The sequence below is a fragment of the Salvelinus namaycush genome, chromosome 1, assembly GCF_016432855.1.
Source record: "Salvelinus namaycush isolate Seneca chromosome 1, SaNama_1.0, whole genome shotgun sequence".
Taxonomy (NCBI): Eukaryota; Metazoa; Chordata; class Actinopteri; order Salmoniformes; family Salmonidae; genus Salvelinus; species Salvelinus namaycush.
In genome coordinates, this window is record NC_052307.1 from 79,315,277 (window position 1) to 79,387,365 (window position 72,089).

At 42.1% G+C, this 72,089-nt stretch overlaps 4 protein-coding genes across 4 annotated transcripts in view; 2 read left to right on the forward strand and 2 right to left on the reverse strand.

Annotated features, from left to right (window-relative positions):
* Positions 1–1,935: 1,935 nt before the first annotated feature.
* On the reverse strand, positions 1,936–5,384 carry snrpa1 (small nuclear ribonucleoprotein polypeptide A'). Its single transcript, XM_038995933.1, has 9 exons — positions 5,166–5,384; positions 4,858–5,005; positions 4,677–4,755; positions 4,396–4,442; positions 4,120–4,222; positions 3,662–3,741; positions 3,223–3,301; positions 2,742–2,835; positions 1,936–2,393 (listed from the first exon to the last, which is right to left on the reverse strand). The coding sequence occupies exons 1-9, from the start codon at positions 5,245–5,247 to the stop codon at positions 2,086–2,088; spliced, it is 1,020 nt and encodes a 339-aa protein (XP_038851861.1). The 5' UTR covers positions 5,248–5,384; the 3' UTR covers positions 1,936–2,085.
* A 4,247-nt stretch (positions 5,385–9,631) lies between these two features.
* On the reverse strand, positions 9,632–50,579 carry LOC120049627 (protein mono-ADP-ribosyltransferase PARP14-like). The gene is made up of 16 exons (XM_038995944.1): positions 50,398–50,579; positions 43,846–43,949; positions 39,482–39,521; positions 30,222–30,494; positions 28,187–28,411; positions 26,404–28,106; positions 25,928–26,164; positions 25,359–25,580; positions 20,374–20,461; positions 14,248–14,382; positions 13,956–14,018; positions 13,079–13,255; positions 12,685–12,891; positions 12,006–12,520; positions 11,534–11,708; positions 9,632–10,978 (listed from the first exon to the last, which is right to left on the reverse strand). Exons 1-16 carry the CDS (start codon positions 50,567–50,569, stop codon positions 10,695–10,697), a joined length of 4,620 nt encoding a protein of 1,539 aa, XP_038851872.1. The 5' UTR covers positions 50,570–50,579; the 3' UTR covers positions 9,632–10,694.
* Positions 50,580–54,509: 3,930 nt separating this feature from the next.
* Positions 54,510–60,586, forward strand: LOC120049635 (selenoprotein S-like). The gene is made up of 6 exons (XM_038995955.1): positions 54,510–54,734; positions 57,061–57,192; positions 57,515–57,621; positions 58,226–58,315; positions 58,769–58,841; positions 59,643–60,586. The coding sequence occupies exons 1-6, from the start codon at positions 54,641–54,643 to the stop codon at positions 59,723–59,725; spliced, it is 579 nt and encodes a 192-aa protein (XP_038851883.1). The 5' UTR covers positions 54,510–54,640; the 3' UTR covers positions 59,726–60,586.
* A 656-nt stretch (positions 60,587–61,242) lies between these two features.
* Positions 61,243–72,089, forward strand: part of chsy3 (chondroitin sulfate synthase 3) — a 16,077-nt gene continuing 5,230 nt past the window's right edge. The window contains exons 1-2 of the mRNA XM_039000356.1: positions 61,243–61,922; positions 63,555–64,050. Of these exons, the coding sequence (XP_038856284.1) occupies positions 61,612–61,922; positions 63,555–64,050 (807 nt within the window). The 5' untranslated portion in view covers positions 61,243–61,611. The remainder of the gene's footprint in view (positions 61,923–63,554; positions 64,051–72,089) is intronic.

Consider the following 72,089-nt stretch of genomic DNA (forward strand, 5'->3'; position numbering starts at 1 on the left):
GAAATGAAGACACTTTATGTTAGTCTGGGTACCAGTATTTTTAGCTAACACTCCACCGCACATTTGGCAAATCACAGGAGTAGCAAGGAGTGGAATGTATGGCTGAACAGAGACGGCAACTGGGCTAACTTTACATATCTAGTCCTCCCATTTGAGGAAGTCATAAATATTTGGACAAATTAACTTAAAGTGTATTAAAGTAGTCAAAAGTTTAGTATTTGGTCCCATATTCCTTTCATTCAATGACTACATCAATCTTTTGACTCTACACACTTGTTGAATGCATTTGAAATTTGTTTTGGGTTATATTTTTCCCAATAGGAACTGAATGATGAATAATGAATTGTGTCATTTTGGAGTCACTTTTACTGTAAGTAGGAATAGAAGATGTTTCGGGAACACTTTTACATGAATGTGGATTTTACCATGATTATGGATAATCATAAATTAATTGTGAATAATGATGTGTGAAAGTTACAGAGGCACAAAGATCATACCCCCAAAATAAATGATATTATTGGTAATGGTGAAAGGTTTTATTGTAGCCTCTGTAATCTTATCACTCATCATTATTCATGATTCATTCATGATTTTTCTTAATCATTACATTATCAGGATTCATTTTGAAGTGTTCAGGAACATCTTATCTACTTACCATTCACCATTCAGTTCCTATTGGGTAAAACATAATCCAAAACACACACAAATGCATCCAACGAGTTTGTAGTCACAAGCGGGATGTAGTTATTACATGCTAAGAATATGGGACCAAATACTACACTTTTGAGGGGCGGACAGCTCATGTTTTTCCAAGTGTTTGATACCATTCCATTGACTCCATTCCAGCCATTATTATGAGCCATCCTCCATTCAGTAGCCTCCACTGGTAGGCACTAGCTACACTGCCTTCAGAAAGTTCACACCCCTTGAATTTTTCTACATTTTTTTGTGTTACAGCCCACATTTAAAATGTATTGAATTTAGACTTATCACTGGCCTACACACAATACCCCATAATGTCAAATCAAATCTTATTGGTCACATACACATGGCTAGCAGATGTTAATGCGAGTGTAGCAAAATGCTTGTGCTTCTAGTTCCGACAGTGCAGTAATATCTAACAAATTCACAACGACTACCTTATACATCGTTCTGCCCCTGAACAAGGCAGTTAACCCACTGTTCTTAGGCCGTCATTGAAAATAAGAATTTGTTCTAAACTGACTTGTCTAGTTAAATAAAGGTTAAAAAAAATAATGTAACGGGATGAATAGAATATGTACATATAGATGAGCAATGGCCGTGCAGCATAGGCAGTAGACGGTATAGAACACAGTATATACATATGATGAGTAATGCATATTTAAAGTGACTGTGATACCTTTATTAAAACCATTTATTAAATGTATTAAAGTGTCAGATGTGTCTGTATGTTGGCAGCAGCCACTCTGTCAGTGATGGCGGATTTTCTGGGCTAACAATGTAAGAAATAATACAACAACAAAAATGACTGCAGTTTCCTAAGGACCTGAAGCGAGGCGACCATCTCTGTCGGCGCCATCTTACTGTTGATGTCGAAGTGGAATTATGTTTTTACAAATTAATTAACATTAACATTTAAAGCTGAAATCTCTAGAGTCAAGTATTCAATCCCTTTGTTATTGCAAGCCTAAATAAGTTCAGGAGTAAAAATGTGCTTAACAAGTCACATAAGTTGCATGGACTCACTGTGTGCAATAATAAGTCTGATATTTAAAAAAATCCATCACACCCTTTTAAAGTGAAATAAAAATCTGGAAATGTATTAACAAATGTATGACTGTATTGGATAAGACTGTATAGACATCAGTTTATTCTGGATCAGTAATCATTATGTATGACTGTATTGGATAAGACTGTATAGACATCAGTTTATTCTGGATCAGTAATCATTGGTTGCATCGTTTTGTAAAAAAATGTTTATTGTATTTTCATTTCTCAAAATAACAAAAATGGCATTACATGCATGTTCAACAAATATAAACTTACAAATCAAGCAAGACTTTAGACATGAGATCCGCATAAAATGATCCGTTAACCGGTGAGTCATGATCCGTTAACCGGTGAGTCTTCATCCATATCATCATCCTCAGACTCATCTTCCTCAGACTCTTGTTCTTTACCCTCCTCCCTCTCTTCTTCCTCCTCCACTTCTTCCTTTTCTACCTTCTCCACCTCCTTGACAGCTACCTCCTCCACCTTTCCCTGTACCTCCTCCACCTTTCCCTGTACCTCCACTACATCCTCTTCCATCTCTTCCACTCCATTTCCTTCCTCTGTCTGTATCTCTCGTTGCATATGCACAACCCCGTTCTCCTCCTCTTCCTCTTCCACCTCCACCATTTCCGGGGGGACTGCAACAAGAGAAATAAAGACCGGAAACAGTCAAAGAACCATATATGCAAACCCCTCTGCCCCATAATGCTGTTTACTTTGTCCATCGATGGCTCATTTAAATACTCAGACAACGCAGGACATGACAGACACACAGGACATGACAGACACACAGGACATGACAGACACACAGGACATGACAGACACACAGGACATGACAGACACACAGGACATGACAGACACACAGGACATGACAGACACACAGGACATGACAGACACACAGGACATGACAGACACACAGGACATGACAGACACACAGTACATGCCTTGGACATGTGGTATGAGAAGATGTATTCGCCTGTACACACCTTGTCTGACCTCCCGTCCGGGGATCTGACCAGCCTGCAGCATCCCCTTCAATCTCTCCACCTCGGCCAGAGACGAGGCGTTCGCTATTGCATTCTGGGTAGGGCACAGAACAAATGTATTAGTTCATACATACAGAACCATTACATTAGATAGGCATTTGGGTTTTGATGAACAGACTCTTTTTGAAAGGACCATTAGAGTAGATTGCCAGTCCCGTTACATTCATTTGTTTAGCAGACCATAAATTGACCATTAACATTGTGAAAATTACATTAGGTCAGTGGAATAGTGGTATAGAAACTGAGCTGTCCACGCCATAGTGTGTCACTGTCTGAAAACAATGACGTAGGTCTAATCCATGTGTTGCAATGAGTTTGAACACACAATCTGTGGAATGAAAGCTGGCCAAAAGGAACAAACTACACAGCGAGTGTACATTTTCTGGCGCTAAATAAAATGTATAAATAAATTATGAAGTGCCTTGATCGCTTCCACGTCAGCGGGAGATGGTCCCATCTTCTTCTTCTCAGGCTGCTGAACGGCAGCTCCGGGGGTGAACCTGAGAACGCACACCAGCAGAGTTAGAGAGAACATGGAGGGGATGGGTGCTTCTCTAGCCTCTCAACCAGTGTAGTATCTCAGGTGTAGTATCTTTTCTTATTGAGTCAAATAAACTGATACGACAGGAAATGCCATTGAGACGGCGCTCCTAAGAAACACTGTTGCACGGGGGGTGTTTACAGTAGTTGTGTCAACACATATTTAGATACTCCAGTTGCTACGCAACACCCCATCTACAAGAGTGATCGGTGGTGCAGATAGTCCAATTCTAGAGTGTTCCGGTGATTGTCCGACACCCCCACCAGCCAGTGTCCAGTGATTCTAAGGAGCTGCCGCCCGACGGGGACTTTCATCTTACGTTTTGGTCCGCTTGGCAATATCCTTTGCAAGCTGAGCACCTCGTTTGCCCTTGAACATTTTCTCCGCCTCCTGACGCTCCTATGGTAATACATCACAGTTAAAGTGAGAGCTTTTTCAATCAGACAACGACACCTTCACGAGAAGGACGGACAGCCGTTTGGGAGAAACATACAAATACAGCACTCTCTTAGCATGCCTAGAAAGACAGAGCTCTTCTATACATTTCCTTCTATTCTGCAGGCACTGCACTGCAAAGATTAAAAACTAGGGCCTTCGTAGGCCAAGTCCAACGGTATGTGATTGTTTGCCCTGACTAAAGGCCTACATCATTACAAAAAAACAACGTTGTTTCATACAACCTGACCTGTTATAGGCGACAACCCTTTGGACCTGGTAATGACAACGCTTTTCTATAAAGCTACAACTCTTAGTTTCTGAACGATGGCATGCACTTACCTTTAACTTGACCTTCTGGAAGTCAAGCACGTGAATCTGGGGAATTTTGTTGATGACATAGAGCCTGTAGTGCTTCTTGTTGGTCACTGGATTCCTTAGGAGACTGATGTCACAAAATCAGAGATTACGATATTGACTCACAAAACACAGGATTTAGTTGCACAAATATAGCAACTCATCTTGTCCTGCAATTTACAGTGAAATTGATAGCAACCTAATGCATGAATCTGACTTTACTAGCTGTTGTAGTAGATGCAAGTATTGATCAAAAGATACCTGAGAAGGGTCAATGTCTTCACTGAGGCTAGCGGATCCAAATCACCCTGGAGGTAAAAGCACATTTAAAAACATGCCAACACATTAAAAACAAATCGATGGTTCAACCGCTGTGACTGAACACAGGAGCACACTCATGTCACAAATATTGTTAAATAACAGTACAGGTCATATTTTTCCAATCAACAACATGCATAAGTAAAATGCTCCCAATCAGTAATTATTTAAAAAGATCTGATAAGGCCTTGACCCATTCACTGATGGGATGTGTGATAACTCACCAATTCCTGGATGTTGTTGCTTGTGAGGATCAGCTCCCTCATACTCGGCAATGCCTGTTCAAGGTTTTCACCAACACGACTGTGGGGAGCACACAAAACATAGTGATAGCTAGCTAGCTAGGAAGCTAACCTTAAAACGAATTCTAGCAATCCTAGACAAAACAATTGCTGCATACGTTACCATATTCTGTTGTTGTTCATGAGCAACGTTTTGAGCCTCTTGAGCAAAGGGAAGCCGTCCAGTTTTCTGATTTCATTGTCAGAGAAATCGATGGTATCAAACTGGTCAAGTGTAGCCCCAAGGTTTTCAAGTACAGGAATTTTGTAACCTAAATGAGAGCAGAGCATACCAGCATAAGGTTAGCCGGATAGTTTGTGATGTAGCTAGCAGTTAGCAATCACTATCCATCAGTTATTACAGTGCGAAGGCCTAGCCAACCAGAGTTAGCTTCTCAAGCTAGCTAGCATGAAATGCGCAGGTTTATTTACCTCGCAGATCCAGCTCCCTGTCGCGCACGGGGTTTGTGTACTGAGCAGCCTGCTCAATTAGCTCTGCCGATAGTTTGACCATATCGACGGCTAACTGTGAAATCAAAAAAAAATGTTTGTAAGCGGGTTTCTTGATTTAAAAAAAAATCCAGTCCTTACAATGCTTTTTCAACACGCTGCCGCCCGGAAGTAAGACCACTCCCACAATGCAACTCGGTGTAAAATAATAACTGGTCAAATTTCATCGAGCGCGCTCTAGCGTTGAGATCTTAATAGGTTCAATAAGTGCGTCTGATGATGACTTGATTATCATTCAAAGATAACTGTCAGGAACTCACGGGGGTGACTATGTATTTGTCTAGAAGCTGCCCAGAACCGTATTCACTTGATAAGGGTTTCACCAGACCGAGATAGCTGCACACTTGCCCTTCTTCTTCAGTCCTTCTTCTTGTAACTTTCTGGCGGACTAGATGCTTTCCGGCTTATTGCTGCCACCCACAGGTCAGTTTAGGTATTATCCAATTGGTATTATCAGAGGAAGAGGCGAGATAATTGAGATTGCACGGTCAAACTACATCTCTTCATTTGGTTGAATTTTAGTAATTTAGCAGATGCTCTTATCCAGAGCAACTTACAGTAATGAGTAACAACATTTTCATATTGCTTCCCACTGGCCCCCCATGGGAATCAAACCCACAACCCAGGTGTTGCAAGTGCCATGCTCTACCAACTGAGCCACACAAATATCAATAAGTGAGTGCAGTGATCTTTTGGTTTCTCAGTTAAGGCAACTTCTTTGAAATTCAACTAGGCATAACATGTTTCTGAATTACAATTAGATATCCTCTGTTCATGTATAATGATAATCCCATTTAGCGTGTTATTTACCCACAGGTAGGTTACTAATAGATCTTTCTCAGCTTCACCTCGCCCAAAACTTCAAAGGACGGTAAGCAGGGCAACTCATCCTCATCTTTGCTATAATTGGGACCCGTCTCCATTTCTTCCTTCTCTAATCCTCTGATGGTGTGCTCATCCTTTTATGTGTTATAAACGGACTGGTGCCTTAGCTCTGCAATTGTGTGCTTATTGTCTTTTAAAGTAGTTAAATAAGTAGTAGTTAAATAATATAACATGGGTTCTGAGGGGAAATCCAGCGACCTGCTAGGTCAGCATCAAAGTGAAATAAATAATTTAATCTTGAAGGGTAAGGAAGGGTGGGACCCACATTTAAGGGATTTTGATATTTTAAAAAAAACTGTGTGGAGTGAATTAATTAATGTGTGTGGGACACTGATAGTGTAATATGTTGTGATGCGAAACAGTCATTAAAGATGAACATTAACATGCACATTGCCATACTGTCTGTCTCTCTTGTTTGTGATGCTGGGAATAACAGCCCCATAACAGTTCAGTTCATCCTAAAAGATTACTCATGCACACAGGATCTACAGTATATGTACATTCAAATAAAATGAAATTGTATTTGTCACATGTGCCGAATACAACAGGTGCAATAGACTTACCGTGAAATCATTGCTGATGATTGTTGTCAACATTTCTGTTGTCTGTCTTGTCTTGCTGGTTACTGACCGAAACGCCGGCAATAAATCTGCAGAGGTAATTGTGTGTGTGGATGTAATCTTTTACAAAGATAATGAACATACTAAACTGTATTAGTTTTACTAAGCTACCTGCTTTTATTCTCTCTGGGATCTCTCTCTCTCTGTCCCTCAGGTATGAACTCACTCGACCTGGGCTGAAGACAACCATCTAAAACAGGGGTGTCAAACTCATTCCATAGAGGGCCTAGTGTCCGCTGGTTTTTACTTTCAATTAAGACTTAGACAACCAAGTGAATTCTTAATAATAATTAGTTACCTTAATTCATCAATCAAGTACAAAGGAAGAATGAAAACCCACAGACACTCTGCCCTCTGTGGAATGAGTTTGACACGTGATTTAGAGGAAAGACCTTTACTCCCCACCCAACAACAGTAATGACGGCATGACTGTGTGAGAGACATCCTCATTAAAATAACTGCAGTGGATACAGACACTATGAAGCTTTTCAACCAGACTGGAGGGACACAGAATCAGTCTCTTTCTACAGTATCTATTTCTATGCTCATTCCTCTCAGGGTCTGAAATGTTGACGTGATTCACACCAAAGTTCAAAGGCGCAATACATTTGCCATTGTTGGTTGTTGTAACGTTTGTGGTATGAATCGGACCAAGGCGCAGCGTTGTATGCGTACATTCTATATTTATTAAAAGAATGAACACTGAACAAACTAACAAAACGAACCGTGAAGCTAATATGAATAGTGCAGACAGGCAACTAAACATAGAACAAGAACCCACGAACACCAAAGGGAAATGGCTACCTAAATATGATCCCCAATCAGAGACAACGATAAACAGCTGCCTCTGATTGGGAACCATATCAGGCCACCATAGACATACAAATTACCTAGACCTACAAAACCCCTAGACATACAAAAACCCTAGACAATACAAAAACTAGCATACCCATGCTCGTCACACCCTGACCTAACCAAAAATATAAAGAAAACAGAGATATCTAAGGTCAGAGCGTGACAGTACCTGTGGCCCGTCGTTGGAGGTCCCAGACTGTGGCTCGTCGTTGGAGGTTCCGGACTGTGGCCCGTCGTTGGAGGTTCCGGACTGTGGCTCGTCGTTGGAGGTTCCGGACTGTGAAATGTCGCCGGAAGCTCCGGACTGGGTACTGTCGCCGAAAGCTCCGGACTGGGTACTGTCGCCGGAAGCTCCGGACTGGGTACTGTCGCCGGAAGCTCCGGACTGGGTACTGTCGCCGGAAGCTCTGGACTGGGAACTGTCGCCGGAAGCTCTGGACTGGGAACTGTCGCCGGAAACTCTGGACTGGGAACTGTCGCCGGAAGCTCTGGACTGTGAAAGTGCACTGGAAGCCTGATGCGTGGTGCCGGAACTGGTGGTACCGGGCTGAGGACACGCACCTCAGGGTGAGTGCGGGGAAGAGGGACAGGTCGTACTGGACTGTGGAAGCGTACTGGAGGTCTGATGCGTGGTGCCGGAACTGGTGGTACCGGGCTGATGACACGCATCTCAGGGCGAGTGGGGAGAGGAGGCACAGGACGTACTGGACTGTGGAGGCGCACTGGGGATCTGGAGCGTAGAGCTGGCTCAATGCGTCCTGGCTGGATGCTCACTTGAGCCCGGCAAGTGCGGGACTGGGCTGTGCAGACGCACCGAAGACACAGTACACAGAGCCGGCGCAGGATATCCTGGTCCAAGGAGGTGTACTGGAGACCAGGAGCGCTGACCAGGAGCGCATCCGTCCTGGCTGGATGCCCATTCTAGCCCGGCAAATGCGAGGAGCTGGAATAGAGCGCACCGGGCTATGAATGCGAACTGGAGACACCGTGCGCATTACTGCGTAACACGGTGTCTGACCAGTCACACTAAGCACGAGGAGTTGGCTCAGGTCTCCAACCTGACTCAGCCAATCTCCTCGTGTGCCCCTCCCCCAAAAATTATTGGGGCTGCCTCTCGGGCTTCCGTGCTAACCGTGTCCCCTTGTATCTTCGCCGTTCCTCCTGCGCTATCTCCACCTGCTTCCATGGCAAGGTCTTGTCCCCTGCCATTACCTCCTCCCCGGTCCAGGATGTCCTCCACTCATCTTTCTCCCGGGCCCAGGATGTCCGCTCCTCATTAACACGCTGCTTGGTCCTTTTGTGGTGTGTTCTTCTGTCATGTTCGTTGTATGAATCGGACCAAGGCGTAGCGTTGTATGCGTACAGTCTATATTTATTAAAAGAATGAACACTGAACAAACTAACAAAACAACAAAACGAACCATGACGCTAATATGAATAGTGCAGACAGGCAACTAAACATAGAACAAGAACCCACGAACACCAACGGGAAAATGGCTACATAAATATGATCCCCAATCAGAGACAACGATAAGCAGATGCCTCTGATTGGGAACCATATCAGGCCACCATAGACATACAAATTACCTAGACCTACAAAACCCCTAGACATACAAAACCCCTAGACAATACAAAAACTAGCATACCCACCCTCGTCACACCCTGACCTAACCAAAATATAAAGAAAACAGAGATATCTAAGGTCAGAGCATGACAGTTGTAATTTTCCTGAACCAAATATATTCAACTTTTACAAGTTGTGAAATTATTCACTCCCCTTGCCCATTTTTTACATTTTCGCCTTAAATCAAAATAATTTAAATAATACCAAATACCAAATCTAAGATGTCTTGATTGCATTAGTATTGCTGTGCCACACCAAAATTATTTCCGGTGCAAATTCTTTAAGTTGAATGGAGTCCATCTCTGTACAATAGCAGTAGTTCACATCAGTCCACACTAAATAATCCCTGTCTTTGCCAGGTCCCTCAACACATTTAAAAAGGGGGGAAAACAGCATGTTAATGCAATATATTTATTTTCACTTTATTTTTACATTTATTGTAGACCAACAGATAGCAAGAAGCATTATCACAAGATTTAGCAGAACAGCCATATTCACTATTCATTAACCGAAAGGCTTTATAATCCAAATATATGCATGCAACAAGGCAAAGACGATGGTTTATGACCCACTTTGCAAGAATTGTGTTCTCTGAGTAATGGTGATTACTTTCTTGAAGTGAACTTTCACAAAACCTGATGACTTACTGTTCAAGTGAAAACACTAAGGGCTGGTTTCCCGGAAAGAGATTAAGCCTAGTCCTGGACTAAAAAAGCATGCTCAATGGAGAATCTCCATTTAAATAACCTTTTAGTCCAGGATTTGACTTATTCTGTGCTGTCTGGGAATGTGATTCAATATTTTGGTGAAGTTAGATGTTCTGGTGATGTTTTAGACATTCAAACAAAGTGGACATGGAATCAGTCAAAATCACAAAGCCTTCTAGGCTGAAATTGTTACTATCTAAACATTTTGAGTTTGACTTGACTGAATATTCCAATATAGAGCATGTCACAAGTAAAAAAAAACTAATTGTTACTATCTAAACATTTTGAGTTTGACTTGACTGAATATTCCAATATAGAGCATGTCACAAGTAAAAAAACAAATTGCATTTGAATTATAAAGCAGATCCCACTGGGCACAGACGTTAGTTAAACTTCTAGTTTTGATTATATTTGGTTGAGTTGTTAACTAACCGTGAAATCAACAACAAATGTCACCATGTCATTGGATTTAGGTGAAAAAAAGGCAAAATGCCCTTACGTTGATCTCTTTTTGCAAATCCAATCAGTTTTCCACGTTGATTCAGACGTCTTCACAGATTTTTTGGGTTGAAATGACGTGGAAACAACATTTATTCAACCAGATTTTGCCCAGTGGGATTTTGGTTTTAGATATTACACTTCAGATAAACCTCATGAATTACAGATAACTAATTACATATTGAGATGTCATTTATTATGTATCAGTGTGATCAAAAAGTTGTAAAAGATCGATACAATTTATTGGCCACATCGCCCACACCTACTTGAAAGTGATCAAGTACTCAGGATATGCCTGACTGTCATGGAAGATTATGAACATGGATGGTGGAGATACACTATCTGTCACACTGTCATAAAGCTGAATAGTTGAGTTGATTTTAGGTGGAGGTACTTTCATCCCCGGTGTTCCTGTTGTGAAATCTCCAGTCAGAACTCGACATAGGTACATGTACTTCTGGCCTTGGGGATCCGGTTTTGAGTATGTGTCTTTGGCAGAGTAATTTGCTTTGACAGCAAAGTAGGTGCCGTCTCCATACAATGCAGCTGCAAAAAATATTTTGGAATAGTTATGAAATTCTCTAAACTTTTAAATCATTGCAGACTGTAGAGTAAATGCAGGAGAAAGCTTATTGCATTTGAATAGAAAATATTGCAAAAACATCATGCCAATATATACGTAGATCAGAATCATAAAGTTGGATAGAGGGTGCACTTGAACCAAGGCCTGTTTTAGCATAGTCACACCCAGAAGTAGCCAATCAATTACACTCCTGAGAAAATATTTGATAAGTGCAGGTTCCAGACAGTGAATCACCAAACTTGGCTTTTAAGACTTTACTGTCCAGCACAGTGGTGTTATGCACCTTTTTTCAATTTATGTATGAACAGACAATACTTTAAAATGGAATTAGCCCTCAATGGTGCTGCCCATACTGTCACTGAAGAAGCCATTGCCAATATAGGAGATGAGCTCTCTAGTAGATCTCTATGATCAGAATGCAATAATTCAAACAAAAGAAAGTGTGAGAATTCAAACATTAAAACAGAAAGAAACCTCAAATTGTTGGCTTTTCTCTTTTGGTGTTAGCCATTACTTACCATTTTTCCCAGCGTAGCTCCGATTGAAGCCAAGCTCGTTAATCTTATCTATGGTTGTGTGGCAGGCTCCATGGAAGAGCTTCCTCTCATTGTTCTGGTGACCGTTCCTGACCTCCATGTCTTTCTTCTTGATCTGAAAGCCCCCCCATAGGCCTGGGTTCTGGATCCTCTCAATCTGAGTGAAGAACAACCTTGCATTACACATTCATTGGCTAACTAGACAGTGACAAAGATATTTCACTACCATAAAGAGGTTCCAGAAGCCCTAATATAATGTTACTAAGCTGTGATGCTTGCACCTATCTAGATCAATTAAATTGAAAAGGCTATTGTACTTTTTCAACCCATTTCTGAGTATGTACAAATCATTCCATTCACCAGATCCAGCCATGCTCTCAAGAGACTTGTACAAGATAGTTGTACAATAAATAAATATACATGTAACTACTATGGAAAATAGGAGAAGAGAGACCTTTAGAACATTCTTCTTGCAAGTATCTTCAAATTGTTTTAGGACGTCAATATGCTCTTGGGTTTCAGGTTGAATGGGGAATGACAGACATGGGGTGTTGGCTGGCATGTCATCCCAGTGCTGGGGGACATCTTTAAAAGTATCTTCGGGCCGGACCTTTTTCAGCATCTCATGGATCTCATTGGAAGCCTTGAGCACGTCTTTGCTGAGACCCTCTATGGTGAGTTTAGCCTCCTCTTGGGAAGATGTGGGGAAACTTATGCTCACGTCCATGGCGGTCTGCATGTCATAGATGTTCTGCAGGTCCAATTCTGATAGGCTGAAGAGGGCTTTGTCATTGATGAGGTTGAAGTCTTGCTCTTTCACGATCAGGTCCTTGATCACTTGCTTGGCATGATCAACGTGGGCCTGAGACACACCACAGATGTGGAAGCATGCAGGATCCATGTCCTGGCTCTCAATTTCAATGACTTCATTCTGTTGTCCGTTATCAACTTTCCTTCTGGTAAAGAATGCTGTAAGAATATGAAGATCATTTAGTTACAGTATATTGAGTCCAATAGTCTTTACAGGTTTAAATAACAGGAAATATTACTATTAAGTACAATGGTAAACCTGACTTTATTTTCCATAAATTATATACTGTAGATCAAAGTTTAGAAAATGAAGTATGTCATACATAAAACATTTTGGAAGAAGCCCTCCTTTTCCTGAGCGTCAGTGCCTTCCTTTTTAAGCATACTTGTGTGGAAATCATTAAGCATGGCAGGCTGAAAGATGACCATTCGGACAAGCTTCAGGGAGTTCTGGGACTTCTTGCCCACCACTTCCACAACAGCATCCAACATGACGTCTGCCACTTCACTCGGCTGTATGTTGCCTTGGCCTTGAATGACAGGACACTTTAGTTGGCACATATTGCAAACATGGATTTGAGATTGAACAAGTGTGAACACATCTTAACAGCCTCACTGTATGTCTGCTGTTAAGTTAATCATTAACTAATGCATACAGACTAAAATCTCCTTTCAGTACCTCACATTCTCTTTCCCTCCTCTGTTTTTGTAACTTACCCGTGCCAATAGCAGGTAAAGATATGGATGTGAAGTTATTCTTTGTGCACATTTTGAGTGCACCTTCGACAGACTGCTGGATCTTCTTAGTGTCTGTCTGGATTACCAGGTGGATGATCTTCTTACACTGCAGGTTGCCTGGCTTTGTCATTATCATGCCTTCGTGTGGCTGGGCTCCTGAAAATATACATTGTAGATTTCATTGTAAAGAACTGAGAAAAACGATAATTTCTTGCTTATTTCATAATTGTTGAATAGGACAGTGAAAGACTGACAAGAAAACTAGGTACTCGTCCTCATCTAATGACAAGTATGAAAGATCGGACCAATGTGCAGCGTGGTAAGTGTCCATTTTAATGAAAACAACTGAACACTGAATGACAAAACAAAAAGCGAATGACCGAGACTGAAACCGTTCCGTTCTAGCTAGATTAGCTGTTTATGCCAGCTAGCCATTTTAGTGGTTAATGTTAGCAAGCTTCTCACGATAAACGCCACTGACACTGTATGTAGCATAGTTAAGGTTTCATAATACAAACCATGGTTTTGGTTTGTAGCTGTTGCTAGTCGTTTGAATGAACGAGAAAGTCCCGTGCACCACCAAAACCACTCTGCCCATGATTCCCTCAAAATGTATCACCGAACTGGGAGAGGGCAGAGGTAAACATTGTGTTTGATTGCCTGATTGTGTAAAGATGGAGCACTAGACAGCTAGCTAGGCCACCCCAGGACATGTGATTCTGCTTTCTAAAGTGGAGTTGATGTTGTTTACCACTGGTAAACCAGGAGGAGGAAAATACCCAGATGAAAGCAAAGTATAGTGTAACCCTGTGATTGTCATATCTTGTGTTATGATGTCAGGGGTAGAGGCTCTTACCGAGTCGTTGGCATTCAGTCTCCACAGTCGGACCAGCTGCGTCCAGAATGGCTTTAGACACCCCTGGAGTGGTGTACAGAAGGGATATTTCATTTTGATTTAAAATATGCCCGGCTGAAGCTAGCTCAATGGGTTAATACAATATTCAGTTGTGCAGACATGTCAGGTTTGATACTCTATCAGTTATATGGCAATAATATTTTTGAATCCAAAACTAAACCATATCTACCTTTGTGTTTGCTATTATTTGCTATGTTTCCAAGTGTATGATCTTAAATAGAGGTAAGAGTACCTGACTTGAGGCTGAAGGAGGAGTTGGAAGAGTTGACAATGACATCCGTAGTTTCTTTGGTAATGTCCCCTGTGACGGCCTGTACAACCACTCCTGACATCTTTATCTCATACATTGCTGAACTTGAGGAAGAACCTAGCAGTTGAGAATAAAAGTCAAGCTATGGACCATCAAAATGATGGGAGTGACCTGGCAGTAATAGGAAGTTGCAAAGACAGCATGAAGCACGGAGTATGTAGCAATAACCATAATAAATTATGTTGGCTGAAAAACTATCAACTAGGATACATTTTTCCTGGTTAGGTCACAAGGTCAAGAAACACTCTGGCCCTAATGTATTATAATTCAGGTCACCATAACTATGAAACAACAATAACATTAAAGGATATCTTCACTTTTTTAAACTTACCTCTGTTGCATTTACCCTGAAAGTAGTCCGTCATCCACAGAGAAACTGTCATACATGGTTCGGATTTGTTTAAATAGCCACTGCTAACTTGGGCTAACACTGCTATGCAAAAAGGGGCAAGCTCAAAGTTTATGACCAAATTCAGATTACATAAAATAAAATAAATTAATTTGTTGGACACGGTTGTTTTTGGTTAGCAGTGGCTAATGTTAGCAGTGGCTATTGAAACAAATCCAAAATGCTCATGTCTCTCCTGGACCATGAACTACCCACTGGGCACACTATGTCATTTCAATATGACAATTGGGTGATATTTGGTTGAGACGTTGATAAATGAGATTACAACCTAAAATATATTCACCCATTCAAAAAGACAGCTAAATGTTTGTTGAATTCCCAAATGTGCTATTACTGTGCTTTCAACCATTTACAAGCACAACAAAGTTCAAAATGGAAAAGAAATGTCAGATGTTTTGTTTATTTATACAACAACTGAATGTGTTATCACTGATAGCCAAATGAACTGAATTGCAGTTGAGGTTACATGATGGTCAATGCTGTTTAAGATTCTGCACAGATTATTATAGTAATTGTGAAGATCTCCACAGACCTGCCAGCTTGGCATGTTGTCCTGAACATACACACTCTCTAAGAACTTTGTAAAAGCTATGTATGAGGGCCTCCCGAGTGGCATAGTGGTCTCTAAGGCACTGCAATGCAGTGCTAGAGGCATCACTACAGACCCTGGTTCGTTCCAAGGCTATGTCACAACCAGCCGTGATTGGGAGTGCTATAGGGCAGCGCACAATTGGCTCAGCATTGTCCGGGTTAGGGGAGGGCTTGCCCGGGGGCGTAGGCCATCATTGTAAATAAGAATTTGTTCTTAACTTGACTAGTTAAAGAGGTTAAAGAGGTTAAATAAAATAAAAAAGTTAAAGTAACCCCAAAATGAGGCCATGGATATTTTACTCATTTTAAGGTTGAATAAATACTGTTACATATGTTTGGAAGATACAGTAAATAGCCTGAAGGTTATCATAAAAGTAATTTTGAATTGCCTTTGGTTGTTACACAAAGAAATATCAACATTTGAAGGAAATGTATCTACTTCTTGGATAGTTTCATCTGGCTTAGTCCTATTCTTTAACTTAGATCTTTGGTTGAGTTGGAAACGTGAATCCCATATATAATTTGTTAACTTGTCAACGAGTTAATAGGCTAATTACTGTATTACAAAAGTGATATTGAATTGTGTACCTACCGCTTGGAGATGTACCTACCGCTTGGATAGTTCCATCTGTGCCACTGGCTTAGTCCTATTCTTTAACTTAGATCTTTGGTTAAGATGGTGACGGGAATCCAACATATATAAATTATTACCTTTCAGAGAAACTGTATTAAAATGTAAAGTGTCCCAGAGTGGAAAATGAGTAGAGATATTTTTCTCCTACTCTTATGGGTAGATATGAAAGCTATGCATGAAACCTCTTTAGACACAAACCTTTAATTAGACCTCCAGAGCTGTCCTGACCCGTTGACAGTTACCAACAAGTGTCTTCATAATAGACAAAGGAAGCGAGTCAGAGGCTCCTACGCCATACTCAGAAAATTGCTTTGGAGTCGCTGAAATCATTTTTTTATATTTCTATATGATCAACCATAAATATTCTAGGCCTCCACGCAACAGTATCTCTTGCGCTTTTGAGAATGATTTCACATGAGGTGTAATTCACAACATATGCCAAAATACTTATAACCACTAGGCTAATACTTTATATAATCACATATTTTTATTTCAATTATTTCATTAATGTACATCATGTTATTTGAAGTTATCCCTCTGGAGGGCACGTTATTATTGTTTTAAATGCCTAAATTGGTCCTATAAGTTGGGCAATTGAAAGCATAGAGCCTATGTTCACTTTTATTGTGTTCAGTGAAAATGATAAACCTTTCAAATGTTTTATGCAACATTATCAGCAAGTGACTTGATGCTTAGCCTACTGGGCCAAAGCGATTTAGAGTTGTTCAACGGGATTGACGAGTGTGTTGATATAAAGGTAATATTATAAAAGTTACACTTTTAATTTTTATCACACTGTATGATTCAATGCAATATACTTGTCACATTATTCAACATATTAGAATTGGTAAAAAAAAATATATACAGTATATGCATGCCAACATATTAGGCAAGAATTAAGAATAGCCAAAGTGATAATGTCAGGCAAAAATTATATAAACCGTTTTACAATTCCAAATCAAAGTCAATTTGTCACGTGTGCCGAAAACAACAGGTGTAGACCTTACAGTGAAATGCTTACTTACAGGCTCTAACCAATAGTGCAAAAACGGTATTAGGTGAACAATAGGTAGGTAAAGAAATAAAACAACAGTAAAAAGACAGGCTATATACAGTAGCGAGGCTATATACAGTAGCGAGGCTACATACAGACACCGGTTAGTCAGGCTGATTGAGGTAGTATGTACATGTAGATATGGTTAAAGTGACTATGCATATATGATGAACAGAGAGGAGCAGTAGCGTAAAGGAGGGGTTGGCGGGTGGTGGGTGGGGCACAATGCAGATAGCCCGGTTAGCCAATGTGCGATAGCACTGGTTCGTCGGCCCAATTGAGGTAGTATGTACATGAATGTATAGTTAAAGTGACTATGCATATATGATAAACAGAGAGTAACAGCAGCGTAAAAAGAGGGGTTGGGGGGGAATACACAATGCAAATAGTCCGGGTAGCCATTTGATTACCTGTTCAGGAGTCTTATGGCTTGGGGGTAAAAACTGTTGAGAAGCCTTTTTGTCCTAGAATTGGCACTCCGGTTCCGATTGCCATGCGGTAGTAGAGAGAACAGTCTATGACTGGGGTGGCTGTGGTCTTTGACAATTGTAGGGCCTTCCTCTGACACCGCCTGGTGTAGAGGTCCTGGATGTCAGGCAGCTTAGCCCCAGTGATGTACTGGGCCGTACGCACTACCCTCTGTAGTGCCTTGCGGTCAGAGGCCGAGCAATTGCCGTACCAGGCAGTGATGCAACCAGTCAGGACGCTCTCGATGTTGCAGCTGTAGAACCTTTTGAGGATCTCAGGACCCATGCCAAATCTTTTTAGTTTCCTGAGGGGGAATAGGCTTTGTCGTGCCCTCTTCACGACTGTCTTGGTGTGTTTGGACCATTCTAGTTTGTTATTGATGTGGACACCAAGGAACTTGAAGCTCTCAACCTGCTCCACTACAGCCCTGTGAATGGGGGCGTGCTCGGTCCTCCTTTTCCTGTAGTCCACAATCATCTCCTTAGTCTTGGTTACGTTGAGAGATAGGTTGTTATTCTGGCACCACCGGCCAGGTCTCTGACCTCCTCCCTATAGGCTGTCTCGTCGTTGTTGGTGATCAGGCCTACCACTGTTGTGTCGTCTGCAAACTTAATGATGGTGTTGGAGTCGTGCTTGGCCATGCAGTCGTGAGTGAACAGGGAGTACAGGAGGGGACTGAGCACGCACCCCTGGGGAGCTCCAGTGTTGAGGATCAGCGTGGCAGATGTGTTGCTACCTACCCTCACCACCTGGGGGCGGCCCGTCAGGAAGTCCAGGATCCAGTTGCAGAGGGAGGTGTTTAGTCCCAGGATCCTTAGCTTAGTGATGAGCTTTGAGGGTACTGTGGTGTTGAACGCTGAGCTGTAGTCAATGAACAGCATTCTCACATAAGTGGTCCTTTTGTCCAGGTGGGAAAGGGCAGTGTGGAGTGCAATAGAGATTGCATCATCTGTGGATCTGTTTGGACGGTATGCAAATTGGAGTGGGTCTAGGGTTTCTGGGATAATGGTGTTGATGTGAGCCATTACCAACCTTTCTAAGCACTTCATGGCTACGGACGTGAGTGCTACGGGTCTGTAGTCATTTAGGCAGGTTGCTTTGTGTTCTTGGGTACATGGACTATGGTGGTCTGCTTGAAACATGTTGGTATTACAGACTCAATCAGGGACATGTTGAAAATGTCAGTGAAGACACCTGCCAGTTGGTCAGCACATGCCCGGAGCACACGTCCTGGTAATCCGTCTGGCCCCGCAGCCTTGTGTATGTTGACCTGTTTAAAGGTCTTACTCACGTCGGCTACGGAGAGCGTGATCACACAGTCGTCCGGAACAGCTGATGCTCTCATGCATGCCTCAGTGTTGCTTGTCTCGAAGCGAGCATAGAAGTGATTTAGCTCGTCTGGTAGGCTCGTGTCACTGGGCAGCTCGCGGCTGTGCTTCCCTTTGTAGTCTGTAATAGTTTGCAAGCCCTGCCACATAAGATGAGCATCGGAGCCGGTGTAGTATGATTCAATCTTAGCCCTGTGTTGACGCTTTTCCTGTTTGATGGTTCGTTGCAGGGCATAGCAGGATTTCTTGTAAGCTTCCGGGTTAGAGTCCCGCACCTTGAAAGCGGCAGCTCTACCCTTTAGCTCAGTGCGAATGTTGCCTGTAATCCATGGCTTCTGGTTGGGGTATGTACGTACAGTCACTGTGGGGACGACGTCCTTGATGTGCTTTTGATAAAGCCAGTGACTGATGTGGTGTACTCCTCAATGCCATCGGAAGAATCCCGGAACATGTTTCCAGTCTGTGATAGCAAAACAGTCCTGTAGTTTAGCATCTGCTTCATCTTACCACTTTTTTATAGACCGAGTCACTGGTGCTTCCTGCTTTAATTTTTGCTTGTAAGCAGGAATCAGGAGGATAGAGTTGTGGTCGGATTTACCAAATGGAGGGCGAGGGAGAGCTTTGTACGCGTCTCTGTGTGTGGAGTACAGGTGATCTAGAATTGTTTTCCCTCTGGTTGCACATTTAACATGTTGATGTGGTAGAACTGATTTAAGTTTCCCTGCATTAAAGTCTCCGGCCACTAGGAGCGCCGCCTCTGGGTGAGTGGTTTCCTGTTTGCTTATTTCCTTATACAATTGCAACATTTGATGTACAGTCACATTCACCGTGGTTGTCTGAAGCGTGCTAAAGAGTTCACAGCTGGCAATGACTCATTGCGATTGGTTGATGAGCGTCATCACTCTCTTTCCTTTCTGGTACCTCAAATTGTTGTGATTACCAGCTGAGAAACTTTTATGAGTTGATTTTACTCCTGGAACAGACTTTGTCTGAGCAGTATCTTAACATCATCCTAAAACCTACTCTGAGGTTTGTTTTGTCTTAAAACAGATTTTAATAGGATTTCTTGGACCTTTTCTGAGATGCTTTGCGGATACAGCCCCTGGAGTAATCCCGAAAACCGTCCTTCTCACGGAAACGTCCGTAAAGTCCAAATGGTTTGAGCTACAAACTAATATGACCCTACTATGGAAAGCTGAGACTCTCACGAACACTGACATGCAAATATTGGCACAATGACTTGAATGGGATTTGTGATACAAATGCAAAAATTTGAAGGTTTATAGCAACAGTGAACCTATTTAGTTTTAATGTGGTGATCCCTCAATTACACTGCATTCAGAAGGTATTCAGACCCCTTGACTTTTTCAACATTTTGTTACGTTACAGGATTCAGCTTTTTCAGCCAAACCCGTTGCTGACAGGTGTATAAAATCAGGCACACAGCCATGCAATCTCCATAGACAAACATTGGCAGTAGAATGGCCTTACTGAAGAGCTCAGTGACTTTCAACATGGCACCGTCATACAGTATATTGGGGGAAACCATAATTTGTTAACATACCTTTAATCTTCTGAGTAGACACCGCTGCTGAGCCACCTGAGGTTGCAGACTTGGTTGTGAACCTCTTGTTAAATTCATCAGAGAAAGCCTGAAAATAAAATCTAAAGCCTTTAAAAATACTAAACAGAAAATCATAAATCAATCTGCTAGAACCAACTCGACTCTCCTCCCTAGACAACGTTTACCAGTATATCCTGGCTATCAATGTTATTCAGTCCTGGTCCTGAGAGAGGCCCCACAGGGGTTTGTTCTTACCCAGCACTAACACACCTGATGCAATTACTCTTTGTGTGTCAGGTGTATTAATGCCTGGCTAGGACTTCCTAATCAGTTATAATCAGTGATTAATGCCCACCCCCCGTAGAAAGCGAATTAGCATAATATGTCTAGCTGTTAAAGCTAGAGATAATGTATATCCGCATCTGAGGTGGAAGGTTGCAGAGCTACAGCGGTGTTTGTCAGACCAGGAGACATCCCGAAAACGAGTCTTCCAACAAAAACATGTCTATGGAAAAATGAGACTCGCATGAACATGATGGTGTTATCAGTTCTGCTGTACGACCCCCACAAGTGTCACAGGACCCGTCTGAAGGTAACCCGGTACCGGGCCGGAAAATGAATGGTAGTGAATAGGGCATTTCCACTGTAAAAAAATATATAATAATTTTCCTGAGCTTTCTTATTTCTATCAGATATGACAGACACTTCAAAACATACTTCCTTCTGATTTACACTGAACAAAACTATAAACGCAACATGTAAAGTGTTGGTCCCATGTTTCAAATCCCCCAATTTGTCCATACGTACAAAAAGCTTATTTCTCTCAAATGTTGTGCACAAATTTGTTTACATCCCTGTTAGTGAGCATTTCTCCTTTGCCAATATAATCAATCTACCTGACAGGTGTGCAGGGTTGGGGAGTAACGGATTACATGTAAAAAGGTAACTGTAGTCCATTACATTACCAGCAAACATATTGTAATCAGATTACCGATACTTTTGAAAAACTAGATGATTACTTCGAGGATTACTTTTAATCAGAAAGGATGTTTGTGAAAAAATCTTTAACTTTCTCTGTTTTCTCAATGACATTCAAATCAGCATTGAAAAAAAGGTGCAAGTTTAAGTTTGTTCCACCTGAGCGAGTCTGACCACAAGTCAGAGACCACTATGATGAAACACCAAATGGGTTTGATGGATCGCAGGAAAAGAGCAGGAATAGGCTTTTGTAGGCTACAGTCCAAGCTGTGTCTTCCAATGGTGTGACTGCTGTCGGCATCCAAAGATGAACCAACTTGAATAAACGCTTGGAGGATGACAGCAGGATGACAGTAGTGGTGTAGTCTACGGGGATATGGATATCACTTATTATTGATATCTACAGTTGAAGTCGGAAGTTTACATACACTTAGGTTGGAGTCATTAAAACTTGTTTTTCAACCACTCCACATATTTCTTGTTAACAAACTATAGTTTCGGCAAGTCGGTGAGGACATCTACTTTGTGCTAGACACAAGTAATTTTTACAACAATTGTTTACAGACAGATTATTTCACTTATAATTCACTGTATCACAATTCCAGTGGGTCAGAAGTTTACATACACTAAGTTGACTGTGCCTTTAAACAGCTTGGAAAATTCCAGAAAATGAGTCAATTGGAGGTGTACTTGTGAATGTATTTCAAGGCCTACCTTCAAACTCAGTGCTTCTTTGCTTGACATCATGGGGAAATCAAAAGAAATCAGCCAAGACAAAACAAAACAAAATGTAGACCTCCACAAGTCTGGTTCATCCTTGGGAGCAATTTCCAAACACCTGAAGGTACCACGTTCATCTGTACGAACAATAGTACACAAGTATAAACACCATGGGACCACGCAGTCGTCATACCGCTCAGGAACGAGACGCCTTCTGTCTCCTAGAGATGAACGTACTTTGGTGCGAAAAGTGAAAATCAATCCCAGAACAACAGCAAAGGACCTTGTGAAGATGCTGGAGGAAACAGGTACAGAAGTATCTATATCCACAGTAAAACGAGTCCTATATCGACATAACCTGAAAAGCCGCTCAGCAAGGAAGAAGCAACTGCTCCAAACCGCCAGAAAAAAGACAGAATACGATTTGCAACTGCACATGGGGACAAAGATTGTACTTTTTGGAGAAATGTCCTCTGGTCTGATGAAACAAAAATAGAAGAGTTTGGCTATAATGACCATCATTATGTTTGGAGGAAAAAGGGGGCGGCTTGCAAGCCGAAGAACACCATCACAACCGTGAAGCACGGGGTGGCAGCATCATGCTTTGCTGCAGGAGGGGCTCATGCACTTCACAAAATAGATGGCCTCATGAGGGAGGTCAATTATGTGGATATATTGAAGCAACATCTCAAGACATCAGTCAGGAAGTTAAAGCTTGGTCACAAATGGGTCTTCCAAATGGACAATGACCCCAAGCATACTTCCAAAGTTGTATAAAATATCTTAAGGACAACAAAGTCAAGGTATTGGAGCGGCCATCACAAAGCCCTGACCTCAATCCTATAGAAAATTTGTGGGCAGAACTGAAAAAGCGTGTGCGAGCAAGGAGGCCTACAAACCGGACTCAGTTACACTAGCTCTGTCAGGAGGAATGGGCCAAAATTCACCCAACTTATTGTGGGAAGCTTGTGGAAGGCTACCTGAAACATTTGACCCAAGTTAAACAATTTAAAGGCAATGCTATCAAATAGTAGTTGAGTGTATGTAAACTTCTGACCCACTGGGAATGTGATGAAAGAAATAAAAGCTGAAATAAATCCTTCTCTCTACTATTACTCTGACATTTCACATTCTTAAAATAAAGTGGTGATCCTAACTGACCTAAGACAGGGAATCTTTACTAGGATTAAATGTCAGGAATTGTGAAAAACTGAGTTTAAATGTATTTGGCTAAGGTGTATGTAAACTTCCGACTTCAACTGTACATTGCACATTGATTTGAATCACACTGCTGCTCTCTCATTTAGCTATTTGCACCTTACGGATTGTGGTTGTTGTGAATGGCTGTTCACAAATCTAAATGAGTATTTGAACCCAATAATGGTTGAATTCAAGAAGTTTAAGCTGCTTATCAATCATTGTTTTTGAAACCAGTGGACAGACAGTGAAAATGCGCTCTTGCAACAGCTGCGTAGTGCGAATCCAAGCCTATGGAATAAAAGTGGGGCTTTAATTGCTCATTTTAATTCATAGGCCTAATGGACACATGCTCAAACCTGTACACTTTTGATAGACTTAAAGGGTCAATCTGTAGTTGCTACATCTATTTTTTTTAACTTATAAATTATATCTACAGTACCAGTCAAAAGTTTGGACACACCTACTCATTCAAGGTTTTTTCTTTATATTTACTATTTTCTACATTGTAGAATAATAGTGAAGACATCAACACTATGAAATACTACATAATGAATCATGTAGTAACCAAAAAAGTTTTAAACAAATCAAAATATATTTTAGATTTTAGATTCTTCAAAGAAGCCACCCTTTGCCTTGATGAAAGCTTTGCACACTCTTGGCAAAGCATGCCATTCCATGAGTGCAGCATTTATTTTTGAACTGGAATCAATGAGCCCAATCAGTCCTCCATGACAACAAAATCATAATCAACAGAGGACAGCTGGCTAATAAGTCCTTAGTTTTGGGGTCATGCTCAGGTTAAACAATTTGGCTAAACTATACCTCCATATTTCCAAGTCCTATTCTTGAAGATCAAGGGGTATAACATTTATTAGAATGACTGGAATTCTGATGGACTTTGGTTTTTAATGAAAAGATATAATTGAATTGTATTATTATATGTAGTAAAACGTGATGGCTTAAAAGAAACCTACATATCAACTCATAAAGTAAAATGTAACATCCATATATGGCCAGCTATGTAAACTTTAACATTGATTTATCCTGCAATGGAGTTTGTTCAATTGGTAACATAGATTTTTGTCTTCTTCTAATGCTTCTTACGTGGAAAGTAATCTAAAAGTAACAGAATGTAATCAGAATACGTTACTGAGTTTGTGTAATCCCAAAACTACATTACTGATTACAATTTCGGACTGGTAACTTGTAACTGTAACGGATTACATTTAGAAAGTAACCAACTCAACCCTGCAAGTGTGGCATATCAAGAAGCTGATTAAACAGCATGATCATTACACAGGTGCACCTTATGCTGGGGACAATAAAAGGCCACTTTAAAATGTGCAGTTTTGTCACACAGCACAAAGCCACATGTCTCACGTTTTGAGGGAGCATACAATTGGCATGCTGACTGCAGTAATGTCCACCAAAGCTGTTGCCAGAGAATACAATGTTCATTTCTCTACCATAAACTACCTCCAATGTCGTTTTAGAGAATTTGGCAGGACCACTACATGTGAGGTGGTCTGGGATGTTGAGGAGTGTTTCTGTCTGTAATAAAGCCCTTTTGTGGGGAAAAACTCATTCTGATTGGCTGAGCCTGACTCCCCAGTGGATGGGCCTGGCTGCCAAGTGGGTGGGCCTATGCCCTCCTAAGCCCACATATGGCTGCAACCCTGCCCAGTCGTGAAATCCATCGACTAGGGCATGATGAATTTATTTAAAATGACTGACTTCATTATATGAACTGTAACTCAGTAAAATCGTTGAAATTGTTGCGTGTTGCGTTTATATTTTCGTTCAGTATATTTTTCCATTTATTAATCTGTTATTTCTATGGGCTAATAGCAGCAAGGCCAAATTCAATGTTTCATAAAATTATTGTTTTATATATTTTTATACCTACAGGGGTCCTAAAATTCAAAATCAAATAGCTAAATGATCCTTGGTATGACGGTGACCATTTTAAAACAATTCCACATTAGCTTAGAAACCCAGCGCTGGGCCCTTAGACTCTAGGCGGATATTTAGTCTAAGGCATTAAAAGCTTATTTTGACAGTATTGCATGTTTTTCTGCTTTCCATACCTGGATAGTATCTGGATCACCTGGGTGGAGGATAAACACAACCTCCTTCAAGTGTTTGTGCTTCTTCTTACTGCTGAACTGGAGCACTTGATCCAGCATAAGTGAAGCCACCAGATCCTTGGGGAATCCTAGGTTTCCTGTGCCGATGGCAGGGAAGGTCATCGAGACTAGTCTCTGCTGCTCTGCCTCCCCCAGGCATTCCTCCACAATTCCACTCAACAACTGTGGGATGTCAGGCACAAGATGTTTGGTTTATGTTACCTTTATAAAGAAATTGTAGCAAATGTGTTCTAATTGGTAATTATTGGACCAGGCACTGTAGGTTTTTACGATTTTGTCCACCACTAAGCCTTTTAGGACTTCCACGTTTGGCCATACTGTGCTGGAAACAGACTGGGTTCCTTTCAAAATATTGAATTGTACAAATTAAAAAATGTATGATACAAATTGATTGAGACAAGAATAGGCTGTTCAAAATGACCCGCTTAACTTGGAAAGGTTATAGCAGCATTTGACAGTATGTTTTATTTGATCTAAGAAGTCAGTGAGATATGTGGACAGCTTACTACCTTCTGTGCTGCACCTTTCCCTTGATCCCACTTAGGGGCAATGGTGTGAAACACCAGCTTGCTCTTAAGGTTGCAGCCATCAGTGATGATGACTGCTCCATCAGCAGCACTGCCAGCGGGCCCCTGTTCGTTTATCAGGTCTTGAAGTCGGGGTCCAGCAGCTTTTAAGATGGCATTCGAGACCGCTCCGCTATGAAGTAGCAGGTCTAGACCCACTGTGTTCACAACCACCTGAGTCTGTAACAGACAAATACAAATATTCTATAGATCTTTTAGTTGCACTGCATAGTTAATGTCTGGCTTTAAATGAGTTGTGAATATAATTCAATGACAATTATTAGTGTGTGTCATTTAAGTGCCCAAAGGGTAATCTCTGATACTGTATATCTTGTTTTGATTTAATCTAAATTGAATGAAGAATGAACTAAGACAACTGAGACAAAAGCCAGGAAGAGGGTGCAATAGTGATAGTTTACCGTAGCATCCTGGATGTTCCCTTTCATCAGGATGATTGTCAACCCCTCTTTGGTCTGCACTCTGTCAGAACCATCCCTGCTCTGAATCAGTCTATGCTGGTTCTGTGTCGAGAAAGTTGGATGATTATGCTGCTGAAGACTTTTTCCATGGCTCCCAAACCCCTTCTGATCTGTGTCCTCCATAGCCTGGACCGTCTGGTCATCCTTTTCAACCAGATGGACCACACAGCCTGTCTGTCTCAAGACTTCTTCAACACACATGGCCTCCTTTTCCTGGAAGAACTTCTTTCCGCCAGGCTTGGAGACTCTCAAGATATCAAAGGATGTTGAGGATATGAAGTTTTGAAAAAAGTCCATGCAGTCCTTGACATAAACTCTGATGCCGCTAAGGCAAATGGCCTTATCTTTGAAAGACACTTTTACTGTGTCTTTAACCTTATCGGACCAAGCATTTTTGTTGTGTTCCTCGATGAATTTGACAATGGCCTTAGACTTGACTTCAAGAGTTTCATCAACTGGAGTATTCTGACATAAGTAGTCATCAACTTTTTTCCGGACTGAATCAACAGTTTGCTTATAGCCAGATATTACCACTTGTAGACTTGGATATACACCAGGTGTCCTGATGATGCATTTCTTTGATGGAGTGTTGAAAGCTTTCTCCAAATCAGTGACAAGGTCTTGCCACTCTGACATCTTCAGGACATTAGAGTCTTCAACATCGATGTATTGTGAAATCAAAAGGGTATCTAGTTGGTTTTCTGCTTCGCTCAGAACCTCCTCTGAGACAGCCAGGAGCTGTACTCCCTTTCTTTCTAGTTCTAGTCCTGCATTAATCCCTTGTGAGGTGAAAAGGGTACTGGTAAACTGTTCCTCGTCTCCCTCATTGTTCTTCTGCAGAAACTCAAAGACATAGTTGTCTAATTGCACCATCCTCCGTTTCACTGCCATTCCTCCTTCCATAAACTTCCTGTTAGCACCCAAAACCTCTTGTGTCAAGCCAAATAAGATTACACTCTGATTCTGATGATTGTACGTCATTTTCAGCTCTGGAAATTCACCTGCAATTTTGTCCTGTAGACCGTCTTGCAAAAGTATATGGTAGATAGAGGGCGGCAGTGGGAACTCCTCTGTTATACCCGTCTTCTCCCTCTCAATGCTGTTGGCAATCCTGTCCATGATCCCATTTAATGTTTGTTTGAGCCTATCCACATCTTCTTCCAATCCCACCACTTTCACAATACCTCTAGGCTTATCAGGAACTACAACCACTGCTTCCCCTGACATCTCCTTGTGTATTGCACCTTCATGTGCTTCCCATGCGTTGGCCTGGATCTGGAGCTCCAAGGACTTGAATTTAGACAAGGCTTGAATGAAGACAGCCTTGGCAGTGGTCTTCCACTTGTTGATGTGCTTGGCTTCGACATCCTTCTGCTGGAGTAGAGAAGGCAGAGGGCTTAACTGGACGGTAGGTTGTTGAAAGTCTACTTTGCAGAAGTGATCAGCCATATTCTTGTGGATGGTCTCTGCAACTCCTTGCTTGTCAGAAAGGTATCTCCAAATGGCCTGGTCAATGTTCTCAGTGAAGGCAGCAGGGAGTTTCAATGTGGGTCTATCTTTGCCATACAGGGCCATTCCCAGAGATTCATAAAATGGGAAAACTTTCATCTCTTTATGTTGCTGTTTTAGGATTCTGTCAACAGCTAAAAGACAATAAATATTTGTTAATACATCATTTTCAAATATGCATTTTTCCAAGGCATACTGTATACCAATAATTTACCTTTCGGATCTTGAAAGGTGATGATTGCAGATTGATCCTCTTCAGTCATTATAACGTCTTCCACAACCTCATATTTGTCATAGTGTAAGCTGAGGTGTTCTGAACTAAACTTAGGCGGTATGTTTTCAACTTTCACTTTTGCTGTAACCTCCAGGGGTTTGACTCGTAATTGTTTCTGCATGAACTTTCTGTTCCCGGGGCAGCTTGACATGAAGTGCTCAGTCGCTGCCAAAAAAAGTATACTAGTTGAGATCTTTTCTTCATTTCAATCAATGTACTCAAATCATGTTGAATTATGTTCTGGAGATTTTCTCTTTGAAGTTTGACATACTGTAAATGAAACATTACTGAAACTCAATTAAAAACGGGACATTTTCATGTTAGATAAACAGTAAATCATAACTTTCCAAATATGTATATGACCTACACTGTAAACGGGTTGCTGTGAATTTGACAGTTATTTAAAGGCAGCTCGTGGTAATCTAAATACAGTATCAAAGCATATACTGTGTAATGACACACAGTACAATACCGTAAAATTGACTGTATTATACTGTAAAAAGTTAATGCTACTGTAATTGTAATGAATTATTAAATTCATGAATTCATGAATGCAGTTCATTGAGGGGAGATGGGGTTTGTATTTCACAGTAGGTTGAGTGTTAGGTAATGTTTTTACACGTTACAGCATGTCAATGAATATGTTGTGTTTTATATCACTTGCACTTCTAGAGGCCTTAACAAAGGCTTCCAAACTGGCAGCGACTACAGGGCAAAACAGACCAAAAGGACATGGCAAAATGCTCAACCATTAGAACGACATACGAGTTAAATTGGAACAGCACTCTCACTAACGGGTGTAACAAATATAACCTCTTATAAGGCACTTCTCAAAATAATGAGACGGAAACAACAATACCATGCAATCACTTGTGGTCAAAAGGTTTTTGCCGCTCAAAAAATATGGTCCAGTTCTGAATTACAGTACCATTTGAAATACAGCAAATTTTTCCCCGCCCACAACATCTTCCCACAGTGCACCATAATTTACAGTAAGCTGCAGTATGGTGCGTTTTACAGTAATTTACTGTTGATCATACAGGTGAAATACTGTAAAAACACAAACAAAGAAATAAAACAACATTTGGAGTTATGATAGGGTTCGAAAGTTTTACTAAGCTCATGAGGCACTTACAGTGCATTCAGAAAGTATTCAGACATCTTCACTCTTTCCAGATTTTGTTACGTTACAGCCTTATTCTAAAATTTATTATATAGCTTTTTTCCCCTCATCAATCTACACAATTTAACCCATAATGACAAAACAAGAACAGGTTTTTAGATTTTTTTAAAATAACTGAAATATCAAATGTACATAAGTATTCAGCACCTTTGGCAGCTTTTACAGCCTCGAGTCGTCTTTAGTATGACGGTACAAGCTTGGTACATCTGTATTTGGGGAGTTTCTCCCATTCTTGTCTGCAGATCCTCTCAAGCTCTGTCAGGTTGGGGACCATCAATGTTACAGAAATGTTTTGGTACCGTTCCTCAGATCTGTGCCTGGACATAATCCTGTCTCGGAGCTCTACAGACAATTCCTTTGACATCATGGATTGGTTTTTGCTCTGACATGCACTGTCAACTGCACTGTCAACCTTATATAGACTGGTGTGTGCCTTTCCAAATCATGTCCAATCAATTGAATTTACCACATGTGGACTCCAATCAAGTTGTAGAAACATCTCAAGGATGATCAATGGAAACAGGATGCACCTGAGCTCAATTTAGAGTCACATAGCAAGGTATTTAATAAGGTATTTCTGTTTATTTGTAATAAATTTGCAAAAAAATCTAAAAACTTGTTTTTTTTGCTTTGTCATTATTGGGTATTGTGTGTAGATTGATGAGGGGAAAAAATATTTTATCCATTTTAGAATAAGGCTGTAACGTAACATAATGTGGAAAAGGTGAAGGGGTCTGAATACTATCTGAAAGCACTGTACTGTATAAGGTGTTCCCTTTTTTATTCGTTTACCTTTTGCATTTTGAAAAGTCACAACAGCCAAGCAGGAGTCAGGCAGGATCTCCAGACTGAAGTTCTCTGATGCAGAAGGAGAGTCTTTTAAAACATTCTCCACCAGCATCTCCAATAACTCCTGGTCCACACTCTCCTGAATGTTCTCCAACAAGGCTGAGGTGGACCCCTGCTCTTCCTCGTCCGTTGGTGCACTCACACTAACCATCTCCCCCTGAATCTCAGGAGGAGCTGTGTTTCCACCCTGAAGTAAGTCTTTTGGACCAGTAGCAGCTGAGAATGAACAAATTGATTGCTGTAAATGTAAAGGCAAGAAACTCTGCCCAATATAATAATTGTTGAGAGGGGGCATACTCTTCCTGTGGAAATTGTCTGTTGTCACAAACTGTGCCAGGAAAAGAGCCTAATTGTCATAATTTCGAAACCCTTTTAACACTAGTTACCGACAACAAAAAACTATTTACCATGATTTCTGTGTTAATATAGAGGAATTAAGAAATAATCTATCTTTTGTAAACTAGTGGTACGCTGCTAAACTGAAAATGTGGACTCAGTAGTAAACTTTGTGATAAAAGCACACAATTTGGCACAGAGGTAAATACAGTCGTGGCCAAAAGTTTTGAGAATGACACAAATATAAATGTTCACAAAGTCTGCTGCCTCAGTTTGTATGATGGCAATTTGCATATACTCCAGAATGTTATGAAGAGTGATCAGATGAATTGCAATTAATTGCAAAGTCCCTCTTTGCCATGCAAATGAACTGAATCCCCCAAAAACATTTCCACTGCATTTCAGCCCTGCCACAAAAGGACCAGCTGACATCATGTCAGTGATTCTCTCGTTAACACAGGTGTGAGTGTTGACGAGGACAAGGCTGGAGATCCCTCTGTCATGCTGATTGAGTTCAAATAACAGACTGGAAGCTTCAAAAGGAGGGTGGTGCTTGGAATCATTGTTCTTCCTCTGTCAACCATGGTTACCTGCAAGGAAACACGTGCCGTCATCATTGCTTTGCACAAAAAGGGCTTCACAGGCAAGGATATTGCTGCCGGTAAGATTGCACTTAAATCAACCATTTTTCGGATCATCAAGAACTTCAAGGAGAGCGGTTCAATTGTTATGAAGAAGGCTTCAGCACACCCAAGAAAGTCCAGCAAGCGCCAGGACCGTCTCCTAAAGTTGAATCAGTTGCGAGATCTGGGCACCACCAGTACAGAGCTTGCTCGGGAATGGCAGCAGGCAGGTGTGAGTGCATCTGCACGCACAGTGAGGCGAAGACTTTTGGAGGATGGCCTGGTGTCAAGAAGGGCAGCAAAGAAGCAACTTCTCTCCAGGAAAAACATCAGGGACAGACTGATATTCTGCAAAAGGTACAGGGATTGGACTGCTGAGGACTGGGGTAAAGTAATTTTCTCTGATGAATCCCCTTTCCGATTGTTTGGGGCATCCGGATAAAAGCTTGTCCGGAGAAGACAAGGTGAGCGCTACCATCAGTCCTGTGTCATGCCAACAGTAAAACATCCTGAGACCATTCATGTGTGGGGTTGCTTCTCAGCCAAGGGAGTGGGCTCACTCACAATTTTGCCTAAGAACACAGCCATGAATAAAGAATGGTACCAACACATCCTCCGAGAGCAACTTCTCCCAACCATCCAGGAACAGTTTGGTGACGAACAATGCCTTTTCCAGCATGATGGAGCACCTTGCCATAAGGCAAAAGTGATAACTAAGTGGCTCGGGGAACAAAACATCGATATTTTGGGTCCATGGCCAGGAAACTCCCCAGACCTTAATCCCATTGAGAACTTGTGGCCAATCCTCAAGAGGCAGGTGGACAAACAAAACCCCATAAATTCTGACAAACTCCAAGCATTGATTATGCAAGAATGGGCTGTCATCAGTCCGGATGTGGCCCAGAAGTTAATTGACAGCATGCCAGGGCGGATTGCAGAGGTCTTGAGAAAGAATAGTCAACACTGCAAATATTGATTATTTGCATCAACTTCATGTAATTGTCAATAAAAGCCCTTGACACTTATGAAATTCTTGTAATTACACTTCAGTATTCCATAGTAACATCTGACAAAAATATCTAAAGACACTGAAGCAGCAAACTTGTGGAAATTCATATTTGTGTCATTCTCAAAACTTTTGGCCACGACTGCACAGTTGAAGTCGGAACTTTACATACACCTTAGCCAAATACATTTAAACTCAGTTTTTCACAATTCCTGACATTTAATCCTAGTAAAAATCCCCTGTCTTAGGTCAGTTAGGATCACCACTTTATTTTAAAATGTGAAATGTCAGAATAATACTAGAGAGAATGATTTATTTCAACTTTTATTTATTTCATCACATTCCCAGTGGGTCAGAAGTTTACATACACTCAATTAGTATTTAGTACCATTGCATGTAAATTGTTTAACTTGGGTCAAACGTTTCAGTTAGCCTTCCACAAGCTTCCCACAATAAGTTGGTTGAATTTTGGCCCATTCCTCCTGACAGAGCTGGTGTAACTGAGTCAGGTTTGTAGGCCTCTTTGCTCACACGTGCTTTTTCAGTTCTGCCCACAAATCTTTTATAGGATTGAGGTCAGGGCTTTGTGATGGCCACTCCAATACCTTGACTTTGTTGTCCTTAAGCCATTTTTCCACAACTTTGGAAGTATGCTTGTTTTGGAGCAGTGGCTTCTTCCTTGCTGAGCGGCCTTTTTGGTTATGTCGATATAGGACTCATTTTACTGTGTTTCCGCCTCCAGCATCTTCACAAAGTCCTTTGCTGTTGTTCTGGGATTGATTTGCACTTTTCGCACCAAAGTACGTTCATCTCTAGGAGACAGAACACGTCTCCTTCCTGAGCGGTATGACAGCTGCGTGGTCCCATGGTGTGTATACTTGTGTACTATTGTTTGTACAGATGAACGTGGTACCTTCAGGTGTTTGGAAATTGCTCCCAAGGATGAACCAGACTTGTGGAGGTCGACAATGTTTTTTCTGAGGTCTTGGCTGATTTCTTTTGATTTTCCCATGATGTCAAGCAAAGAGGTACTGAGTTTGAAGGTAGGCCTTGAAATACATACACAGGTACACCTCCAATTGACTCAAATTATGTCAATTAGCTTATCAGAAGCTTCTAAAGCCATGACATCATTTTCTGGAATTTTCCAAGCTGTTTAAAGGCACAGTCAACTTAGTGTATGTAAACCTCTGACCCACTGGAATTGTGATACAGTGATTTATAAGTGAAATAATCTGTCTGTAAACAATTGTTGGGAAAATTACTTGTGTCATGCACAAAGTAGATGTCCTAACTGACTTGCCAAAACTATAGTTTGTTAATTTCGCCTACTGTTCTGACTTGGTCGTGCACATGTAGCCTATAACCTGTCTTTGAGACATGTAATCATTGAATACTGTAAGAGCTTTCATTGTCTGCTTATATGCCCCTTTATTTATCCTACGGTTCTGACTTGGTGTACAGGGAGAACACTGTAAGAACGACACATGTTCTGAATTCTGTCGCTGTACATTTCAAAAGTGCTAAACAAATAGTTACATTGACTACGTCCGTCCTAGCACGCTCATTAATGTCTTAATCGAAATTATGGATTGTTTCTTATCCGCTTGTTGTCCCCTTATGCCATAGTTTGTACTTCTCAATTGTCAGTAGAAACCACATTTGTTTAAGCAAGCCAGCCATATCAGATATGTTTTTTTAAAGGCAGTAAATGAGGCTGAATGAACTGTTTTGCTGCCAGACAAGGCTCCGCTGATAGCCAGATGTAGCAGTGGTAAGGTGTTGGGACTGCTGTTCGGACTCTGAGGTTGGGACAGCTTTATGTAGGCCCTAACAGTTTGTGGGCACCGTTTGTCACCATTATAGTGCAATTAATGTATTGTTTAATGTTGTGTAGTGGCTTTGCTGGCATGCATCCCACTTTCTTTCTTTTGCACCACCAAGATTTACATGCTAAAATTGCCACTGCTCCCCTCTATTTTCTGGCTCCCTTTCCTCCGATCCTTTTCTTAACTCCCTTTACTTTCCTTGTTTCCTTGCTCCCTTTCCTTCCCTAGCTTCCTTTCCCCTCCTCCGTTCCTACTTCTGTTTCCTTTCCTCCATTCCTAGCTTCCTTTCCTTGTTTCCATTCCTTGTGAAAGGAATTTCCTTTCATTTCCTCGATTCCTAGACTAATTTCCCCCTTTCCCAGCTCTCTTTCCTAGGAAAGGAGGAAAGAAAATGGAGCTAAGAGAGGAGGAGAGGAAAATAAGCTAATTAAGGAAAGAGAGCAAGAATAGGAAGAAATGAAGCTAGGAAAGGAAGAAAGGAAAGGGAGCTAGGAAAATAAAATAGGGAAAGGGGTCTAGGAAAAGACGGAAAAGAAGCTCAAAGGATAGGAGGAAAGGAAATGAGCTGGGAAAGTCGAGGAGAAAAGGGAGCTAGGAAAGGGAAGATAGCTCGGAAAGGAGGAAAGAGAGCTAGGAAATAAGGAAAGGAAGCTCAGAAAGGATAGGAGGAAAGGGGGCTAGGAAAGGAAATTAGAAACGGAGCTAGGAAAGGAAAGATAACTAAGAAAGGAGGAAAGATAACTAAGAAAGGAGGAAAGGGAGCTAGGCAGGGAGGAAAGGAAGTTAAGAAAGAAAAGGAAGCAAGAAAAAAAAAAAAAGAATTCCTCCCTATTAATTTCCTTAATTCCTCCCTATTAACCCCGAAATCATGGTAAACTGTGTGTTTTTGTCAGAAAATAGTCCTAAAATTTCAGAAAGATCAAGAAAAGGTTAAGAAATTACAACATTTATGACCCCTTGGTGTCAAAATTGACCCTTGTTGGCGCTTTTAGGCTTTGACATGGACTCTTTGACACGTTTCTCTGTGAACATTTATATTTTTGAAAGCGAAAAAACGAAAACGAAAAACCAAACCAGGAATTTTTTTTACCAAGAAAACAGAATTCAGGAAAATCCCAAACTGAATTTTGGAAAAATGAAGAAACTAGGAAAAAGTAGGAAAGAGAGCTAGGAAAGTAAAAAAGGAAAGGGAGCTAGGAAAGGAGGAAAGAAAGCTAGGAAAGGAAAGAAGGAAAGAGCTAGGAAAGAAAATAAGGAAAGGGATATAGGGAAGGAGAAAAGGGGCGGCAGGTAGCCTAGTTGTTAGAGCGTTGAACTATTAATCGAAAGGTTGCTAGATCGAATCCCCGAGCTGACAAGGTAAAAATCTGTCGTTCTGCCATTGAACAAGGCAGTTAACCCACAGTTCATAGGCCGTCATTGTAAATAAGAATTTGTTCTGAATTGACTTGCCTAGTAAAAGAAATATAGGAGATAAGGTAAGGAGGAAGCTAGGGAAGAAAAGGGAGCTAGGTTAGGAGGAAACCAATATAGGAATTGAGGAAGTAGGAAAGGGATCTCGGTACAGAGGAAAGGGTTCTTGGAAAGAAAAGGAGGAGTTAACATGTATGTATGTGGTAGGGAATAACTATGGCCTGTAGGTTAGTGACCAACCATCTGCTGTGGGCCTGCAGCTGGACTAGATCAGTTACAGTACAAGTGGCTCAACAGCACCCTGGCTATTTTACAGGAATTGTTTACAATAATCATGAAACAGTGTATGATAAAAATGATTGTGCAATCCGGTTTCCGAGCTGGTCATGGGTGCACCTCAGCCAAGGTACTAAACGATATCATAACCGCCATCGATAAAAGACAGTACTGTGCAGCCGTCTTCATCGACCTGGCCAAGGCTTTCGACTCTGTCAATCACTGTATTCTTTTTTTTCTATTGTGTAATTGACTGTACGCTTGTTTATTACGTGTGTAACTGTAACGGCAGTCCTCCTCCTCTTCTACCGAAAAGGAGGAGTATTGATCGAACCAAGGCGCAGCGTAGTGAAATGACATAATTTATTAAAGAAAACACGAACTTGACTAAACTAACAAAACAATAAACGGTGTAGACAAACCTAGACGACGAACTTACATAAAACAAGAAGAACGCACGAATAGGAAACATAGGCTACACAAAACGAACAAACCGTAAACAGTCCCGCGTGGTGTACAGACACAGACACGGAAGACAATCACCCACAACGAACACTGTGACAACGCCTACCTAAATATGACTCTTAATTAGAGGAACGCCAAACACCTGCCTCTAATTAAGAGCCATACCAGGCAACCCAAAACCAACACAGAAACAGAAAACATAGAATGCCCACCCAACCTCACGTCCTGACCAACTAACACATACAACAAACTAACAGAAATAGGTCAGGAACGTGACATAACCCCCCCCATAAGGTGCGAACTCCGGGCGCACCAGCACAAAGTCTAGGGGAGGGTCTGGGTGGGCATCTGACCACGGTGGTGGCTCAGGCTCCGGGCGAGGTCCCCACCCCACCATAATCAATCCTAGCCTCCCTCTCCCCCTACAAATGTCCACCCTCAATTTACCCCCACAAAATCCTCTTAGTAACATAAATGACAGGGACAGCACCGGGACAGAGAGATTGATCAAGACAGAGGGATAGCACCAGACAGAGGGATAGATAAGAATAAAGAGGTAGATCAAGATAGAGAGGGAGATCATGATAGAGGGGCAACTCCGGACTGAAAGGCAGCTCCGGACAGAGAGACAGCTCTGGACTGAGGGGCAGTTCTGGGTATATAGCCGTTGCTGGCTGAAGGGCAGCTCATGGCTGACTGACGAATCTGGACGCTCATGGCAGGCTGACGGCTCTCGACGCTCATGGCAGGCTGACGGCTCTCGACGCTCATGGCTGGCTGACGGCTCTCGACGCTCATGGCTGGCTGACGGCTCTCGACGCTCATGGCTGGCTGACGGCTCTCGACGCTCATGGCTGGCTGACGGCTCTCGACGCTCATGGCTGGCTGACGGCTCTCGACGCTCATGGCTGGCTGACGGCTCTCGACGCTCATGGCTGGCTGACGGCTCTCGACGCTCATGGCTGGCTGACGGCTCTCGACGCTCATGGCTGGCTGACGGCTCTCGACGCTCATGGCTGGCTGACGGCTCTGGCGGATCCTGTCTGGTTGGCGGCTCTGGCGGATCCTGTCTGGTTGGCGGCTCTGGCGGATCCTGTCTGGTTGGCGGCTCTGGCGGATCCTGTCTGGTTGGCGGCTCTGGCGGATCCTGTCTGGCGGGCGGCTCTAGCGGCTCCTGTCTGGCGGGCGGCTCTAGCGGCTCCTGTCTGGCGGGCGGCTCTGTAGGCTCATGGCAGACGGGCGGCTTTGCAGGCTCATGGCAGACGGGCGGCTTTGCAGGCTCATGGCAGACGGGCGGCTTTGCAGGCTCATTGCAGACGGATGGCTCAGACGGCGCTGGGGAGACGGATGGCTCAGATGGCGCTGGTGAGACGGATGGCTCAGATGGCGCTGGTGAGACGGATGGCTCTGGCCAGATAAGGCGCACAGTAGACCTGGTGCGTGGTGCCGGAACTGGAGGCACCGGGCTAAGGATACGCACCTTCATACTAGTGTGGGGAGCAGGGACAGGGCACACTGTACTCTCAAAGCCCACTCTATACCTGGTGCGTGGTACCGGCACTGGTGACACCGGGCTGAGGACAAGCACATCAGGATTAGTAGGGGGAGAAGAAACAGTGTGTACAGGGCTCTGGAGACGCACAGGAGGCTTAGTGCGTGGTGCCGGAACTGGAGGCACCGAACTGGATACACGCACTACAGGGAGAGTGCGTGGAGGAGGAACAGGGCTCAGGAGACGCACTGGTAGCCTAGTGCGTAGTGTAGGCACTGTAGGTACTAGGCTGGGGCGGGGAGGTGGCGCCGGAAATACCGGACCGTGGAGGCGTACTGGCACTCTTGAGCATTGAGCCTGCCCAACCTTACCTGGTTGAATACTCCCGGTCGCCCGACCAGTGCGGGGAGGTGGAATAACCCGCACCGGCCTATGTAGGCGAACCGGGGAAACCATGCGTAAGGCAGGTGCCATGTATGCCGGCCCGAGGAGACGCACTGGAGACCAGACGCGTTGAGCCGGCCTCATGACACCTGGCTCAATACCCAATCTAGCCCTACCAGTGCGGGGAGGTGGAATAACCCGCACTGGGCTATGCACTCGTACAGGAGACACCGTGCGCTCTACTGCGTAACACGGCGCCTGCCCGTACTCCCGCTCTCCACGGTAAGCCTGGGAAGTGGGCGCAGGTCTCCTACCTGCCCTTGGCCCACTACCTCTTAGCCCCCCCCCAAGAAATTTTTGGGTGTTACTCACGGGCTTTTTGGGCTTCCGTGCCAGACGCGTTCCCTCATAACTCCGGTTCCTCTCTCTCTTTTCCTCCACTCTCCGAGCTGCCTCCAGCTGTTCCCATGGACGGTGATTCACTTTAGCCCATGGTCCTTCTCCGTTAAATATTTGCTCCCAACTCCACAAGTCCTGTATACTTCCCCGTTGCTCCAAATTACGCTGCTTGGTTCTGGATTCTTGGTGGGTGATTCTGTAACGGCAGTCCTCCTCCTCTTCTACCGAAAAGGAGGAGTATTGATCGAACCAAGGCGCAGCGTAGTGAAATGACATAATTTATTAAAGAAAACACGAACTTGACTAAACTAACAAAACAATAAACGGTGTAGACAAACCTAGACGACGAACTTACATAAAACAAGAAGAACGCACGAATAGGAAACATAGGCTACACAAAACGAACAAACCGTAAACAGTCCCGCGTGGTGTACAGACACAGACACGGAAGACAATCACCCACAACGAACACTGTGACAACGCCTACCTAAATATGACTCTTAATTAGAGGAACGCCAAACACCTGCCTCTAATTAAGAGCCATACCAGGCAACCCAAAACCAACACAGAAACAGAAAACATAGAATGCCCACCCAACCTCACGTCCTGACCAACTAACACATACAACAAACTAACAGAAATAGGTCAGGAACGTGACAGTAACTCTGTGTTGTTGTTTGTGTCGCACTGCTTTGCTTTATCTTGGCCAGGTCGCAGTTGTAAATGAGAACTTGTTCTCAACTAGTTTACCTGGTTAAATAAAGGTGAAATAAATAAAAAATATGAAAAATTACAAGATATTGAACACAAAACATTCCTTTCACAAACATTGGACCTGGTCCATGAATCATGAGCAACATACATTTGTGCGTAGGCCGTATGTTGAGCATAGAGTTGTTAGTACAGCTTTACAGACATATTTCCATCACTACCAAAACAACCCCTCCCACATAGACCACAATTGAATTTAACCCACTTACCAGTATTTGGTTTGCCTGAGTTAACAGCAGATGGTGTTTCCTAAACATAAAAAAACTTGTGTTATTACTATTTTTCTTGTTTTTTGTATTTTACTATTTAATGGAGAGATGTTTCGTTTTTTTTTGTTGTTGATAGAATCACCTACAGAGCATTGACCAAACTACTCTTTCTTAAAACACATGTACCATTAGGGACAGATAGAAATGTACTGGGGGAGGGGTGATCCAAAATAGGGGAGGGTTGTGTGTTTTTTTACTGGGCACAAGGGAGGGTAGTGTATGTTTTCCCTGGTTAATATTTGCTTTTCTGCTTGTATTTTTTCTATGAACAATGACTTGAGTTACAGTGCATTCAGAAAGTATTCAGGACACCTTGACCTTTCCACATTTTGTTATGTTACAGCCTTATTCTAAAATTGATTAAATTGTTTTTCCCCCCTCATCAATCTACACACAATACTCCATAATGACAAAAAAGCAAAAACATTTTTGGGGAATTTTTTGCTAAAAAAATAAAATAAAACTGAAATATCACATTTACATATATATTCAGACCCTTTACTCAGTACTTTGTTGAAGCACCTTTGGCAGCGTTTACAGCCTCGATGTAACGCACGTCGTCGGAAGGAGACCAAGGTGCAGCGTGGTACGTGTTCATGCCTCTTTATTAAAAAAACGAACACCAAACAAAACAACAAAAGAACAACGAATGTAACGTCTTGAAGGCTACACAGAGCTAACAAAAACAACATCCACAACCTAAGGTGGCAAAACAGGTTGCCTAAGTATGATTCCCAATCAGAGACAACGATAGACAGCTGTCCCTGATTGAGAACCATACCCGGCCAAAACATAGAAACACAAAATCATAGAAATAAAGAACATAGAATGCCCACCCAAATCACACCCTGACCAAACCAAATAGAGACATAAAAAAGGCTCTAAGGTCAGGGCGTGACACTCGAGTCTTCTTGGGTATGACGCTACAAGCTTGGCACACCTGTATTTGGGGAGTTTCTCCCATTCTTCTCTGCAAATCCTTTCAGGTTGGATGGGGAGCATGGCTGCACAGGTATTTTCAGGTACCTCCAGAGATGTTTGATCGGGTTCAAGTTCGAGCTCTGGCTCTGGCTGGGCCAATCAAGGACATTCTGTGTGCTTAGGGTCGTTGTCCTGTTGGAAGGTGAACCTTCACCCCAGTCGGAGGTGCTGAGCGCGCAGGTTTTCATCAAGGATCTCTCTGTACTTTGCTCCATTCATCTTTCCCTTGATCCTGACTAGTCTCCCAGTCCCTGTCGCTGAAAAACATCCCCACAGCATGATGCTGCCACAAACATGCTTAACCGTTGGGATGGTGCCAGGTTTCTTCTAGGCGTGACTCTTGGCTATCAGGCCAAAGAGTTCAATCTTTGTTTCATCAGACCAGAGAATCTTGTTTCTCATGTTCTGAGAGTCCTTTAGGTGCCTTTTGGGAAACTCCAAGCGGGCTGTCATGTGCCTTTTACTGATGAGTGGCTTCCCTCTGGCCACTCTACCATAAAGGCCTAATTGGTGGAGTACTGCAGAGATGGATGTCCTTCTGGAAGGTTCTCCCATCTCCACAGAGGAACTCTGGAGCTCTGTCAGAGTGACCATCTGGTTTTTGATCACCTCCCTGACCAAGGCCCTTCTCCCCCGATTGCTCAGTTTGGCCAGGCGGCCAGCTCTAGGAAGAGTCTTGGTGGTTCCAAACTTCTTCCATTTAAGAATGATGGAGGCCACTGTGTTCTTGGGGACCTTCAATGCTGAAGAAATGTTTTGATACCCTTCCACAGATCTGTGCCTCGAAAACAATCCTGTCTCTGGGTTTTTGCTCTGACATGCACTGTCAACTGTGGGACCTTATATAGACAGGACAGTGCTTATCCAAATCATGTCCAATCAATTGAATTTACCACAGGTGGACTCTAATCAAGTTGTAGAAACATGATGCACCTGAGCTCAATTTCGAGTCTCATAGCAAAGGGTCTGAATACTTATTAAGGTATTTCTGTTTTTATTTTTAATACATTTGCAAATATTTCTAAAAACCTGTTTTTGCTTTTGTCATTATGGGGTATTGGGTGTAGATTGATGAGAAACAAAATTGATTTAATCAATTTTAGAATATGGCTGTAACGTAACAAAATGTGGAAAAAGAGAAGGGGTCTGAATACTTTCCAATGCACTGTACTTTTTGTATTTCCCTGATAAAGTTTAGAAGTGTTTGTGATGGTTAGGTTTGGTGTGATGTGGCTATTATTAATGTTTACATACTGCAGGCCTATGATATGAAGTCAGTGCGTCCTGGCGCTCCAACTGACTCTGACAGTTGAGTTGAGTTGAGGAAGACTGTTTCAGGCCTACCAGAGTTACTCCTATAATATAACAATATAATGCTTACCTTTATACAAATTATTCTGATAGAACATTAACAAATTAGCCTCCTTCTGTATTGCTGTATCTGTATAGCAGACGCAGTAGCCATCTGACATAAAGAAATGCATGTTGGTGTCGTAGCATGCCACCGGCATATCTCTCTCTCTATCTCTCTGGGGTTAGGCCTAAGCTTCTCTTCATTGTATATTCAATTCATATTCAATTATTTAAAAAATTATATCATACAGTGGACAACTGAACCTATAGGCCTATGCATACAATGCCACTGATACGTTTAGTGTTAAAATCTCTGACAGCTGGAGTCTTATCTCCCTCTCTAACTTTAAGCATAAGCTGTCGGAGCAGCTTACCAATCACTGTACCTGTACACAGCCAATCTGTAAATAGCACACCCGACTACCTCATCCCCATATTATTATTTTGCACCCCAGTATCGCTCTTTTGCACCCCACTATCTCTACTTGCACATCATCAACTGCACATATATCACACCAGTATTAATGCTAAGTTGTAATTATTTTCGCCTCTATGGTCTATCTATTGCCTACCTCCCTACTCTTCTACATTTGCACACACTGTACATAGATTCTTTCTATTTTTCTTTTCTTTTGTGTTATTGACTGTACGTTTGTTTATGTGTAACTGTGTTGTTGTTTTTGTCGCACTGCTTTGCTTTATCTTGGCCAGGTCGCAGTTGTAAATGAAAACTGCGTGAAATAAAAATAAAGGTGAAATAAAAAATAAAAAATATGGATGTCCGTTAAATTTCTCAAATGTCCGGTAAAATAAATCTTCCCTGTCATGTTGTCCGGGGCCAAATTTTCCCAAAGGAAACTCTGAAATGGTATATTGTTTTATGAAGATTTTTGAATATTCGCATTAAAATCTGTCGTCAATTGGATGGAAACCTAACTATAGACACCCTGAAGACTCTGGCAAGTGTGCTAGTCCAGTGTCACTTTGATTATGACTGCACATCACGATTTACCAGCAGCCCCAAACATCTAAACAATAAGCTACCAGCCAAACAAGCTTGTAAGAATTGTACTTAAACTCCCCCCTCATACTCATCTGGAGGTTGAGCATTGTTTCTTCTCTATCTATGTAATTGTATATGTATTTCTGTAAACAATAGCTACCACAATAGAAATAAGTCCCCGACTTTATTGTGCAATACCGGTGACTTTAAAAATCTTTGTGCACATATGTATTTTATAACTGACAAATAAAATCAATCAATCAATCCAAACTGCAGCAGCCAATTGATGAATGGAAAGTGACATCTGTTACAAAACACCAAAAACTTAATGACATTCGGACATTGCCAAGCCTCCTACAAGGCAGGGAGAAATGTATTTTCTGTTTGTCGAGATTGATTGTGGTGTTGAAAATGCAAACCATTGAAGTGCCCGAAGTTGGCATGCTTTGTTTATTGGTTGTGTATTGGCACAGATATCTGTTGGTGGAAAATGAGTTGCATATATTTTATGTAATTATAAATATGGCATCAAAAAGTTGAAAATCTGATTTCCCCCTATCTGATCATTGTCTGCAGCGTAATGAAACAGGCAGGGAGATTGTGACATCGTCTGTGCCATAAAAGCATCCTGAAGTGGAAAAGTCGATATCTACGTTTATAAACACAGGGTCACTACAGTTATTATTATTTTTGGCCGTAAACATTCTTTTGAGTTAATTCTATGAGAGGGGAGGGTGTTCAGTTTATTTGACAGTGCAAGGGGAGGGTCATGTGAAAATATTTTTTTGTTTTGGGGGGTGCACTTTTTTTTATGACACCTTGAGTTGGACCAGCCCCTACTCCCCAGAAAATGTTGATCTGTCCCTCAAAATCATGGTACTGTATATACGATTTTGGAAAAAAAGACACCAACAGTGTCTTAAGGCTGTAAAAGAATCATGATTGGACATTTTAAGGGACCACTGACCTGTGAACTTGTGACCCCATCTGGTGGCAGTCGAACAGTCAGTTTCAGCACTCCTTGATCCAACTTGATCTCATGCACTTGCTTCCCAAGAACCTTCTGCCTGGCTGTGCATGGGACAGAAAATACACAATCTTACCAATTTATAAAGCTCCAAAGTTTGAAACCAGCAACTGAAATCGCAGCCATGAGAATTTTTTCAGACAACAGTATTCCTATTCTCTATACTTGACCTTGGGTATCACTTTATTTGTATATTACCAAACAGGTGCTTTGTAGGTGTTCAGGAAATAATCATCTAACTGACAGCAACATTTCAACTAACTAGCCACTAACCCTGACCAGGGAACTGTCATTGCTTTTCAACGTCATATTAATCATCTCCAGCACCATCACCTCCAACATCAACATGTGTAAACAACATCAACATGTGTAAACAACATCAACATGTGTAAACAACATCAACATGTGTAAACAGAGGGCCTCCCGGGTGGCGCAGTGGTCTAGGGCACTGCATCGCAGTGCTAACTGCGCCACCAGAGTCTCTGGGTTCGCGCCCAGGCTCTGTCGCAGCCGGCCGCGACCGGGAGGTCCGTGGGGCGACGCACAATTGGGCTAGCGTCGTCCGGGTTAGGGTGGGTTTGGCCGGTAGGGATATCCTTGTCTCATCGCGCTCCAGCGACTCCTGTGGCGGGCCGGGCGCAGTGCGCGCTAACCAAGGGGGCCAGGTGCACGGTGTTTCCTCCGACACATTGGTGCGGCTGGCTTCCGGGTTGGAGGCGCGCTGTGTTAAAGAAGCAGTGCGGCTTGGTTGGGTTGTGCTTCGGAGGACGCATGGCTTTCGACCTTCGTCTCTCCCGAGCCCGTACGGGAGTTGTAGCGATGAGACAAGATAGTAATTACTAGCGATTGGATACCACAAAAATTGGGGAGAAAAAGGGGATAAAATAAAATATATATATTTTTTTTTAAACATGTGTAAACAGCAGGTTTCTATTTATTGCAGTCAAAAAGATAATAGAAGATACATGTTACCAATGACAGAAACACTGCCATATTCTAGTGTGCATCATGTCATTGTAATACTGGAGTGGGCTAAATCATGGTCAGAGTGTTTCTTGGTAGTCTTAAAAAAATCTATTTCGAAAACAGAAGTATACACCTCACACACATGGTTAAACACCTGTACCATGTCAGATATAGAGTTGAAATGTATACCATTTTGAGTTTGCGTCCCAATATGACTCTATATACTGTACATCACAGACGACTGAGATATAACAAAACCCTTTCACTTTTTTTTTTTTTTTTACTATTTGCTACATTGTAGAATTATCATGTAGTAACCAAAAAAGTGTTAAACAAATCAAAATCTATTTTAGATTTTAGATTCTTCAAAGTAGCTACCCTTTGCCTTGATGACAGCTTTGCACACTCTTGGCATTCTCTCAACCAGCTTCAACTGTAATGCTTTTCCAACAGTCTTGAAGGAGTTCCCACATATGCTGAGCACTTGATGGCTGCTTTTCCTTCACTCTGCAGTCCAACTCATCCCAAACCATCTCAACTGTGTTGAGGTTGGGTGATTGTGGATGCCAGGTCATCTGATGCAGCACTCCATCACTCTCCTTCTTGGTCAAATAGCCCTTACACAGTCTGGAGGTGTGTTGGGTCATTATCCTATTGAAAACAAATGATAGTCCCACTAAGCGCAAACCAGATGAGATGGCATATCGCTGCAGAATGCTGTGGTAGCCATGCTGGTTAAGTGTGCTTTGAATTGTAAATAAATCACTGACAGTATCAGCTGCAAAGCACCATCACACCTCCTCCTCCATGCTTCATGGTGGGAACCACACATGCGGAGATCGTCCGTTCATCTACTCTGCATCTCACAAAGACGCGGCGGTTGGACCCAAAAAATCTCAAATTTGGACTCATCAGACCGGTCTAATGTCCATTGCTTGTGTTTCTTGGCCCAAGCAGTCTCTTCTTCTTATTGGTGTCCTTTAGAAGTGGTTTCTTTGCAGCAATTCGACCATGAAGGCCTGAATCACGCAGTCTCCTCTGAACAGTTGATGTTGAGATGTGTCTGTTACTTGAACTGCAAAAGGGCAGCAATCTAAGGCTGGTAACTCTAATGAACTTATCCTCTGCAGGAGAGGTAACTCTGGGTCTTCCTTTCCTGTGGTGGTCCTCATGAGAGCAGTTTCATCATAGCGCTTGATGGTTTTTGTGACTGCACTTGAAGAAACTTTCAAAGTTCTTGAAATTTTCAGGATTGACTTACCTTCAGGTCTTAAAGTAATGATGGACTGTCGTTTCTCTTTGCTTATTTGAGCTATTCTTGCCATAATATGGACTTGGTCTATTACCAAATAGGGCTATGTTCTTTATACCCCATCTAACTTGTCACAACACAACTGATTGGATCAAACACATTAGGACAGAAAGAAATTCCACAAATTAACTTTTAACAAGGCACACCTGTTAATTGTAATGCATTCCAGGTGACTACCTCATGAAGCTGGTTGAGAGAATGCCAAGTGTGTGCAAAGCTGTCTTCAAGGCAAAGGGTGGCTACTTTGAAGAATCTAGAATATACACTTTTTTGGTTACTTAATAATTCCATATGTGTTAATTCATGTAGAAAATAGTCAAAATAAAGAACAACCTTGGAATGAGTAGGTGTGTCCAAACTTTTGACTGGTACTGTATATATATATATATAAAGGCCAAACTCTTGAGGCCGAAGAGGGTGCTTTTGGTAGTTGACTGCAGGAATGGCAAAGGTTACTTTAGTTAGAACATTGGGGGCATAAAGTAATAAAAAGCAGATATACACTGAGTGTACAAAACATTAAAAACATCTTCCTAATATTGAGTTGCCCCCAACAGCCTCAATTCCTCGGGAAATGGAGTCTACAAGGTGTCGAAAGCGTTCCACAGGGATGCTGGCGCATGTTGACCCCAATGCTTCCCACAGTTGTGTCAAGTTGGCTGGATGTCCTTTGGGTGGTGGACCATTCTTGATGCACACAAAAAAGTTATAACAATAGATTGTGTAGTGGTCTTTATAGGACAATGTAATTATTTATTCAACAGCAAATATTGTAGCCTACAATAATTTACAGAAAACATATTCAACCTGACATGATTTAATATTTTTCCATGTAAATTGCAGAATTCAAATGTGCTTTTGTTGAATCTTCAATCTTCATATGTGAAACTATTTTATACAGTGGGTGGTTTGGAATTCCCATTGTTAGAGCCTATCCTGCCCATAATATACTAGGCAACACACACGTGGCCAGTACATTCATAAGAAGTACCATTGTTTACGTCGTTACCTAGCAACACACTACTACTACTACTACTACTACTGAACTACTGCTACTACTACTAATACATCTGCCCATCCATGCAACGTATAAACTTGATCTCCACTGTAAAAAAGCATCTGGACCAGTGGAGGCTGCTGAGGGGAAGGACAGTTCAAATGGAATGGCATCAAACCGTGTGTTTGATGCATTTGATACCATTCAAACAATTCAGCTCCAGCCATTACCACGAGCCCGTCCTCCCCAATTAAGGTGCAACCAACCTCCTGTGATCTAGACATTATCTCTGACATTTGCAACATTGTTACAATATTGCAATTCGATCTCCACTGTAAAATGTATTAACGTGTCTGGACGAGACAAACGGGCATATTTTCTCTGCCAGTCGAAATAATGAATCAGCATCATTTTCAAGGATATATAGCCTACAAATAAAAAACATTTTTTTACTGAAAATTCAGAGAAAAATATGTAAAACTAAACGATTTTTTGCAACTAAACACAATGTGGAATGTCTGAAAGTATCTTCACATAATTAGCTTACATTTGACCTTTCCGTTGGGACAAATTAAATGAAATAAGGGTTGTTAATTCATAATAGTGTATCTTATAAACAGCCGTCTGCTTTTGATTTCAATATGCACATAACCTCATCTGGTGTGGATCATATGATTTGAATCATCTATACATCAAAGTTACCCTAGTAAGAACATTGGGGGCAGAAAGTAAGAAAAAGTAGACATAGATGTTTACTGCAGGGTGTGGTGAAATCTTTCAACTTTCACTTTACTTCTGACTAGCTTCACTAGAATAAACTGTGGCTGCTGTTCAGAATTCTCTGGAAGCCTCTTCCTGTTGGCAATCAGTCTGAAGCTTGTGAGGGATTCTCTACATTACATACAGTCTCTGCTCATTCAGCTGCCCAGAGAACAGGTTACTCTGCTGAATTTGAGTGATGAATGGAGAAATAGTGCTTGTTTAAAGGCCCAGTGCAGTGAAAAACATGAATTACCTGTGTTTTATATACATTTCCACGCTATGAGGTTGGAATAATACTGGCCCCTAAGACTTAAACAAATGTTTACAGATGCACCATTGAGAGAATCCTGTCCCGGCTGTATCCCCGCCTGGTACTGCAACTGCAATGTCCGCGATCACAGGGCTCTCCAGAGGGTGGTGCGGTCTGCCCAACGCATCACCGGTGGCGCACTTCCTGCCCTCCAGGACATCTACAGCACCCGGTGTTACAGGAAGACCAAAAAGATCATCAAGGACCTCAGCCACCCGATCCACAGCCTGTTCAGCCCGCTACCTTCCAGAAGGCGAGGTCAGTACAGGTGCATCAAAGCTGGGACCAAGAGACTGCAAAACAGCTTCCATCTCAAAGCCATCAGACTGTTAAACAGTAACCACTAGCCGGCCTCTGCCCAGTACCCTCCCCTGAACTTTAGACACTGTGAATAGCTGTCTACCACCCGGTTACTCAACCCTGCACCTTAGAGGCTGTTGCCCTATGTGCATAGACATGGAACACTGGTCACTTTAATAATGTTTGCATACTGTTCTACCCACTTCGTATGAATATACTGTATTCTAGTCAGGGGCCTATCCAATAGCTGCACAAATACTATTCTATCCTACGTATTCTTCAGATATACCACATATTCTATCCATATACTGTCCATAAGGTCTTTACATCCCATCATATATACGCTACCGTTCAAAAGTTTGGGTCACTTAGAAATTTATTGTTTTGAAAGAAAAGCACATTTTTTGTCCATTAAAATAACTAAATGACTATTGGAGCTGGAAACGGCAGATTTTTTAAAATGGAATATCTACATAGGCGTACAGAGGCCCATTATCAGCAACCATCACTCCTGTGTTCCAATGCACGTTGTGTTAGCTAATCCAAGTTTATCATTTTAAAAGGCTAGTTGATCATTAGAAAACCCTTTTGCAATTATGTTAGCACCAACTGAAAAACTGTTGTACTGATTAAAGAAGCAATAAAACTGTCCTTCTTTTGACTAGTTGAGTGTCTGGAGCACCAGCATTTGTGGGTTCAATTACAGGCTCAAAATGGCCAGAAACAAAGACCTTTCATCTGAAACCCGTCAGTCTATTCTTGTTCTGAGAAATGAAGGCTATTCCATGCAAGAGATTGCCAAGAAACTGAAGTTCTCGTACAACGCTGTGTACTACTCCCTTCACAGAACAGCGCAAACAGGCTCTAACCAGAATAGAAAGAGAAGTGGGAGGCCCCGGTGCACAACTGAGCAAGAGGACAAGTACATTAGAGTGTCTAGTTTGAGAAACAGATGCCTAACAAGTCCTCAACTGGCAGCTTCATTAAATAGATTAGTGATTTTAATCTAAAGAAACATTGAAAATCTAATAGTCAAATCAAAACATTAGCCAGTCGAGCATAGCACGTCAACACTGTTACCCATTGATAGACAGGCTAGAAATGTTTTAACGTACATTTTTCGGGTGAAGCTTGATTTCAATTGCCCCTCCCGGTGCACATAACAAGCATCCATTCCTTCTGTCACAAGGGAATTCATGGCTGATTTAAGATTAAATCGTCAACCCTGTTACGGTCAACACTGTTACGGTCAACCCTGTTACTTTATTTGACACATAATAAGGAGTAGTTTATTCTTGAGGTGGGGAAACATGTTTTTTCTTTTAGTTGAACATGTGTTCTTTATGACAATGTGAAAGTGTGAAATAAAAACATTTCGGGGACCAAGTTACACTACCCAAAAGGTACTCAATTGGTGGACCGACCCAATTATCATAGGCAAAGCCTACAATAATTTACAGAAAACATATTCAAAACAAAATATTTTTTCCCATTTAAATTATGTCCAGAAAATACACATTTCAGAACCATGTGGCTCCAAATGTGTTAATTGCGTAACTCAAATGTCCTTTTGATTTAACATGGGATGTGAAATTGACGCTTCAATCTTTATATGTTGAAAAAACAAAAGTAACATTTTCCAAAATCATGTGTTTTTCAATGTGAAATGTCTGAAAGTGGCTTCACATCTTTAGTTTACATTTGACCCTTCATTAGGACAATGAAAATAAATTAGGGTTGTTATTTCATAATAGTGTATCTTATAAACAGCCTTATGCCCTTGATTTCAATATGCACATTAACCTGTATAATTTGTGGAAAAACAAGTGCTTTTATAAAACTTACCCTCCTCTGTCCGGAACCGCACAACTGCTCTTTGTCCATTTGAGACTTCAACTAGACAATCACCACCGTTGGACTTTTTACTCTGGAAATATTTGATCAACTTGTTTTGTACTTTGGGGACATCAGGGTTTCCTAGCTCAACAAGCAGAGTGAATGAGTATGCTTCTGCCATTGCTGCTGGCCATCAATGACTGAACAAGTCTGTAGGCTGCTGTAGAGATAGACAGCATATTCACTGCAGGGTGAGGCATGTTCTTTCTGGTTTCACTTTTGCTTATGCTTCGATGAAAAAAAGATATTATTTGAACCCGATTTTTTTTACCAAGTTACACTACCCAAAACGTACTCAACTGGTGGAACGACCCAATTATCATAGGCATAGCCTACAATAATTTACATAAAACATATTCAAAACTAAATATATTTTTTCATTTAAATGATGTACAGAAAATACACATTTCAGAAAATCATGTGGCTCCAAATGTGTTAATTGCGTAACTCTAGTGTCCTTTTGATTTAACATGGGATGTGAAGTTGACGCTTCAATCTTTATATGTGAAAAAACAAAAGTACAATTTTCCAAAATCATGTGTTTTTCAATGTGAAATGTCTGAAAGTGGCTTCACGTCTTTAGTTTACATTTGACCCTTCCATTAGGACAATGAAAATAAATGAGGGTTGTTATTTCATAATAGTGTATCTTATAAACAGCCTTATGCCTTTGATTTCAATATGCACATCAGCCTGTATAATTTGTGGAAAAAACAAGTGAACTTTTATAAAACTTACCCTCCTCTGTCCGGAACCGCACAACTGCTCTTTGTCCATTTGAGACTTCAACTAGACAATCACCACCGTTGGACTTTTTACTCTGGAAATATTTGATCAACTTGTTTTGTACTTTGGGGACATCAGGGTTTCCTAGCTCAACAAGCAGAGAGAACGAGTATGCTTCTGCCATTGCTGCTGGCCACCAAAGAATGACCACATCTGTAGGCTGCTGTAGATATAGACTGGTATTCACTGCAGGGTGAGGCGTGTTCTTTCTGGTTTCATTTTCGCTTATGTTTTTTCTGGTTTCATTTTCGCTTATGTTTTTGTGAAAAAAAAGATCTTATTTGACAATGAAACATATTGCAGCAACATAACATACAGTAGATTACTAATAAACAGATCACAGACAATTAAAAAAACAACAACTAAGGGCTGTGTAGTAAATCCTTTATTTTCAGGAATGCACAAAAATGTGTGATACTTGGTGACAAAACTGCTGCAATAGAATTTGTCAACAGAATTCATCAAGGCGTTTTAATTTTTCCATGTGGTGCCTTATCTTACTGTAAGTCAAACTCTACATAAAGTGAAACTAAAACGTAATTTTACGCATTCATTCTGAATGGTTAGGGATAGGGTTATGGGATAGTTTAGGGTTAAGGTTTGTGAAAGGCTTAAAACAAAAAACAGTATATAACACTAATATATTTATATGAGAGAAATCTAGTTTTTTGAATCACCTTTTTATTTACTTTGTCAAATTGAACTAAGATAAAAGGAAAGAGTTGTATGCTAAACATCCAGCAGTGGTTCTCAAATGTTTTTTTTTTTGTTATGGAAAATTCACCGGGTCGCCTCAGTCGCAACCCGATATTCATATTGCGGGTGGGAAAATCCAGTAAAATGCAACATGGGAAATTATTTACTGAAAAATATATAAATGCAACATATAAAGTGTTGGTCCCATGTTTCATGAGCTGAAATAAAAGTTACCAGAAATGTTCCATACGCACAAAAAGCTTATTTCTCTCAAATTTTGTGCACAAATTTGTTTATATCCCTGTTAGTGAGCATTTCTCCTTTGCCAAGATAATCCATCTACCCGACAGGTGTGGCATATCAAGAGGCTGATTAAACAGCATGATCATTACACAGCTGCACCCTGTGCAGGGGGAGATAAAAAGGCACTCTAAAATGTGCAATTTTGTCACACAACACAATGACACAGATGTCTCAAGTTTTGAGGGAGTGTGCAATTGGCATGCTGACTGCAGGAATGCCCGCTAGAGCTGTTGCCAGATAATTAAATGTTACTTTTTCTACCATAAGCCACATCCAACATCATTTTAGAGAATTTGGAAGCACATCCAACCGGCCTCACAACCGCAGAACACGTGAAACCACTCAAGCCCAGGACCTCCACATAGGGCTTCTTCACCTGCGGGATCATCTGAAACCAGCCACCCGGAGAGCTGATGAAACTGAGGAGTATTTCTGTCTGTAATAATGCTCTTTTGTGGGGAAAAACTAATTCTGATTGGCTGGGCCTGGCTCCCCAGTGGGTGGGCCTATGCCCTCCCAAGCCCACTCATGGCTGCGCCCCTGCTCCTGCCCCTGCCCTTTATATTTTTTTCAGTACATAATGCTGTATTGATATGTAGCAGTTACAGTACCTTCGGAAAGTATTCAGACCCCTTGACTTTGTCCACATGTTGTTACCTTACAGCCTTATTCTAAAATGGATTAAATAAAAACAATCCTCAGCAATCTCCACACAATATCCCATATTAACAAAGCAAAATGTGCTATATAAAACAGAAATATCACATTTACATAAGTATTCAGGCCCTTTGCTATGAGACTCGAAATTGAGCTCAGGTGCATCCTGTTTCCGTTGATCATCCTTGAGATGTTTCTGCAAATTGATTGGATTCCGCCTGTGGTAAATTCAATTGATTGGACATTATTTGGAAAGGCACACACCTGTCTTTATAATGTCCCACAGTTGATAGTGCATGTCAGAGCAAAAACCAAGCCATTAGGTCGAAAGAATTGTCCTGTAGAGCGCCGAGACAGGATTGTGTCGGGGTACAGATCTGGGGAATGGTACCCAAACATTTCTGCAGCATTTATGGTCCCCAAGAATACAGTGGCCTCCATCATTCTTAAATTGAAGAAGCTTGGAACCACCAAGACTTCCTAGAGCTGGCCGCCCGGCCAAACTGAGCAATCAGGGGAGAAGGACCGTGGTCAGGGAGGTGACCCAATGGTCACTCTGACAGTGCTCTAGAGTTCTTCTGTGGAGATGGGTGAAGCTTCCAGAAGGACAACCATCTCTGCAGCACTCCACCAATCAGGCCTTTATGGTAGTGGCCAGATGGAAGCCACGCCTCAGTAAAAGGCACATGACAGCCCACTTGGAGTTTACCAAAAGGCACCTCAAGACTCTCAGACCATGAGAAACAAGATTCTCTGGTCTGATGAGACCAAGATTCAAGTCTTTGGCCTGAATGCCAACCGTCATGTCGGAAGGAAACTTGTCACCATCCCCAAGGTGAAGCATGGTGGTGGCAGCATCATGCTGTGGGGGTAATCAAATGGTTACCCAGACTACCTGCATTGACCATTTTTTACACTGACTTTATGCCCACACACTGGACTCTACCCACACACTGGACTCTACCCACACACTCACACATGCATACACTGACACCCCAACACGCGCACACATGCATACTGACGCCATACACACATTGACACACACTTTCACACTCACCACATACGCTGCTGCTACTGTCGTATCTATCCTGTTGCCTAGTCACTTTACCCCTACCTATATGTACATAACTACTTCAATTACCTTGTACCCCTGCACATCGACTCGGTACTGCTACTTCCTGTATATAGCCATGCTATATTTACTTGTTATTGTTATTCACTGTGTAATTGTTCCTTGTGTCACTATTTTATTTTGTATCTTTAACTCTGCATTGTTGGAAAATGACCCGTAAATTAGCATTTCACTGTTAGTCTACAACTGTTGCATACAAAGCATGACAAATTTTACTGACTCTGCACACTGTGCTACAATGTGAATGGGTAGGCTACTTGTGGAGTGAACTGTACTGGCCTCACAGGTCAAGTCTATGCTTAATTTTTGCCTTCCAGTTTATAGAATGAAAAGCGGCATGACTTTGATAAGTGTAGCACTTTTAAGTGTGTATTGACATCTAGTTCCGCTTGCTAGGATACATTTATTGGACTCTGCCGACACCTAGTGTGTGACTGGTGTCTTGCTCAGAAGCACGAGAGGCTTCTACGTCATCTTTACTGGCGTGGTGTTTATAACACATAGACCAGGAAATTGCATTTTTTGTCAACTCACGAAGCATGAAAAGTAGCTAGTTGGAGCTGTGGTGACATTGAAACGCATAATTAGAGGACTATAGAGTCACCAATACGTTTAGAAATGGATGACGATGTTACCATTGAGGACGAAGGTGGACCAGAAATACAGAAGACACCCCTTGGAAACCAGGATTTAAGTTTCCTGCAACAAACTGGTAAATTGGCTAGCTAATATCAGCTGCACATCTGTCCGTTTCCTGGCTTGTTTACCAAGCCTAGCTAGCCGGGCTAGATATCCTTCAAAGACTAAAGCTAATAATGCAGCTAGCTAACGTTGTAGCAGTGGTTGTAGCTATTTTGGCTAGTGTAGGCTAAGATGGCTAGCTACAGTAGCTCGCTAGCAAAATAACTAGATACAGAGACGCCTCATTCATTGACCGGGCTGCCAACTTTTGAAGAAAGCTTAGAGTTATATTTGCTATGTGAATTTCATTTCCCCTGGCAGACTCCTAGATGGGAGAACATTTTACTGTTTTAAAGCTCTTTCCTGCAATTCTACGTATTTTGACATGGCTTAGGCCTATGACCAGGGTAACAAATAACACCGGTCAGGTGTATTCAGGAATCTGGATGCTTAGAAAATTGAATGAACACTCAACATTTTACGACTTTGAGATTTTGAGCGGCTGAAATGTAAAGTTTTTTTTTTATTGTTTGACACTTTTCAGACAGTAATGAGATGGGGAGACAGGCAAATGTGAGACAGTGGGGAGATTGGAAGCAGGGATTGATCACTGTTTTCAGGTGGAAAGTACGGGAGTGTTACCACTGCACCAAAGCTTTGCACAGGAAATTCAAATGTTGATGGCAGTGGGTAACCAAATCCTAGATTGTAGTCTCCTTGTCCATAGACTGCCTTCAAGGTAAGGACACAAACGTTTTCAGTATTTTGTAATTTGGGTGAATTCTCTTTAAAATGGGTCTGGAAGAAATTCCTGCTTGCTCACCAGGAGGGTTGGCGGTCCATGTGCTTATGGATAATTCATATTTCCTTTCATCTCGGCAAGGTCAAATGAGGAAATTAATAATTTTATAATTTTTCAAGATGCTTTGTTTCCCAAGTGCTGGGTCTTTTGAATATGTTCTTATTATAACAATTCATTTCTCAATCACCCAACCTTCAAGGAAACATCTAATAAATATCAATATGGGTTCTGGCCATCATCTTACTCTATGTAGACAAAATATGATGCGTTTATGAGTTGAGTCCCCCTACCATCTCTGCCTAGCATGTGCACAATACTAGAATGTGAAATGTATTTGATTCCTGGAGCATTTCATAGCAATGCTTTTTTTTGTATGATCTATTCAAAACTGTCCATGAATGGCTGCAAAAATACATAGCCTCGTACAATTCATTTTCGAAGACCCAAGTATTCATATCAGATTTTGAATCTGTGATTACACTGGCAACATTGGGAAGAGGTGGAATAATAAAAGAAGTGTTGGGAATAACAGTAGTGTTCTTGCTGACATCACATTCATTACCCTGTATTTTAGCCCATTGTTAAGAATGAGAATTTTTACACTGATCAGACTAAATAAAGTAAATAGATAATCAAATCACCTGAAAACAAGATTACATTAATCTGCCCCTACACCCTAACCAAATAGGTGTTTTATTTATTGTCCCCCCTCTAGAATCAAATTAACACATTTAGGTTCACAATCTGTTAGACACCTTTTTTTTTTTTTGTATCGATCCAAATCAGCTCACTCTACCAAACCTCCCTGCTAAAACATACTGTCTGTCTGTCTGCTGCCTTTTCGTTGTCACAGCCTAAATGTCAATACTCAGGGCTGGCTCTAGCCTTTTGAGAACCCTAAGCAAGATTTGATTGGGGGGGCCCTCCACATCACGTGAAAACATTTAAAACATTTTAGTGGTCCCCCTTTTGATGTTGGAGAAAGAAATGTAGTGTTTTAAGTTAAGTTCCTGCAATTCTACACATTTTGCCAAAGGCCGCAGAGCGAATGTTGCCGCTTTAAAGCAAGTTTTCTGCAATTCTACGCTTTGGTAAGGAGAGAACTTTGCAATGTTACAACACATTTCATGCAATTCTAATCATTTTGCCATGGGACAGAGAAAAAATGTGCAGTTTCACAGCTTATTTCCTGCAATTTCTACCCATTTTGCCGTGGATCAACATTTTTTTCCTGCAATTATACACATTTTGTAATGAATTATGCCATGTTAATATAATTTGAGTGTGCATGACTAACAAAATCAATAGGGGCCCCCTGGAGGTCAGGGCCCATGGGCACGTTCTCTTCATGCCCGGTCCGTATTCGGCCAGGATTACTACTTGTTTAGATAGATTGGTTGGTAGTTAGTTTAAACTAAAAATTGTTAGCTGACATGGCTAAAAGAGAAAAGCTACTGATGCACAATTTCTTTTGAAATTGCACCTGATGTATTCTACTGTTCTTACACTCAATAATAAGTTGAGACCTCAACATAATTTCCCTTCCTGTCCACAGTCGGACCATTGGTGGCAGAATATGGATGGTATCTGTTGTTCATGTGTGTGGGGGTCTACCTGGTGGTCCAGCACCTGAGCAAGAGGAGAGCCAGCCAGGGACAGAGCAGCTCGGCTTCTGGAGCAGTGCAAGGTGAGTGGCCAAAACCAATAGTTTTTTATTTAACCAAGGAAGTCACTGAGTTTGACAAGTACATTTAGTCTCTTATGCAGACACACACCGTCAGACACGCACGCACACACACGCACCTAGGACATGAGCGTTCTTGCTGCAGCTCCAACAATGCCATATTCTCAAGACAATGACAAGCTTGCTAAAGCAGAAACCAACTGGCACTCACAGGCTAGAGCCAGCTCTCATCCAGGCGACTGACACATCAGGAACGGAATCTCGGAATGCCATGGAATTAATGGAGTCAGTAATATCATCCAATCTTTAAAAAAAAATCTGGCAGATCCCAATGCAGTGGTGAGGAGACAAGAGGCACTGGAGGCGTCCAGGAGAAGAATGCAGGAGGAGCTGGATGCCAAGGCGGCCCTCTTCAGGCTGAAACAACAACAGGTATAAAGTGACACCTTTCATATAGACGGACCATACATAGACCATAGACGGACCGTACGTGGACCATGGACGGACCGTACGTGGACCATGGACGGACCGTACGTGGACCATGGACGGACCGTACGTGGACCATGGACGGACCGTACGTGGACCATGGACGGACCGTACGTGGACCATGGCTTCTTAGCAAAGAGCAATTTCTCAAGCAAGAATTTTGCTAGGACTGTCTGGGAGTGGTCTGAGTTGGGAGGGGAAAACGATCTGTTATTGGCAGAGGTTTGGAACTCTTTCTTATTGGCCTATTAACTCATTTAACGCCTGGTGATGTCACCAGACAGGCCAAAACTCCGTCCCACCAAAACAGGCAGAAATTTTAGGCGGTCTTTTCAAACAGCTCTCACACTAAAAAGGCATTATCGTTTTCACAGTATTATTCCAACCTCATAGTGTGGAAATAAATATGTAAAAAAGTTACGTTTTTGACTGCACTGGGCTTTTAACACAGATCTGAAACCCCAGGCACCACAAACAAGTTTGCCCGTTGTCCCTGCCAAATCTGATCTTGAAGACTTTGTGGTACTTGTCTTTTGTTTGCCCGTGATAGCTGGAGGAGGAGAAGAGACAACAGAAAATTGAGATGTATGACAGCATGAAAGAGGGGAGGAGTTACAGAGGAAAAGCAAAGACAGCCCAGGTAAGCTGCCTTCTCTATCATAGGCCTAAGTAACATACATACCATATGCCGTTTAGCAGACGCTTTTATCCAAAGCGACTTGCATGCATACATTTCACATATGTGTGGGCCTGGGAATCGAACACACAACCCTGGCATTGCAAGCACCATGCTCTTACCAACTGATTCATACAGGACCACCATACATAAAATGCAAAGTAAATGCAGCATTTGATAGACATTATGGATGAGTCAGGAGTTTTTTACGGGCAGGTCACGGGGTCAGAAAAATCTCTTGGCTGTGATAAGTCGTGATTAGCACCCAGAGTTTTTCCTGACCATGAAGAAACTCCTGTCTCAGACATATTACATAAGTCGTAGATTTGTTCATGGGTTTCATGTAAGCACTTAGAGGTTTCTTGTCTGTAAATGAAAATAGCTCATTATAATTATTATTATGATGTAACATTTCAGAACACTGAAGAGGCCAGCACATCGACTACAGTGTTGAAACCAAAGACTGACAAGAAGCCCCTACGGAGCAGTGGTATGTTGACATATTTGATGATGAGAGCAGTATTGTAATTGGGGGCTTCCAGAGGTATGTTTGTAATAGCTGGGAGGGTGTGTAAGCGATACAAGAAGGGGGGGGAAGTGTAATTACATTTTTATGATTGTATTTCCCTTGTGACCTAATAAAAAAAACTATTGTTCACAAAACATAAAATGTAAGACATCATGCTCACTCTTAAAGTAATTAAACGGGTTTTGAATCCTACTAGATTCGTTTCTGTATCCATGCAATGATGAGCAACTTTCATATTCATGCAAGGCACTAATCTTACTGTAAATAAAAAGCACTGCTATTCTTACTGAAACCTATTCAAAGTTTATACATTTAACATTTCCACCTGCAAATGGTGCCAAATATAAAGTACATACCAGTAGTAACGAAGGAATGAAATCCACAAAAGAAAAACAATTGATCACTGCGCAACGCTGCAGAGTAGCTTTGTACTGCAACTAGTTGGTCCTGCGAGTTGTGTACATCTGTCTGTATTACGATACAGGAAAACAACAGGTAATATTGCTAATGTTTTGTATTTCAAAAACATTAGCGATACAGAATGTTCATCCTTGCAACTGATGTTTTTTGGATTATGATCCGGTAAGAAGCAGTACTAAGCTTTTTTTTGTGGGGGGGTATCCAAACAGTGTCTTTAAAAAGAAAATGGCTAAAATGTGACGTTGCTCCTTTAAGGAATAAGTAGTAGGTAGGTGGCGCTGGCGTCCTCCATCTCCTCTCTGTGCCAGTAACCTACATTCTGCCCTGCTGTGTGTATTTCAGGCTTTAATCCCCTGAGCGGAGAGGGAGGTGGATCCTGTGTGTGGAGACCAGGAAGGAGAGGGCCGTCAGCTGGCGGCGGATGAGGTTAAAGGAGGTCAGAGCCACAGGCTCAGGGTAGACATCTCCCCCTTAACCCGGATCTAGGATCAGAATACCCTACCGTCGTTCCTAACCTGAACTACTAGGAGGATGGAAGAAATATCTGACCCTGTAGCTGTGGCTAGGTGTGACTTGTGCCTACTCTGAGGTGACCTGTGAACTCTGATCTTTGACCCGTCCGAGACACACACTGACCTACTGAAGGAAGCTGCCAGCAATCTCAAAGCCCTCTTAGTTATTGATCTAAATCTATTTGTTATTTGTAACTCTCTGTGTTTGGGTTTAGGGATTGGTTTCACAACTGTGTTTTAGATCATTTTGCCTCAGTAATATTAGCATTGTCAAAAAATACAATGTGTTGCCACATGATAACGATGAATCCTTTCTGTTTTAATGCCTTTGGACAACTTCAAACTAACCAGTGTTGAAAACGATTGTCTTGTTTCCACATTCAAATTTTGGCTTATTGAATCATCTTATTTCAGGACACCTGAGAAGGCCTTCTGAGTACGACAGTTTCTAATGATGCTATTCCTGTAAATGGCATCTGTGCCAGTGGGTTTGGCTGATGACTTTCAGTGTAACTGTGTATGTGTGTTTTCTTGTCTTCTTTTGGAGTTGGCGTTTGTGTAAAGTTTCAAATGTGCGCTGCCTACCAAGGCTTCATGTTGCGAGAGTAGATGCTAGCCAGATGGCTTTAGTACTGCTTTTTATACAATTACATAAATCAGATGTAACCGTTAGTCATCGTGTTATTTATTGGAATATCAATGATCATCAAGCAATTTTAGTTACTGAGAAATAAACTGACCTGCACCTTTTTATCACAATAAAGATATTATAGATAAGTTGTCTACGTATCTGTGATGTTTGATGGGGAGGCTGACTGTGACCACACACAATAGCATACACCTGCCAGCTCCATATTGTCCACTAGATGGCGGCAGTGTAATGTAAATGAAGCCACAATCATAACGGTATGGGTACAGATTTTCTAAACTGTATTGGGTAAGATCGCACTGATTTCTATGGCTGTCATAGACATTATTGTTGTAGTCTTGCTCTTAAATTGATAAGAATTTTATACAATCATTATAAACCTTATGTTCATTTTCTGCACACCATTTACATTAATTGAGTTATAGAGCATTTTGTGGTTGGCCTAGTCGATTATGATTTCTCAGAAATTGCTTTTTCATTTCACTATCAGTGCCGCATATTAACTCGGCTGACGTTTAATTTCAAGGTTCAACAATGCTTGTTCTGTACTTTTTTGCCTGTCTGCATGCATGGTCTTTCACTTTCACCGGCTCATCACCAGAGCATTCTCAGCTTGTGATCAGACTTGCGCGTCAAATACTGGAAGGGAAAAAAGCTGAGACCACTGCGTAATCACACACCCCAGCCAGTCAGAGCGCTCCTACGGAGTATCCACTAGGTCAAACCACACAGTTAAGCCGCGTTGCTACTAAGCGTTTTCGACATTCTCACAATGGCGAGGTAGTGGAAAGAATGGGTTGTCTACGCGTCTCTGGGCGAAGAAGAAACCATACATTTTGTTGAAGGTCGCAGTTTTTTGTCATCTATTGATAGCGACGGAATGCTTGCTGTTTAGAAGGGCCACATGAAGAGAGGAGTGTACGTTCAGGTGGTGGGTTTATGGAGACTGCTACGTATGCAGCAGCCAGCTTACATCGGGACCAAAAGCGGGTTGGATAAGAAAGAGGCTTTCCTACCATGAGAGCGAGCTAACCCCGTTTTTTATGACGAGGGAGAAACAATTGAACCAATATTGCTTTACAAAGACGCTGTGTTGGCAACAGTGAGAATAGGCTACGAGGCAAATCGGAGTTGGGTCAAGTTTTGGGGAATGGCAGGTCGAAGCCGAAGAGCATGGTTTAGTGTTCTGTTGGGGCTGGTTGTCGGGTTCACCCTGGCTTCCAGACTCATATTACCGAAGGCTACGGAGCTGAAGAAATCCGGTCAGAAACGCAAGGCGAACCCAGCCGGTTGCGGGTTGAACGGGGGTCTGAGGAGAGAATACGGTGGGGTGTTATGGCCCCCGCAAGATAACGGATTTTCGGCGACCGAGAAGCCAGTTCCGAGGTCCAACAATTTCCTTTACGTCGGCGTCATGACTGCCCAGAAGTACCTGAATAACCGCGCCATCGCGGCACATAGGTAAGTTATGTGTAGAAATGGAAGGAATGTTGCTTTTTCTTTTTAACAAGATACCATTTTCCGCTATTAGTTTTCTGTCCCCGGGTTTCTGTACGCGTCAGTTATTTTCATTCCTCTGCCCATTCTGAAATTGTCAGCCTACATTTTACATAGGCACTTAAAGATACATATTGTTGCTAGTTTTCTGCCAAATAGGGATACCGAATTTTAACAATGTTGCCTCTTAAGACTTATGCAAAATTGTTGTAAATGTAATCGATACAAATGTTGCTAGTCGCCATTTAACAGTGTATCAATGCCATGTGTGGCTGTGGCCTGTATTATGATAGTCCTTTTTCTTGTGAGGTATTAAACACCTCATGTTCTGTAAGCTGTCAAGACAAAACCTTGTTGGATATAATACTATAGATGATATACAGTCACTACAACTTGTCCTAAGTGACATTTAGAAGTATTTGTTACAGGGTCTATGTTATAACATGCTCTCAACATTCACACCCACATTTACCCTACAAAAATCATACTTCAATAGGCAAACTCGTCTGTTCAGTTTTTCAGGCCTTTGCCAACTCTGAACACATTCACTTCACAATTGAGCTGTATCATTCTGTGGTGATGGTTTTGCCATCAGATGAGCTGTATAGGCTCTTTGGTAGGCTAGTTTAATTTGATTGAGTAGGCAATGGCTCCATCCAAGATAACTCCAATTGTGAGGTGTTTCTGTAAGTGTTTCGTTGTAGACTAGCACTGGTGCTATTAGGATAGCTCTAAATGTAGAGATGTCTGTTTGGAAAGAGTGAATGTTAATGTCATTAGCCCTGAAATGTCTTTCATCTAGGCCCCACTGAAATGCAGTGAATGTGAAGGTTTTATGAAATGATGGGTTGGACCGAGAAGACAGCCTGCAGACTCAACAGTGCTATCTTTTCATGTGTCCAGTTATGTGGAAGATTCAATATAATTCAGGGGAAATGTGTTTGCACATCTGCAAAGACATCTGTATTCAATCAGATTAATTAGTAGAGTAGTTTATTTATTCTCCCTCGAATGTCCTTTAAATGGACCGATCATGGTGAACGTCTAGAGACCCGAGAAGGAGATATCTATCACAGTATTTTACATCCACTCCCATGTCTTTATTTTTGGGCCCAAAGTAAAGTCCCATTTAGTTTATTTTCAGTGCAGATGGTGGGAAAGCAGGCCTTCTTTTTACTGTCTCGGTTGTTAGTTAATTACTAGATTCCCCATTCAAATGCAGTTCTTTATCCTAATGAAACATTACTGGTGCTCAGTTGGGTATTTAGTAGGCTCAAGTCTGTGCGTGAACATCTTGTAAATACAGGTTATAACACATGTTATGCTGTGCTATTACATGACACTTATCCGTCTATTTGACATTTTAGTCATTTATTAGACTCTTTCAGTAGTGAGTACATAATACATTTTCATACTGGTCCCCCGTGGGAATCGAACCCACAACCCTGGCGTTGCAAGCGCCATGCTCTACCAACTGATCCACACGGGACCGTCTTTCTATGTCCTTCGTGGGCCCAGACTTGTGTGTGTGTTAGAAGTCTAACCCACTCTCCATCCTATAGAGTACCTGACCTCTGCCTGTGTCTCTCTCTGTAGAACGTGGGCTCAGACCATCCCGGGCCATGTGGAGTTCTTCTCCAGCGAGGGTTCGGACACCACCATTCCCATCCCCATCGTGGCGCTGCACAACGTGGACGACTCCTACCCACCGCAGAAGAAGTCCTTCATGATGCTCAAGTACATGCACGACCACTACCTGGACCAATATGAGTGGTTCATGCGGGCCGACGATGATGTGTACATCAAGAGCGAGCGCCTGGAGGGCTTCCTGCGCTCGCTCAACAGCAGCGAGGCCCTCTTCCTGGGCCAGACGGGCATGGGCGCCCGCGACGAGCTGGGCAAGCTGGCGCTGGAGCCCGGCGAGAACTTCTGCATGGGTGGCCCCGGCGTGATCATGAGCCGCGAGGTGCTGCGCCGGATGGTGCCCCACATCAGCCAGTGCCTGCAGGAGATGTACACCACGCACGAAGACGTTGAGGTGGGCCGCTGCGTGCGGAGGTTTGCCGGCGTGCAGTGCGTCTGGTCCTACGAGGTAAGAGCAAAGATGGCAGCTGGTCGTATTGTATACTGCAGTTAGTAGATCTATCACGGCTTTTGAAGGTTTATTTTTAATTGGTGTTATACAAGAGAAGGCTGGGTAGAAAACCATCTGAGATTGAGGATGTAGTCGGTAGAAGTGACCTTCAATGTCGTCCGTCTGAAGTGTACTAAAATGTGAGGAGGGGAATCGCCAACAAGACGCCTACCTTGGCTTGAAGTACTCTGTGAAGCGAAAGACATCATGAAGTGGATTTCCCACACACCACAGTAGTGTCAAGGCCATAAGTTGATAATCAGTAGACCTGGCACCTTCAGTAGACACTCCTTAGAGTATCTCCTGGCAGATTTAGTATTCAGATCTTATTCATGTGACCATATGATTGCTTGACAGATCAAAGAAAGGGGCAATTCCATGAAATGATTCTGAGACCAGGGCTCTAAAGTGCGACCATTTTGGTTGCATATGCTCCTGTAAATATGTTTCTGTGTGACCTGACATCTTATTTTGGGAGCACCAGTGCATCCAGGAGAAAAATGAGTCAGAGAATAATTGCTGTAATGATTAGGGTTTGCTGTACCGTCGTTCCCCAGTGACCTACTGTAGAGTAAAAACTGAGCACATATTCGTTACTGTCACGGCTGCTCCATTACAACAGAGAAAATGGACTGTTTCAAGCACAAACAGGTAAAAAGATATGACCCATACTACTGGCACAATATTTGTTTCTTCCTATCGTGAGATTGGTGGGCTGCGTTTTGCATTGATAAACCATGAATGTTTACACCTTGTTCAGTCATGTCACCTCATCATCTAGCTAACAACCTGGTTACTTCACCGTTCTATCCACTACACAGTAGAGGCACAGGAAACACCTGGTTACTTCACCGTTCTATCCACTACACAGTAGAGGCACAGGAAACACCTGGTTACTTCACCGTTCTATCCACTACACAGTAGAGGCACAGGAAACACCTGGTTACTTCACCGTTCTATCCACTACACAGTAGAGGCACAGGAAACACCTGGTTACTTCACCGTTCTATCCACTACACAGTAGAGGCACAGGAAACACCTGGTTACTTCACCGTTCTATCCACTACACAGTAGAGGCACAGGAAACACCTGGTTACTTCACCGTTCTATCCACTACACAGTAGAGGCACAGGAAACACCTGGTTACTTCACCGTTCTATCCACTACACAGTAGAGGCACAGGAAACACCTGGTTACTTCACCGTTCTATCCACTACACAGTAGAGGCACAGGAAACACCTGGTTACTTCACCGTTCTATCCACTACACAGTAGAGGCACAGGAAACACCTGGTTACTTCACCGTTCTATCCACTACACAGTAGAGGCACAGGAAACACCTGGTTACTTCACCGTTCTATCCACTACACAGTAGAGGCACAGGAAACACCTGGTTACTTCACCGTTCTATCCACTACACAGTAGAGGCACAGGAAACACCTGGTTACTTCACCGTTCTATCCACTACACAGTAGAGGCACAGGAAACACCTGGTTACTTCACCGTTCTATCCACTACACAGTAGAGGCACAGGAAACACCTGGTTACTTCACCGTTCTATCCACTACACAGTAGAGGCACAGGAAACACCTGGTTACTTCACCGTTCTATCCACTACACAGTAGAGGCACAGGAAACACCTGGTTACTTCACCGTTCTATCCACTACACAGTAGAGGCACAGGGAAAAGGAAAGGGCTTCTTCAGCAGGGCAGGGATCACACCAATGAGTGAATGACTGATCTCTTGCATGTCGTCACTCACAAACTTGACGCTCTTAAAGATACCCTGTACAATTCTAATGTTTTGCATCTCAATAGGTACACAATGTAGAAACCTAATTTTTCAATGGCAGGTTTTTGTTTCAACATTTTAGCTTTTTATAATAAACAAATGTCTTTACACTGTTAAATATTCATTTATATAGCACAACGTGTGCTTCATATATACTCTCAATCAATTGAAACTTTATTTTCTGGCCAAGCAATATTTTTTCCCCCGCTTATACTGCAATCAAAATTCCTTGTTTCAGACCTTTGCTTTCTAATGTGCGTTGTTTTAAACTCAACACCATTTAACAAGGTTCTGCAGGCGCAATTTAGACTATCAGAGATTATGGGTTGCAGCTTGGCTAAAGGTGTCCGTTTTCTGACTGACAGCCTTTGTTAGTGTGTTCATCTCACAGTAGCTGTGGAGCTTTCGTGCTGCTGTCCTCCTCACAAGCATTAGACAGAGATTAGAGAGGGCACTGTGTCAGACTCTTAATTCAACTGTCGATCAATTAATGTCTTTATTCATTAGGCCCACTTGATCTGACGTGTGTTTGTGCTTACGCCCCGGCGCCCCACTGGTCCTTTGATATCAAGGTTATTATGACCGAGTCACGTTGGCCTGTGTGTGTGTGTGTGTGTGTGTGTGTGTGTGTGTGTGTGTGTGTGTGTGTGTGTGTGTGTGTGTGTGTGTGTGTGTGTGTGTGTGTGTGTGTGTGTGTGTGTGTGTGTGTGTGTGTGTTTATTGACCAGTTTGTAAACCATAACAAGACATTTTCTGTTTACAGTTGTCCACTGGGTTCCTTTGCAAACTACCAGAAACAGTATGTTGTGTATTTTGGCAGCAGGCACAAGGCCGGGCACCCACCCACCATACGGTTGACTTGGCATTCTTCACTTCAGTTAGTCATTTAGCCATAAATCAAGTCAAGGGTTCCACAGTCACTGTTGAGACACGCAGCTAAATTCACATTTCCCCCATCCAAATAAATCTGCATATAATATCAGGCCTGTGAACAAATTTGTAAAACACAGCATCTGTTCAGTTTTTAAAGCTGCTAATTAATCTGGTTTGGCAGGTGGAATGAGACAGAGCTGACATGTCTGCTGTCTCATATACAGAGTTCAGTCCCAGCCACCTTTACGACAGGCCTGGGGCGACTTTTAAACAGCCATTTGATGTGAGTTTTAATTACAGCTTATCGTTATCTAGTTACAGAGAGCAGAGCCAAGCAACTGCATCATTAATATCAGTGAGAGTGTGTCTCTCTGTCTCTGTCCTCTTCCTCCTAAGTGTTTGTGTGTGTGTCTCTGTCTCTGTCCTCTTCCTTCTAAGTGTTTGTGTGTGTGTCTGGCTGTCCGTCCGTCCCTCTCTCCTCATCACATCTCCGTGGTGAATCTAAGTGACTGTTTAACATTACAATTGTCTGAAATCTCAGACAATTTCCATATTTTGATGATTCAGTACGTTGGTAGGAAAAGGAGAACTAGCTGGCATCACAGTGGAGGTCTTTACTACTAAAATCCCAATGAAAAGTTGCTTATGAAGATGTATCCCTTCAATAAGAGGCAGTTGTTTGTTCAGCCAAGCCATCGATAGTGTGTTTTGTGTTTTGTGGGAATGTCTGGACATTAGTCTATTTAATGTGGTGAAGGAAGAGAAAGCGGTGTGACCCAAACCAAGGCTTATTATTCATCTAGGAGTCCAGTCTTAGATGTGACACACACACACAAAGTTTCTCTTTGTGGCACTGCTAATAAAACAAATCCCACTAATTTGTCATCGGTGGTCTAACCTCTTCTTGTTTCTTTTGGTTGCTGTTTGGGGGGGAGGGAGGGGATGGATGCAAATAATCACATATGCTCATCATAGTGAACTATGGTCCTGAGTCATGTGATTGTGTCTGTATAGGCCCAGGTCTCACTCCCTGACCAAAGAAACATCTCTGGTTTCCTCAGTAATGCCTGCCTGTGGAGTTAGTTGCTATGGTAGCTGTGCATCCATGTCTCCCTTCACTACAAGCGAGTCAGTGTTGTTGAGAGTCATTATCCAAATGGTGTTTTAGAAGAGCCCTCCAGTGATTCAGAAAGAGCAGCAGAACAGCCGTCACTGGGCTTTGAGTCTATTGATCCTCTATCACAGCCACAGAACCCAGCGCTTTCTGTCAGACTAGCTGTTATCATCCACTACAAATATGTGACACCTGCTCCTCGAACATCTCATTCCAGAATCATGGGCATTAATATGGAGATGGTCCCCCCCCTCCCCTTTGCTGATATAACAGCCTCCACTTTTCTAGGAAGGCTTTCCACTAGATGTTGGAACATTGCTGCGGGGACTTGCTTCCATTCAGCCACGAGCATTAGTGAGGTTGGGCACTGGTGTTGGGCGATTAGGCCTGGCTCGCAGTCGGCGTTTCAATTCATCCCAAAGGGGTTTGATGGGGTTGAGGTCAGGGCTCTGTGCAGGCCAGTCAAGTTTTTCCACACCGATCTCGACACACCATTTCTGTATGAACCTTGCTTTGTGCACTGGGGCATTGCCATGCTTAAACTGGAAAGGGCCTTCCCCAAACTGTTGCCACAAAGTTGTAAACACAGAATCGTCTAGAATGTCATTGCTGTAGCATTAAGAGTTCCCTTCACTGGAACTAAGGGGCCTAGGGTTGTTGGTGACCATATTACTGCCACAACCGGCGGTCACGAGTCATGAAGGCAGTCAAATTCCACGTGACCAATTAGTCACAGTAGTTAGGCTTCTCCAAGCTCTGATGCTGCTGATGGTCATTAGTGGCCTACCAAACTTGCTAACTGCCTGGTACTCAGCACTCTATTGTACCTCTAATCACTCTGACATAAATGCAAATGTAATCGAAAATCTAATTATACTCTTCATTAGAGCCCATGAGCTCATGTTGTGCAAAATTTCTATAGGCTATGCAACTGTGTGACAAAACATTAAAAAGAGGAGGATCCCATCAGCTTTCTATAGGCTAGACCTACTATATTCTCAACTTTCCTAATATGAAGCACATTGCTTCTCTTTACAACAGGAGTATAGCCTACCTGGCTGGCATGAAAAGGAACCACAGGAAAAGCGTCCTCCATTCGCTATTTAAGAGCATAGATGACATTTATTTTCCCCTGCCTCTGTTTCCAGACAGGTGATAATAATGGTAATACTAATGGTCCATTTGAATCAAAACAGATTTCACATATTATTTAGTATATGTAAAGACAAGATTACATCAGGAATAGTCTGATGGGTGACAATATTAGCCTATCACTTGTGAATGATACATTATCACTTGTGAATGATATATTATCACTTGTGAATGATACATTATCACTTGTGAATGATATATTATCACTTGTGAATGATATATTATCACTTGTGAATGATGCCCAGTATAAGAAATAATGCCTTTTTTTGCGACTTTTTCTAATCATAGTCGCACACCTCATGTAGCCTAGCCCATATCCCTATATGTTTTTGATAAGGTTTGTAACTAAAGTGGCCAAATAACTAATTAAAATTAAGCACCTGAATCCACTTTACAAGGGGTGTAGATCCTAACTGGCATACAGAAGCAGTTTGGGGAAGATTATTTTCACCATAAAAATGCACCTTTATGTCTCTCAACCTTCGCCTCTCCCGAGTCCGTACGGGATTTGCAGTGATCAGACGAGACTTTAACTACCAATTGGAAACCAGGAAATTGGGGAGAAAAAGAGGTTAAAAAAACAACAACAAAAAAAGGAAAATGCACCTTTTATAATAAAAGCATTACATGCATAATTGCATTTGGGTCACTTTTGATAATGGTGTTTTCAGCTAATGAAACATTAGCGCTTATAGCCTACCACCATTGCTGCACTTATAATGTGAAGAAATAGCCTTATAGTTTATCAACATTTTAAGCTAAATGTTCTGATCTGCTGCGTCAGCCTCATTGCTTAAAAACGTGTTTTTGATGCTAGTGGTTGTATTAATTTGGGATCTATTGCATCCCACAACTGTCCCGGACTATGTTTGGAATATTTATTTCTCGCTCAGAATAGAATAGGTCGACTTTTGTACTATGGGGGATAGTAGATTGACATAGGCTAGTGCTTTTGCTGTTCATTAGGCCGACTCATCTTGTTGGCTGACATAAAGTAAATGTGGACAATTCTTCCAATATCTTCAATATGCACCTGGGAATTGGAAAAGGACGCGCGCAGTTGGGTCAAATTGTGATTGGTGTAGTGTGTACAGTCTGCACAAAACACAAAGCAGAGCTCATTACCTTTTTCAAATCATCATTAGAGTCATATCATGCAGCCTTACAATGTAATAAACATCAGAACATATAGCCCAACGTTTGTAGAACAACTAAAGTTACATTAATAACTCTAAATTAAGCATATAGGAATACCTATTTCTTTGTTAACCGCTCAACACAGAATAGCCGCATGTGCGCTCTCCCTCAAATCCTTTGGAGAAATTGTTTTATTTTATTCAGCTTTGTTCAGTTGTATTCTTCATACTATAAAATAGTGCCACGGAATTCTAAGCAAACCTTGTCTGCTAAATGAACTAATGTGGCCCACAGCCATTTGGGATGGCCAGATCAGGACCTAACATAAGGACAACTCAGAGTATGCTATTCTGTTCTTCTAAAATAGACTCCAGTTCAGCTGACGCTTGGCATTGCGCATGGTGATCTTAGGCTTGTGTGGGGCTGCTCAGCCTTGGAAACCCATTTCATGAAGCTCCTGAGTGTTGCAACCGAGGATAGACGATTTTACGTGCTACAAGCTTCAGCACTCGGCAGTCCCGTTTTGTGAGCTTGTGTGGCCTACCACTTTGCGGTTGAGCTGTTGTTGCTAATAAACTAATAAACTTCACAATAGCAGAAAAAAATGACTTGTTTGAAAGGTGGCATCCGATGACAGTGACACTTTGAAAGTCACTGAGCTCTTCAGTTCGGGCTATTCGACTACCAATGTTTGTCTATGGAGATTGCATGGCTGTGTGCTCGAATAGGTTAATTGGCCACAAAATCTAAATTTTGCAATGCCCATCTCAGTCTCCGGACTTGAACCCCATTGAAAACCTGTGGTTTAAATTGAAGAGGACAGTCCATAAGTGCAGATGAAGGATATCAAAGATCTGGAAGGATTCTGTATGGAGGAATGGTCTAAGATCCTTCCCAATGTGTTCTCCAACTCAAACATTTTAGAAATAGACTCAGCGCCGTAGTACTCGCAAGGTGAGGTATTGAAAACTCGGGTGTAAATAATTGACCCCTACCTTTTTTTTATTACTTGTTAAAGAATTGTATTAGTATTACATGTCATTTCCCCCCCAAATTTCTGCATACGGTCATTTTTGCACATCTTATAATAATCATTTTGGACCACACTATTTGGTTTGTGGCACATGCAAGGAGTTAACCCTGGTGTTACAAGCATTATGCTCCAATCAAATGCGCCATTGAAATGATGTTAGAAAGGTCAAAGGGGTGTCCTGCCGGGGGGGAGGGAGGGAGATTCTAACTTGAAGATCCACACCTTCCAAGTCTTCCATTGATGATATGACTGCATGATTTACACAATCTCACGTTAGGGCTCATTCCAGAGAAGCAGCAAGTGGGAGGGAAGGAAGGGCTCTTGGATTTCACAACATGTTTGTTGGTTCTTTAGTCTGTTTTTCTTTCGGAGCAGAACCAGTCATGTTCTCAAATACTGGTCAGAGTATTTCAAGGTAAGGCAGGATTTCTCCTCCTGCCAGATGAATCCACAGGAAGTCAAACGCCCACATCTGTACTTTACTGTACAATGCCTCGACATGCTCTCTCTCTCATACTGTCCCATGCTCTCTCTCTCTCATACTGTCCCATGCTCTCTCTCTCTCTCTCTCTCTCTCTCTCTCTCTCTCTCTCTCTCTCTCTCTCTCATACTGTCCCATGCTCTCTCTCTCTCTCTCTCATACTGTCCCATGCTCTCTCTCTCTCTCTCTCTCTCTCATACTGTCCCATGCTCTCTCTCTCTCATACTGTCCCATGCTCTCTCTCTCTCTCTCTCTCTCTCTCTCTCTCTCTCTCTCTCTCTCTCTCTCTCTCTCTCTCTCTCTCTCTCTCATACTGTCCCATGCTCTCTCTCTCTCATACTGTCCCATGCTCTCTCTCTCTCATACTGTCCCATGCTCTCTCTCTCTCATACTGTCCCATGCTCTCTCTCTCTCT

Excerpts from the sequence above, each read along its gene's own strand:
- LOC120049627 (XM_038995944.1), bottom strand. The coding sequence starts at position 50,569 with ATGGCAGAAGCATACTCATTCACTCTGCTTGTTGAGCTAGGAAACCCT. Across the intron at positions 14,019-14,247 it reads CTCCTTCAGCCTCAAGTCAG|GGGTGTCTAAAGCCATTCTG; the intron begins GTACTCTTACCT and ends ACACCACTCCAG. Across the intron at positions 12,521-12,684 it reads CTTCTTCCAAAATGTTTTAT|CATTCTTTACCAGAAGGAAA; the intron begins GTATGACATACT and ends ATATTCTTACAG.
- snrpa1 (XM_038995933.1), bottom strand. The coding sequence starts at position 5,247 with ATGGTCAAACTATCGGCAGAGCTAATTGAGCAGGCTGCTCAGTACACA. Across the intron at positions 4,756-4,857 it reads ATGAACAACAACAGAATATG|TCGTGTTGGTGAAAACCTTG; the intron begins GTAACGTATGCA and ends TGCTCCCCACAG. Across the intron at positions 3,302-3,661 it reads ATTGCCAAGCGGACCAAAAC|GTTCACCCCCGGAGCTGCCG; the intron begins GTAAGATGAAAG and ends GTGCGTTCTCAG.
- LOC120049635 (XM_038995955.1), top strand. The coding sequence starts at position 54,641 with ATGGATGACGATGTTACCATTGAGGACGAAGGTGGACCAGAAATACAG. Across the intron at positions 58,316-58,768 it reads GAAAAGCAAAGACAGCCCAG|AACACTGAAGAGGCCAGCAC; the intron begins GTAAGCTGCCTT and ends GTAACATTTCAG. Across the intron at positions 58,842-59,642 it reads GAAGCCCCTACGGAGCAGTG|GCTTTAATCCCCTGAGCGGA; the intron begins GTATGTTGACAT and ends TGTGTATTTCAG.